Genomic DNA, 72089 nt, shown 5'->3' with positions numbered 1-72089 from the left:
GCGGACGTAACAGTCCGGGTAGGCCTCAAAGTTTGGGAAGAACTCCACGTCTTCCAAGGGGACCGTGCCGATCTTATCGCTGACGAAGATCCTGCCGGTCGCGATAACCATATGCTCAGCATACCTCCACGGGTTGGCATGTGAGCAAGCGGGGAGATCCTTAACCGAAATCCTCTTCGGTTCTCTGGATCCCATCATGGACCTGATGAACTCCTGATTCTCCTTCAACCTGTCGTCCATGACGGCTCTAATCAGTCGGATCATTTCTTGAGTGGAAGAAGAGGGATCCGGGGTCGAGGAGGTAGACGGAATAGACACTTCCGTCGGTGTAGGAGTAGGAGCGGGGATGGAAGGAGGAGCGACCTCTTGCTCCGACTCGGCGTATTCCACCTTGTCTTCGTCATCTTCGGCTCCTTGAGCCATAAGCGTCTTCTCCGTGTCTTCCGAGACATCCGACATCTGTTCATCATCTTCGGAATCCAGGCGGCACTCATGCATGGACTGAGCCATGACAACATCAGGTTCCACTGTAAGTTGGACAATGGGAATCACGTCTTTGGGTACCACTGAATCAGGGGAGGCCTTAGGGAACAGAAGTGACCTCAATTCTTCGGTGGCCAGGTAAGGTCCGGTGGCATTTTTCTGGAAGCCACGCACCCACTTGCGTAGCTTTTCACGAGAAATGTCTCTGACCTCCGCTGAGGGAGGGTTATGGAAGGCTTCAACTAGGTGAGCCTGGCAGACCGTACAGTTCAGTGGATTCCAAAACTTCAGATCCCCTTTCTTGTCGGCACAAGGGGCGTGAGTCCTGCAAGCCGTATGCCCGTAAAACTGCGGGCGTTTCACAGCGCAGAAGGCGAAGTCACACTTCATCTGCTCCTCCTGTGGAAGAAAGAGAAAATGAGTATGGGGGAGTCATAAGAATGGCTCTTAAACTAAGTTAATATTAATTATTAATTTTAACTTAATGAAGGGTGTGATGCATAGAGATTGAAATAGTAAAGGAGAACATACTCCATGCATCTCGCCCGGCTGGTTACCGTAAGCTTTGTCCTTGGATAATCCGAGAGACCGAAGGCACCGGATAGTATTCCTTAGGGTTCCATAGGGCAATGGAATTCCGTGGAAAAACCAAGGGTAAGATTGGGACCGAGATCATTCGGTCCCAAACTAGAGGCTATAGGGCCTCCTTTTAAGGTAACTGCTTCCGGCAACCAGCCGTGCTAAGATGCACGCAGCATGCTGGAATTTAGAAGAATGCAAAGAGACAGCATGATCCCTAACAGAACAGTACCAAGGTATTGATCTTAATAGTGGAAACAGCCCATCTGTTTGCGGTATAGGGCTATCAGTATCATATGATAGCTAGAAGAAGGGGGTGCAAGTATTCTTGACGCCTCCGGAGGTTTCCGGCAAGCCGCCGGCATGCCGGAGGTCGCTCCGACAGAGTTTCTGGCATTAAGACAGACAATATGTAAGTCAAGGGTATACCAGGGTGGCGGCCGCCGGTACAACGGCGGCACGCCGGTGGGGGAGCGGCGGCTCCGGCAGTCGGAGGATGCCAGTTTGGTGACTGGGACAATGTTATAGCGGCACCGGGTTGCCGGCAATAGATGCCGGGACAATGTTATAGCGGCACCGGGTTGCCGGCAATAGATGCCGGCACTCCGGCGGCCGACCGGCGAGCGGACGACAAGCTAGGAGGGAGGAGAGCCGCCGGTAGGAGCCGGCGGCAGTCGGCAGTCCCCCGGCACACAGGGGGCTGTCGGCAAGGGAAGGGAGAGTCACCAAGGTAGGAGGCGGGTATCGCCGACAGTGGAGGCGGCAAGAGACCAGCACCTGGATAGTGAGAGAGACAGGGGGGGGGGGGAAGGGATGCAGGAAGTTCAGTCATGGACTCCAGACATCCCCCCCCCCCCCCCCGAGAGGGTGTACCCATGATAGAGACAGGCTCTATCATCCAGGAGCAGGGGTCACTGAGGACCGGGAGCTAGGTAGCCCAAGGGAGGGCTAGGGGACACCCAAAGAGGGGAGCCCCCCATATGCAGAACACATCTAGAGACTAACCCCATAGGACACTATGAAGGGTATATGTACCAGAGCGGACTGCACAGGGAAGCTCGGGTAGCCCTACTACTCCACCCTAAGGAGGAGTTGTAGGACAGGGGACAGATGGGTATAGACTAACCTAAGCATAGGCTAGGCTATACAAGAGATAGGTGGGGAGGGGAGTAGAGAGAAGTCTTCCAAGGAAGGGTTTCTGTACCAGAGCGGCCACTAGGGAAAGGGAGGACACTCCCTAACCTAAGATAAGGCAGACCGGCTGAAACGGTGCATGGGTACAGTTTCAGCAGGGAACAGAGAAACCTTCCTAACCTAACCTAGATCAGGGCTAATAGTCCTGAACTAGGAAAGGTAGAAGACATATCGCTATCGCAGGATAGTCATAGACTAATCCTAGCCATAGAGGTAGGGCTAGCCTAACCTCACTCTCGGACGCAACCCTAAGGGGGGTTCATTCCCATAAGGAGGACTGAGAGGCGATAAATACTCCATTAGACACTTGATCCCTTTACTCAGAAAGGGAATCAAGGCTAATTAGAGGGAATGCCAAGGCAGGGGATGAAGGAAGCATATAGGGGTCCTACAAGTAGGTTAGGTTAGAAAGAGACACTAACTAACCTATCCCCTATATGGTCCCTGAAGGCGAAAAAACATTGCATCACGGTCGAAAGTATTGTAAAATAATGCCACTATCTTCATAACTTAGCCTAGGATCACTAATAAAATCATGCATGAACACTTATGTACAGGCGCTCTGGCCTGGGGGCTATAGTAGCCGACTGGTATGAGGTCAATCGATGACCGATAAAAAGCGTCGAAACACGATATAAAAGTTCCTAGCTATGAAGACTAATTAAACTAATGTATTCGATTAGTAAATAAGGCCGGAAGCGTTGTTGTAGCTAACTAAATAAGGCATGCATAACAACAACGACGCCATAAAATGGCGGGTCCGGTAGAGGCACAGCTCTGCCACAAAACAGCAATTATCTCGGAAAGTAATATTTACTTTACGGCCAGAGCTTAACTAAACAATACTGGAACCTTGTACTCAACTTTCCAGAAGATGGTGAGGCTGAAGGTTGCGACATAACGTAGATGCAAATCGATAAATGAAGCACAGGGAAAATCCGTCTAAGTAGGGCAGCTACTAAACAAAGGATGAAGACGGGCGTGATGTCATTTGAGCAATGGCGCCCGTTTGTTTACGTCTCGAGTATCAGTAGTAGCCACGAGTGAGATTGGCTGTGGAGCGGCTCCCAGCTATTCTCAACCCTTACACACCGAAGCATTAACTCTGTTCGGGGTGAAGATAGCTATGTGGCGCGTTCAGACATGCGTCCCCTGTTGATATACGATGTCTTAAAGGGAAACCTTTGGGATACTCGCTCCAGAAGTTAGAATTCTGTGATAACCTGTGGTTAAATTCTCTGGGAATATCTTAGTAGTTTTATACCCAAGGAAGCTACCAAAAGGGAACCTTCCATCAGGACGCCATGGCTTGAGCCCAAAAAAACCACTAGAGTTAAGCCTAAGGCTTAAACAGAGGGAAAGGGTTTGCCCCTTCCCCGAAGAGAAGGGAGCAAACGGGGAAACAGATAATATTATAATGACCTAAGACAACCTAGCCTAGGCACTAAGAGAATCGATTACCTAATTCACCGAAACTCACACCAATACTATCTTGGAAGGTACTCGAAAAGGGCTTATATGTATAACGTTGCCTAACGCTTAAAGCAATAAAAATCACACTTGGAAGACTAATTATCATGCAGGAAGTACATAGGCCAACAGCTAGCCTGCGAAGACTAGTGTTGGCAGCCTAGGCAAAACTTCGCCAGGCACACTACTATCGCATCATAACAGAATTCCTAAATAAGCTAAGTAGCTAATATTTAAGCGCAAAGGGGCTGGGAACGTCGCTCTTGCTAACAAATAAATCCTATTCTAGCGAGCGACAGCATCCATGATGCCTCCAGCAGGCAAAAGCTCTTGTATCAAAGATAACTCTTTTAATTACTTTAATTTTAACCAAGAGCCTACATTTATACATAAAAGAAATAGTACTCAACTTATCCGAGGCCGAAGAAGTTGGAGAAAGCATTATCACACGAGAAATTCCAAGATTGGGTAGAAATACAGGGAAAAAACACCGAGTCGTAGAGCTACGCAAAAAGGAATACAGATGGCGCCGCGAGCGGCGCAGGGCACGCTTTCGAAACGGGGAGGAGAGATGCCTTACGAACGGCTCCCCCCTTTCTTATCGTTTTCGTTTTCTTGCCATTTGACCCCTACGAAGTGTTAACTCTATTCGGGGTATAGATTGCTATGAGGCGTGTCAAGAATACGTCCACTGATATTTACGATATCCCTAAGGTCTTTTTTAGGGATACTCGCTCCAGGAGTTAGAATTCTGGGTACCTGAAGGTAAATTCTCTGGGAATATCGCCGTAGTTGTAATATACCCTAGGAAGCTGCCTTAAGGAACTTCCATCAGGACGACATGGCTTGAGCCCAAAAAAAGTGATATAAAGGTTTGGTGTAGGGAATGTGTTTCTTGTCAAAAGGCAAAAGTAAGTAAGCACGTAGATACTGGCGAGGGAAAATTTAAGTCATCAGCTAGACGTCTAGCCCACATCCACGTGGATATACTGGGTCCCCTGACTCCGTCACTCGAGGGATACTGATATTTATTTACGATAGCTGATGGAAATACAAGGTGGCCAAAGGCGGTCGCCCTCCGTCAGCCGACAGCTGAGAGTTGTGCAAAGGCTCTTATTCAGCGGGTGGCTCGACACGGTGTCCCAGAAACCATTGTGAGTAATAGAGGAACAAGTTTCACGTCACACCTCTGGGAGGCATTGGCCGCATCCCTGGGCACGTCCTTACATCACACTACAGCATATAACTCAGAGGCGAATGGCATGGTGGAACATTTCCATCGCACGTTAAAAGCATCTATTATGGCTAAGTGTCAAGGTCAACGCTAGCACCACAACCTATCCTGGGTGCTGCTGGGTCTCCGTACCAACCCCCATGCGGCACTTAATTCGTCGCCAGCTGAAGCATTGTACAGTCAAGTAATACAAATACCAGCAGATGTCCTTCCAGGCAGCAACGAGCCGCAGGGTTTGGCAGACATACAAAAGACCATAGAAAAGATCATGCCTGCAAAGCAGTTGTATTCCGATATCACAAAAAGATATGTGCCTCCGAACCTATTCAATGTCCCTAATGTGTTCGTTCGAGTTGATCACCACCGCCCACCTCTCTCCCCCCCATATGAGGGCCCATACAGTGTATAAGAAAAAAGTGAAAAAGCATTCAAAATTCAAATGGAGGGTCGTGCCCCTTGGGTGTCTATCGACTGTCTAAAAGTAGATTATCTACCTGAGCACGAAAACAGCTCTGCTAATTAGGGGGGGAGTCATGTACGGAATGAGTGTTGAGCACTAGATCCTCAAAGTAACTGAGGTCGTGTGTTTCTTCAATATACTGTAGTCCTTATTTCATATCAAACGAACACTTGCGCAGGTATTGTTATATATTGTTCTTAGAGAGAAAGAAATTATCTTTCCGTTAGGTATACTCACAAGTACACTATTTTTTCGAATTTACCTCACTGAACAGAGTAAAATAACATCCGGGTCATCAATGGCCTCCTTAAGAGACAAGATCGTGAAGAAGTCCAACTGAAATTCCCCTGGAATCTGGGTTCTGCTCACAAACTCAAGAGCAAAGGATACAATAAACTTCTTTGTACCCTCTGAAATGGAAAACAAGGTAAGATAAACCATGTACAGTAGTCCACTAATTCCTTAGCTAAAGGTAAGGCAAGGAAGAAAGCAGTCTTTAAGGAAAGATTCCTCCCTTAGGCTTCATGCATGGGATTGTGGGGGACTTTCTTCAGAGACTTGAGCACCCTTCTCCACATTCCGAGAGAATAATTTTGTTTTCAGGGGGGAAACAAGACTGCCCACTAAAAACCCAAGCAAGGGCTAGCATTAATCCTATACAGTACCACCTTGACTGACAAGGAATTTGTTCCTTGGGATCATCAAATAGCCCATACAGTATTCAGGGGAATGTGGCCTTGAGAAAGACAATATCCCTCATATAACCCTAATCAATAACGGTTCCATTTGGCCTGATAGACTGTTGCGGACAACTTTCAGGGGCATCTGGACAGTTGTTTCAAGATTGGGCTCAAACTCCCTTCTTTCAGTAGTACAGTCAATTGGTCTTCCGTTGTGACGTGGCAGGCAATGCACTGCGACTTAAACTTTCCCTAAGAGTGTTTGACTTATTAGGTTTTCGTCATTCTGGAGGTTTTCTCTGAGCTTCCGTAAGAAGTTCCAGTAGGTCTGGGTACCCCTCCTCTATGGTCTCCGAAGATACAATAGTTATTCCAACTCTTTAGGAGGTTCGAATTTCATTCACTCTGATGAATCAGACGAACCAGAGTCTGATTGTAGGAGTCCAGACTGTCTCAGGGATACTAAGAAGTACTGTATTGCCTATTACTGAAAATTTTTGGTCTAGGATGGATCAGCAATTCACTGGGAGTTAATAAACTGCCAGTGAGAGGTAATTACACCATAAGATCCAGAACCTTACAAGATCAAGTGTCTCATTTCCGCTAGGGGCGCAAAGGCCTTTCTGCGCCAATTGCTGTCCCCGATTAATTCTGATAGTTAGCAATAACCATTCTCCACTCTAAAATAACCTTACCGAGAGGGAGGATGTTTTCAGCTAACCTTACTCGTGTATCTCTATACCCAGGTGGCATGGCAGGAGTGAGGCTGTGCCGCCTTTGGCCAACAATTTGGATACTTCCCTCTAATAAGCGGAGGTCCTTTACTGAGCCTTTCATCTAAAATTTTTGGATTATCAAGAGTCCTAGTTAGAGATGGCGGACAGGGTATGGAAAGGGACTAGATATCCTGAATGATGGGCTACTACTGTCCAAGGGTTGGCCCTGAAATCTTGCCTCATTAGCCAAAAGCTTAGTTGGCATCTCCCCATGGTGGTAAGCTGGGGAGCATGTCCTTTATAGCATGAACCTCTGCGACCACGCCCTCTTCATCTGGAGGGGTGTCCTCTACGACGGAAGGTAGGTCTGGGGGCTTGTCTCTCGGACTCTTGTGAATCTGTTGAAGGCAGAAGTTGTCTTTGGTGTGGAACCGACTTATAAGGCAAGTTCCTTATCTGTTGCAGTGGAGAAGGCAACATTGTTGCCATTGCCCTTCTTATTATAGGAGGTTTTCTTAACCTCTCTATCTTTTCTTTAGCAGTAGCTACCTCTGAGAGAGGAAATAGAAAAGGGGCACTCGCCAAGTCTGAGTTTCACAGGGCCAACACATCCCTGGGAGATAGCTGTCTAAAGCTTTTGGCTAAGATAAGGTTGCAGCCCTTTAGGATACAGTTACCCAATAGGTAAATCTTCTGATGCAAAACGAATTCTATGGCTTTAGCCCCAGATCGAGATAATTCCTCAATTTGCTGAAGGGCCTTTTCTTCCCTTAAGGTTTCTGTCACTGCAAAGAGGGAAACTGCTTCAGACCAGTGGTCTAGTCACGAGGAGGCTTGGATTGCAGCCATAGCTGCGACCTCCATGCTTGCCATTTCGGGACCCGAAACAATGCACTATTTATTGGCTGATACCCATGGAACCAGATTTGTAATATCAACAACAATAGGGAGCGGGTTCTGAAATGCGCCAGTGTAAAAATTTCTGCCATGACAGGGGTAACGGCAATAGTTTTGAAGATCTATTGGACTTAAGTGAACTTTCTGACACTGAGACTTGATTATTAAGTAAGTCTAAAGTATCTTTACTGTAGTCTACTTAGAAAGCGCCACATCGAACCTGTGTCTGGGGCTTTGAGATTGTGGGAAGATGGAGTCTGTGCATGCAGGTGAGGGAGCTCATCCAGACCATCTAAACAACAAATGAGGCTCCTAATCTTAATAAAGTGTGAGGCTTCCGAACCTGATCTCGGGACCTTGAGGCGGATTGCATCAGCTGGCTGGTGCTTGTGCACAGCGAAGTTTTCTGGAGAGTCACTAAGAGTAATAAAGTCACTATCTGGATGTTCTACTTTAGTGATAATTAGCTGTTCTGTTTCAACAGTCACTTGTTTCTTATCTCTTTCTCGAATGTCTTTCCTTTCCCCTGCATCATTCATATTGTGACGGGAATAAGAGGCAGAGAAGGAACGGGAGGAGTCCAGCTCACTCCCGTTATAAGAGCATTTGCCTCTAGCAAGAGTGCGAGGCAGAACAGTTGAAGTCTCTCTCAGAGCTTGATTTATGAGAAAAGAGAGAATTTTCTGTATGCTGACACACAGGATGCCTATGGCGCGGGCCTCGTCTACAACATTTAACAAAAGTCACTTCATCTGTGTCAGAAGGAGGTGCGACTTGTGGGAAGAAGGAAAAAGTTCATACCTCATCCTTCCTCTGTACCTGCAAAGAATGGTCTGAAAAGTCATTCCATAGAACTTGTTACTTGGTATGAGGAATTATGAACAGTAAGCCCAGAGCTAGTGTGTGGTTGATCATGAACATTAATGGGTTTGCTATTAGTATAAGTCAAAGCTTTGCCCTCATGACTCCTAGCCAATGTTTAAAAAAGTACAGAAAACTTTGAAATATTGGGGTGTCGATCTACCACACCCTTGCATTGATTGTAATCTAGCTTGTGAGGTTCTGGTAAAAATATGGTGTGTGTTAGTTTTGTTATGTTGCGGAGGAATACTCTCCCGTGTTAAAATATTTGCACATGATGGGTTTTCATTGCTGATGGGCATGACTACTATACTTGATTTGTATTGTTGGCTTTCCCTCAATGTGGATAAGTCTCATCACACGCAGGAATGGCAGCGTGTGGGTTGACATCATCATGCGTCAGAACAGCGGCGTATACAGCTCCATGGGGCTGAACGATATGCCTGGCTGAACCGCAAAAAGTGGTAGTCTGCCTTTGTCCCACTCAATTTCCTACCTCTCAAAGGCTTGGAAGGAGAGGACAAAACAAAAATGCATGATCTTGGCAAGGTTTGGGGTGTGGACACAGCCGAAACAGACTGACCCCCTTGTTATATTCTGCTGAAGAGTCCTTAAGACTCTGTAGAAGACATGACAGCTTAGGACCCCTATAAGTACAAGACAAGCCTAATTCGTAAGAACGGGTTGGAGACTGAAAATAATCGTCTTCCAACAAGGCTGCTTCAGGACTATGGGAAAAAGTTTTCTCAACTCTGAATGCTCAAGTTTGACATGTTTCCAAGAGCGGAAAGGCTTTCTCTGAAAAATCATTCACATGGTTACCTTTCGTAATCGTGGTTACTAGGCTGCAACCTGGCTCATAGCACATGGCTACTGTAGTCAGTGTTTTCTACAAGTGTCGGCTCCAGGTCCTGCCGTGTATGATCACCACTATCAGGATTACTATGGGTGTCGTCTTCTGTGATTAAAGTTCGGAGGACTTACAACGCAAAATAATAGTGGGAGGCTATAGTCGCAAAAAGGAAGCTTCGTCTCTTACTCCTGTTAAGAGGAGACGAAATAGGAGAGAAATCTCACTAGTTTTCTGCAACGGGAATAATATCTCTCTCATTGGGAGAATGTACACTCCCTACAGTACTTACATGATAATTTCATTAAACATCTCTTGTCTAGGCAAGAGGGACAAAATGGATGAGGATCTACATCTGCCTGGCTCAGGAGAATGCCACATGGCCAGCCATCAAGCAAGGTAAGGAATGCAAATTCCTAGTCTAACTAGCCATAAAGCACTCACTTATAATTCACAAATAATGAAGAGTAATGCAAGTGACTGTGAATGAAGAAGATACATAAGTCACAAGCACTAAACACTAAAAGGGTGAGAGTTGAATGCAAAAGTCTCAATCGTAAAGAGAAGTATGTCCCATAAACTTTGCGACCAGTGATGTTGTGAGGAAACAACCAAGCATTGTGAGCAGCCTTCCAAGGACGCAAACGTAGAGGTTGCTTAGCAACAAAGTATGGCACAATCACTTTTCTTTGATTGTCTGATCGTAGAAAACAAAACTAGGAGTAACCCATATAAATGACTCGGAAGTTTGTATCAACGTAGGAATAAACATGAAATTAATAAAACTCACTATTAGTGAAAACTTGCAGGAAGGTAAAAGAAACAGCCTACTATCAAACACCAAAGCGGGGATAGAAAAGAAAGGTGGTGTATCGCAGTTGTAACTCTGCAGTGAAATTATGATTTTGTTTAATTGTGATTTTTATGCAATTTATGCAAGACTACTGTATCCTTATGGAAAAAATAGTGCTATTAATGGAATCTATACCTTTATGAAAAAGTAGCAAAACCTTTCTATACGGACTTACAGTACATCACAGGCCTATGAAGTAATTTATCACAATTTGTGCTGCAAATGTTTAAAGTTACAAAATTGTGCAGCGTGCATCCAAAAAACAAGTTACTGTCATTCACTTTGGCGGGTGTTGTTATTAAATTTACACTTACCATCACAATACTTTATAATCTCTTTATATCTATGGTTATCTTCGGATATGTCCCTGATTATACACAAAATCTTTGATTAGTTGTTCCGGGGATTAGAACCCTGTGATACCCGATGGTAATTCTCTTGTAATATCACTTGCAGAAATAATATACAGTACGAAGCTGCCGAAGGAAACTTCCATCAGGACGACATGGCTATCTCACCCAAAAATAGGTTTTACCTACGTCAAAATCCGTTTATTCGTTAACATTATTTATTGACAAAACATATCTGCGGGAGAAATTTAGGTTACTAAATAAATTTTGTTTCACATTACTTGGGAATTATTTGAAAACAATGATGATATTCAGACAAAATACTTCCAACCAATCAGCTACTAGGAAACTTTACATTGCTAAAAAGGCACCCCTGCAAGTGAGTGCAAAAGTGCCTCATTATACATGTTGCACAAGATTTTTCATAAATCTGACCATCCTTGACATTCAGATCTTCCTGGACAGTTCCATCCTGTACATAATAATAGGCATGCAGTTAATATCACAAATTTTAAGTAATTTGTATTTTTCCTAACAGTACTTACCTCGAACTACTTTCTTAGGAGTATCTGGGATCTCCTCCCAACCGACCAGAGTTTTGTGTAGTTTACCCTAGTCCCGTTTTCTATGAGGGGTAACCTCAGGTGGAGTGATAAGCGCCCTGAGGCTAACCCCGGGTCAGAGAGCATGCTTGCTCAGGTCTCGATCTCCAGTAAGTTCTTGATAGCTTAGGTATCTATGAGGTCCAGCAAGGCACTTGGGGTAGGATGGGCGGGCCATTACCCGAAAGTAGTTCGAGGTAAGTACTGTTAGGAAAAATACAAATTACTTAAAATTTGCGATTTGTTCCAACACGGAGTACTTACCTCGAACTACTTTCTTAGGAGACTTATACCTTAGGAGGTGGGAGTGTACTTCAGGACCTAGAGACCGTGACGAATATAGAAGAGGAACTTAGGTAGGAGACTAGGTTCTGCTGACCTCAAGGAAAACACGAGAAAATAGGGAAAACTACGCAAAAAACCATCTTAGTATCTAAGTAACTCACTTCTGCAAGAATCCTAGGAGACATGTCCTTCCAATGATAGTGCATCCCATGGCAGTTTCAGGGGGCTACCCGAGTCATTTCCAGTAAGGGAATAGGGGAAGGAAGAACAAGGGGGCTCAGGAAGGAACCTGTGTCTCTTGGACTTACTACCCGCAGTTATCACTGGGGCTACACCTTTAAACCGTTTGAAACGCGGAAATGACGGGACCGAGCGAGAACCCGTCCAGGGATTTTCTCGAGTAGTCCTTCAAGTAGTGAGCCGTAAAGGTCGACTGGCTAGACCAAGTACCTGCCCTCAGGATTTGGCCCACTGCCATGTTTTTCTCAAACGCCAATGAAGTATTTAGACCCCTAATGTCGTGGGGTCTGGGCTTTCCTGGAAGGGGGACCCCTGCACTACTGTAGGCCCTGACGATCACTTGCCTTAGCCAGAAGGAGATAGTGTTCTTGGAGACTGGCTTCTTCACAGTCCCGAGGAAAATGAACAGACTCTCGATCTCGGGACGAAGTCTAGCTGTCCTCTCTAAATACTGCCATACTGCCCTGACAGGGCACAGCAGCAAGTCCCTCGGGTTGTCCGAACGAGAGATGGCTGGCACTGAGAACCCTTCAACTTTGTGGTCCCAAACAGCTGGATTCTGAGTCTTGGCTACGAAGGAGGGTAAGAATCTGAAGGTAGCTTCTCGCCAGCCCTTCGAATGTGAGATCTCGTACGATAGGCCATGAATCTCACCTACTCTTTGCTGATGCCAGAGCTAAACGAAAGACTGCCTTGAGGGTAAGTTCCTTGTCTAGAATGTCTTTTAGAGGCTCGAAGGGAGGTTCCGAAAGCATCTTCAGTACCCTAGCCACATCCCCCTGGGGCACTCTAGCGGCTTGGGGGGAACACGACTGCTCGAAGCTCTTGATGAGCGTCGAGATATATCTGGAGGCACCTAGGTCTATCTCCTTCAGGAGAAGACTTGGGATGGACGTGCCCACTTCGTCCCTGAGATAGACCAGGAAGTCTGCTATCTCGTGAATGGAGGCCCCTAACGGCCTGATGTTCTTCGAGGAGCACCCCCTTAGAAAAGGTAGCCCACTTCGCCTGGTACACCTCGACTGACGAACGCCTCAGGTACCCTGACATCCTTGATGCCGTCCTCGACGGATATCCTTCCTTTCTCAGGAGACGCGCGATAACCTCCACGCGTGAAGGCGGAGGGACCGAGGGTTTTCGTGGAACCTATGGAAGTGAGGCTGCCGAAGAAGGTCTGGTCTGTCTGGAAGTCGCCCAGGTGGAAGGCGTGCCAGTTCCTTTAGATCCGCGAACCACTCTCTCTCTGGCCACCAGGGCGCTACCAAAGTCACCCACAGGTTGGCCGTCCGTCTCACCCTGTGCGGACCTGTCTGAGCATCCCGAAGGGTGGGAAGTCATTAACGTCGAGGTTGTCCCAAGGGTGATGGAAGGCGTCCTCGAACGCTGCTGCTGGATCTGGCACAGGAAAATAAAACACGGGGAGCTGTGCGTTTAGTCTCGTGGTGAAGAGGTCTATCACCAGCGAGCCCCACTTCAGGAAGAGGGTTTTGACCACTTCTGGGTGTAGGGACCACTCGGGCCCTACCACTTGACCCATCCTGCTGAGGCCGTCGGCCAGGACGTTCCTCTTCCCCGGAGAGAACCTAGCTGAAAAATTGATTTGTTCCACTTTGGCCCATTCTAGGAACTCCATCGCGAGACTGCACCGATCCTTCGACTTCAGTCCTCCTTGCTTTTTCACGTAGGCCACCACCGTGGCGTTGCCGCACACCGCAGCCACGGTGCTTCCCCGGGGTAGATGGACGAACTCTAGGCACGCCCTTTGTACGGTCCTCATCTCCAGCACGTTTATGTGCAGGTTCGTCTCCTCGACTTCCCATTTACCTTTTGCCGTTTTGTTGAGAAGATGGGCACCCCACCCCTCCTTGGATGCGTCCGTGAACAGGAGCATCTCCGGAGGGTCGGTTGCGAAGGGCATTCCCTTGAGGGTGTTCGTTCTGACGTGCCACCACTCCAGGACTTCCTTCGTCTACGGGGACACCAGGACTATCTTGTGCGGGGAGTCCTATCAGTCTTTGCCAGTCCTTGGCTCTCCTGGGCTGGCCCGACAGGAAGGGCCAGAGTATCTGTTTCAGGTTGTCCAGTCTCTCGGCGGAGCGGAAGGCCCTCGCCATCCGGGAGTCTAGGACCAACCCTAGGTAAGTCATCCTGGTGGAGGGTATCAGCTGGGACTTCTCCAGGTTGATGATGATGCTCAAGACGTTGCGGAACTGCAGGAGCTTCGCGCCTTGCTCCCTCAGTACTTCCTCTGAGGCTGAAAGCAACAACCAGTCATCTAGGTACCGAATCTGGCTGACGCCCCGTTCGTGTGCCCAGTCTGAAACTGTTGCGAAGACCCTCGTGAAGCCCTGAGGGCTGTCGACAGTCCGAAGCAGAGGGTTTTGAACTGCAACGTTTGGGTACTCCATTTTACCCTTAGGTACTTCCTGCTGGAGGGATGGACAGGGACCTGGAAGTAGACGTCTTTGAGGCCTATGGACCTCATGAAGTCCTCCTCCTTCAAGGCCGCTAGGACCGACTTCGGAGTGTCCATCTTGAAGTCGGTGTTGCACACGAATTTGTTGAGGGCTGAAAGGTCTATAGCCTGTCTGACACTTGCACGCATTCGTGGCACGCACTGGCACGCATTGATGCGCGAACTCGCGTGAACGAGCCGTGAAAATGTCGTGAACAGTGCGGGAACTCGCGTGCCAGAGCGTACCAATGCGTGCCCAGAACTTTGAAATGTTTAAAGTTTGTGGCACGCATTGGCACGCACTAAATGGCCGTGAAATAGTCGTGAACGATGCGCCAACTGGAGTGAACTGGAGTGAACAGTGCGGGAACTGGCGTGAACTGGAGTGAACGATGCGGGAAGTGGCGTGAACTTTATAATGAAGAGAAACAAAAAGGAAACGAAAAAATTAATGAAAAAGAAAAATAAACCTAATAAATTTTTATATTTGCTGTTTTAATGTGAAAAAAAAAATGATATCTTATTTCAAACTATTTCTATAACTTTATAATGAAGAGAAACAAAAAGGAAACGAAAAAATTAATGAAAAGGAAAGAAAAATAAACCTAATAAATTTTTATATTTGCTGTTTTAATGTGAAAAAGAATGATATCTTATTTCAAACTATTTCTATAACTTTATAATGAAGAGAAACAAAAAGGAAACAAAAAAATTAATGAAAAGGAAAGAAAAATAAACCTAATAAATTTTTATATTTGCTGTTTTAATGTGAAAAAGAATGATATCTTATTTCAAACTATTTCTATAACTTTATAATGAAGAGAAATAAAAAGGAAACAAAAAAATTAATGAAAAGGAAAGAAAAATAAACCTAATAAATTTATATATTTGCTGTTTTAATGTGAAAAAAAATTATATCTTATTTCAAACTATTTTTATAACTTTATAATGAAGAGAAACAAAAAGGAAACGAAAAAATTAATGAAAAGGAAAGAAAAATATAAACCTAATAATTGTTTATATTTGCTGTTTGAATGTAAAAATAAAATGATGTCTTATTTCATGCACACACTTATTTTCCTCTATTACCAATCAAGACCCAAAACTTTTGTTTTAAATAAAAATGAACTGAAAAATAAACCCAAGAAATTTTTAAGTTTGCTGTTTGAATGTAAAAATAAAATGATGTTTTATTTCATCAACATACTTATTCTTCTTTATTACCTTAAAATGAAGAGCAAAACAAATTTTTTCTGTTTGCTGTTTTAATGTAAAAATAAAATGATTTCTTATTTCAACACACTTTTTTCTCTATTACCTTAAAATCAACAGCCTAAAAACTTTTCATGTTTGCTGCTTTTAATGTTAAAATAAAATGCTTTCTTAATACTAGTACATATTTTATGTCTGCTATTTATATGTAAATCAAATGCTTTCTTATTGAAACAAAAATAAAGGGCAACAAAAAATACAAACGAAAAAGATACGTTTCTTCTCCTCAATACAATGGTGTCTCTGACAGAAAGCATTGTTGTCTCTTCCGAAGCCAATCCAAGAATGTCCTCGGGTTGGAGAAGCCCCGTTTTTATATGGAGTGGCCAATTCGTGGACTGGCGTGAACTGGCGTGAACGATGCGGAAACGATGCGGAATGATGAGTGAACTCGCGTGAACGTGTCGTGAACTTCTTGTGAACTACGCGTGCCAATTCGTGCCATCGCGTGAACGTCGCGTGAACGATGCGCGAACTGGAGTGAACTGGTCGTGAACAGTGCGGGAAAAAACACCAGTGCGTGCCACAAAGTGGCACGCACTGGCGCGCATCAATGCGTGCCAGTGCGTGGCAAAAATGCGCGTAAGTGTCAGGCAGGCTTAAGACCGGTCCCCAGACCCCTGTCGCCTTCTCCACCAGGAAGAGCCTGCTGTAGAACCCTGGACCCAGTTTCTCGACTGGTTCTACTGCCCCTTTCGCCAGCATTGCCGAGCCTTCTTCCTGCAATGCTGCTACTCTTAAGGGGTCCTTGGGTGCCAACCACTCCGCCTGTTGATCTGGGATCCGAGGTGGGGGCCTGCTAGGAAGGGCAGCCTGTACACCTCCTTTAGTACTGCTACGGTACACGGATCCGCTCCGTGGTCCCGCCATGCTTGCCAAGATCGTTTAAGGCATCCCCTCACCTGAGGCGTCGGCAGGAGTAGGGGGCCTCCCCTCCTATCTCCTTCGAGAGCCGCGGCCTGAACGCCCTCTCCTGGAGCCCGAGTAGGAGGGTCTGAAGGCTAACTGTGGAGTCGAAGCTCCTCTACGGGGGGCAAGGCAAGGGAAAGATTATGTGTGCCAACTTCTACATCCGACGGGCAGACAGAGCCGAAGAGACACTGGGCAAAGGTGCAGGGGGGGGGGCCTCTCCAGCGTCCACTGAGGCAGGCACTGGAGAGGCAATAGCCCTGTTCGACCCGCTAGGGGGACAACCACTTTGCCTTCGTCACGGATGGAGCCGTCATGGGTCTACCCCCTCCCGGGGAAATCCGTGGGGTTTAAGTACCCTGCCATGTCAGCGGCCGCCTCTGATGCTTGGATGGGGCTGGCCGGGACAATGGCACGGATGGAGCCGCCAGGACGGAGGTAGCAGTCATGGGTGTGTCAGCGGCCACCTCCAATGCTTGGATGGGGCTAGCCGGGACGATGGAGCAGCTAGCTCCATCACGGATGGAGCCACCGGGACGGAGGTATCCGTCATGGGTCTACCCCCTCCCGGGGAATCCGTGGGGTGTGAGTACAGTACCCTGGTATACCAGCGGTTGACCACGAAGCCTGAATCTGTTGTGGTACAGTACTGGGTATGGATGCCATGCTGCCGGGTCAAGTCAGCGGCTGCCTCCGCTGGACGGATGGAGCTCCTGCGGAGATCCATGGAGCCGCGGGCTTCCCTGTGCTGGCTGGTTGGTTCCTTCGTTCAGGGCGGGCCATCGAAGAACTGGAGGCCGGGACAAGGCTGCCAGTCCGAAGGGGCGACTCTCTCCGCTGGGCGGGAGAAGTCGGAACCTTCACGGGCTTATGCCTGGCGACCGAGACCTGCTGTGATGACTTCCGTCGACGATCGGGTCTGCTGGAGGAGACGTACCGCAAGGATGGCGAAGGAGCTCTAGGGAGCCAGCTAGTGAGGGCCTCTGCTGCACGGGGATATCTACCAACCTGCTGAGGCCCGAGAGCCAGTCCTCATCCGTCGCGGGCTTCGGTTCGTCCAGTCTGCGGTGCCGTTTGATGAGGGCTAGTACTTTTATGCTGAGCCTTCCGTCGGATGCTCTTCTGCCTGAGGAGCACCTACGACGGGGGGCCCCTGCTTGGGGTAAAGGCATCCTTTGTCGTGGTACGACTTCGGCGGTTGTGGATGGAGGACAGGCATCGCCGCTGGGACGGAGGCCTCCGTCCTAGACTTGTCTCTCCCCATGGAGGACCAAGCTGCTGCGGGCTTCCTCGTGGCTGCTGGTTGTCTTTCACGTTCTGGCCGGCCTGTCGAAGTCTTGGAGGCTGGGACACGGCTGCCAGACCGAAGGGGCGACTCTCCGCTGGGCGGAAGGAGTCAGAACCTTCGCGGACTTATGCTGGTCTGCCAAAGCCTGCTGTAGGGGGCGTACTTCGGAGCGGGAGAACGAGCCCTTGGGAGCCAGCCAGAGGTACCCGGAACTGCTGAAGCTCCCAGGAGGTGTCTGCATGGGATGGCGACACGCACCCATTCCTCCCTAGGGGGACGACTTCTTCTGTGCCTCCTCCTGGGAGATCTAGCGTGCCTCCTGTCACGGCGAGATCTGGAACGGGAACGGGACCTCCTTCTGCGGGACCTCTCTCGCCTCTACTGGTCCCTCGGGGCTCCATCCTCCAAGGAGAAAGAGTATGACTCGAAAGAGGAGCCCGAAGATTTGTAGGGCCGCACCGAAGGGTCCGAGTCGTCCCGCATGGACGCTCTTCCGTGGGGGACTAGGTCCCGAAGCCCTCTTCCATCCTCAGCGGCGACCTGTAAGGCGTCTTGGGGGGAACCCACGCAATGGGGTCTGACGGCGGGGAAAGCTCCTTCTCGGCGGCGCCCTCGGCTGTAGAAGTGACTGAAAAACACGTCAAAGAGGCTGGAGAAGAATTAGGGACATTTTTCCCCCACATGGGGTCATCAGAGGAGACGTGGCCTGCTTGCACCAGGACTCCGTCTCCCGTACACACTCCCGCCCCTCCCTCAGGCCCTTCACTCGCCTGGAACAACACCACAACCCCACTATCCTGAAGATCAGACTCTTAGGGAAGGGCCTCGGGCCTCTTCCCCGCAACGGACCTACCTCGTCCCTTACTCTGGGTAGGGGAGGGTGGTAGGGAAGCTCGGTCAGACGAGACGCCCGGCGAAGCAAGGGAGGAAGGGACGCTCGGCTTCTTAGGCGACCTCTTTGTCGCCTACTACTTCTTGGTGCTATACCGCACCCACTCAGACTCCTGGGGAAGAGCAATGAGCCTCTTCCCCACAACTGACTTACCTCGTCCCCTACTCTTGGAAGGGGAAGGTGGCTGAGAAGCTCTATCCGACGAGGCATCGGGAGAAGTAAGCAGTGAGGAGAGGCTCGGCTTCCTATGTGACCTATTGGACGCCTTATTCTTCTTGGTGCCGTAGCGCACCCACTGCACCTCGTTCCAGGACTCGCACTCCAGACACGTGGCTGTAGGAGAACATAAGCTGCCCCTACACAACGAACACAGAGGAGAAGGGTAGGAAAGGTTATAGAATGAACACAATGGGTCCACGTGGGGACCGCGTGAGACACAAAGGGGGTCGGGGATACAAAGGGTCGCACTGGGTAAGGAGAGAGCGTAGAGATGTTATCGCGACGCAACCAGAGAACTTACTGGAGATCGAGACCTGAGCAAGCATGCCCTCTGACCCGGGGTTAGCCTCAGGGCGCGTATCACTCCACCCGAGGTTACCCCTCATAGAAAACGGGACTAGGGTAAACTACACAAAACTCTGGTCGGTTGGGAGGAGATCCCAGATACTCCTAAGAAAGTAGTTCGAGGTAAGTACTCCGTGTTAGAACAATCTAATATTCAGGCCTTTTCCATCAGGAGGCTTAATACTACACAGTATTCTAGAAGTTTTATTCCAGCTTTTCCCAAGTTGTGGAATGTTCTTCCTAATCGGGTAGTTGAATCAGTGAAATTTCATAAGTTCAAACTTGAAGCAAATTATTTCATGTTGAACAGGCTGACAAGTTTTTTTTATAACTTATATATGAAATATATTTTGTTGTTACTGTTTTTGAAATATTTTATTGCTAATTTTTTCTCCTACCTTTTATTTCCTTATTTTCTTTTGTCACTGGGCTATTTTTCTCTGTTGGAGCCCTTGGGCTTTCAGCATCCTGCTTTTCCAACTAGGGTTGTAGCTTGGCTAGTAATATTAATAATAATAATAAAAATCACAAATTTTAAGTAATTTGTATTTTTCCTAACATACTTACCTGAATGAAAATAAGGGAAACTACCCAAAAAACTGACTTAGTGTATGAGTGGCTTACCTCTGAACCATAGCTTCTGAGACGTATTTCTTGTCGAAGACGTATATCCTGGCCGCCAGAGCCTCTTGATTCACACCCACGTTGGGGATTAAGGGTAAGGGAAAGGATGATAGGGGGGAAAGGTAAGGGATGAACTTGTGTCGCATGGCTTACCACCCCCGGTTTCCCTGGGGCCATGACCTTTAAATCTTTTGCAGGGCTGATAAGACTGGGCCAAGGTTGAACCCGTCCCAGGATTTCCTAGAGCAGTTCTTCAGGTAATGTTCCGTGAAAGTGGACTGTCTGGACCAGGTACCCGCTTTCAGAATCTGGCCCACGGCCATGTTCTTCTCAAACGCCAGGGAGGTGCCTAGACCCCTAATATCATGAGGCCTTGGCCTACCTGGAAGAGGGATTCCCGAAACCTCGTAAGCTCTCTTGATTACTTGTCGCAACCAAAAAGAAGATTGAGTTCTTAGAGACTGGTTTCTTCACCTGACCAGTTGAGACGAATAAGCTCTTGATCTCCGGTCGAAGCCTGGAGGTCCTTTCAAGGTATTTTCTTACTGCTCTGACCGGGCATAAGAGTAAGTCTTTAGGGTTGTCTGACCTAGGGATCGCTGGGACCAAAAAGCCCTCGAACCGAGGATCCCAACAGGCTGGGTTCTACGTTTTGGCCACAAAGTTAGGGACGAACCGAAAGGAGGCCTCCCGCCACCCTTTTGAGTGTGAAACTTCGTACGATAATCCGTGCAACTCACTAACCCTCTTCGCTGAAGCCAGGGCTAAGAGGAAGACCGTTTTGAGGGTGAGATCCTTATCCAGGATGTCCTTGAGGGGCTCAAAGGGAGGTTCTGACAGGACTTTAAGTACTATGGCTAGGTCCCACTGTGGTACCCTCACCTCCTGTGGGGGGCACGACTGCTCAAAACTCCTGATGAGCATCGAGATGTGCCGAGAGGATCCCAAGTCAATGCCCTTCAGGAGGAAGACTTGACCTAACGCTGCCCTCACTCCCTTTATTGCCGGAATGGACGAGCCCAAATCGTCCCTGAGATACACCAGGAAGTCCGCCACGTCGTGGATCGAGGCCCCCAAGGGCTTGATATTACGGGAAGTGCACCATTTCGAGAAGACTGCCCATTTTGCTTGGTAGACAGCGATAGAGGACCGCCTTAAGTAACCTGACATCCTCGTTGCGGTCCTCGATGAGAATCCATCCTTCTTCAGAAGCCGCTCGATAACCTCCATGCGTGAAGGCGGAGGGACCGAGGGTTTTCGTGAAACCTTTGGAAGTGGGGTTGACGAAGAAGGTCCGGCCTGTCCGGGAGAGGCCAAGGAGGAAAAAGGGCCAGTTCTTTTAAGTCTGCGAACCACTCCCTCTCCGGCCACCAAGGTGCGACCAAAGTCATCTGAAGGTTGGCTGTTGTCCGTACTCTGTTGAGGACTTGACGTATCATTCCGAAGGGGGGAAAAGCATACACATCGAGGCCGTCCCAAGGGTGCTGGAAGGCGTCCTCGAATGCCGCTGACGGATCTGGAACTGGAGAACAGACACAGGGAGTTGGGCGTTCAGACGTGTGGCGAATAAGTCTACTACTGGGGAACCCCACTTCAGTATGACTGACTGAGCTGTTTGGATGTAGAGTCCACTCTGACCCTATTACTTGGCCTACTCTGCTGAGGCCAGGACGTTCCTCTTTCCCAGGATGAACCTTGCTGTGAACTCGATCCCTTCTTCTGCTGCCCATTCCAGAAGTTCCGTCAATAACGAACATAGCTCTTTCGACTTTAGACCCCCTTTCTTCTTTACACAGGCTACTACTGTGGCGTTGTCGCACATCAACGCTACCGTGTTCCCCCGGAGGAGATGAACGAATTCTCGACTCGCTCTCAGCACAGCCATCATCTCTAGCATGTTTATGTGGTGCTTTGCTTCTTCGCTCGACCATTTTCCCTTTGTCGATTGGTCGAGTAGGTGAGCGCCCCAACCTTCCTTCGACGCATCCGTAAACAATAGGACTTCCGGAGGGTCGGGTGCGAAGGGCATCCCCAGCTCGGTGTTCCTCCTGTCGTGCCACCACTGCAAGGCTACCTTCGCTTCTGGGGAGACCGGAACCAGTTTGTGGGGGTTTCTCCCCTGTGACCAATGTTCTTTCAGGTTCCACTGCACTGCTCGAAGTTTGAGTCTCCCTTGTGGCATTAAACTTTTCCAAGGACACTAGGTAACCCAACAACCTCTGCCAATCCTTGGCCCTCCTGGGAAGGTCCAACAGAAAGGGTTGCAGAACACGCTCTAGGTTCTCCAACCTCTCCAACGAAGGAAAAACTCTCACTAGCTGGGTGTCCAAGACCATCCCCAAGTAGGTCATCCTGGTGGAGGGAGTCAGCTGGGACTTCGCTACGTTGACCGTGATACCCAACTGCTCGCAGAGACGAAGTAACTTCCCTCCTTGTTCCTTCAATTCTTCCTTTGAGGCTGAAAGAAGCAACCAATCGTCCAGGTACCGGATCAGACGGATGCCCTGCTCGTGAGCCCATACAGAGACTGTCGTGAAGACTCTTTTAAACACTTGAGGAGCCGTCGACAGCCCGAAGCAAAGGGTCTTGAATTGTAGCACTCGGGAATCCCACTTTATCCTGAGGAACTTCCTGCTGGAGGGATGGACGGGGATTTGGAAGTAGGCATCCTTGAGGTCCAGGGATATCATGAAGTCCCCTTCCCTCAAGGCGGCCAACACTGTCTTGGCAGTGTCCATCTTGAACTCGGTGTTTGCCACAAACTTGTTGAGGGCCGACAGGTCTATTACTAGTCTCCATCCCCGTTGCCTTTTCCACTAGGAAGAGCCTGCTGTAGAACCCCGGGCCAGGCTCCTCGACTAGTTCCAACGCTCCCTTGGAGATCATGGAAGACACTTGCTCCTGTAGAGCAGCCCGTTTCAAGGGGTCCTTGGGAATCAGCCACTACGCTTGAAGGGCTGGAATAAGCGGGGGAGGTTCCGCTAAGAAGGGTAGTCTGTAACCTTCCCTCAGGATTGTCACCGTCCAGGGATCCGCACCGTAATCCCGCCATGCTTGCCAAGAGTGTCTGAGGCATCCCCCCACCTGAGGCTCCAGTAAGGGTAGGGGGCCTCGCCTCCTATCTTCTTCTGGAGGAGCGGCCGGACCGACCTCTTCTTGCGTTCCCGTAGGACGGTCTAAAGTTAGACTGCCATACGGGGGGGCCGAGTTGACTGCTGCCAGGGAGTCGCAGGTGGAGGACCTCCTGGGAGGTGGGCGCCTCATAGGGGGAGGTCTATGGTCTCCCACGTCCTTCATCTTCCTCACCCGTTCCATCGTCTCATCTACCAACTTAAGGGGGAAGATAGCCTCATCCCAGATTGAGGAGTTTCTCAATTTCCTTGCTTCCCGGTCCGGGAGTTTTCTCACAAGTTTGCTCAGAATAGTGTCTCTCTTCCTCAGGACCCAATTGGTAGCCTGGGAGAGAGATTGATATGACAAAAATTTTAGGGCCTTGCCCCTGGTGCTAATAAGTTCTCTCAGTAGGGTTTGATTTTCAGGCAGGGACAAATCATGAGGCCTGAAAACCAACTAACGTGCAGGCCCACCAGTCCAACCAGGAGGACACGTAGACTAGGTCCTGAGCCATGTCCTCCATCATGGAGGTCTCCGACGGGGAAAAACACACAGGGGCCGTGGACGCTCTGTCTTCCGTGGCACCCTGGTTCAATGAGGTAATGGCTGTCTCCGTCGCGCGGGGCCCTCCCCGACGACCTTCCGGTATGTAAAACCTCTTCTGCGCCTTCAGTCCCGGCAGCAGCTTCGAGGCACTTTGACTCCTAGGGGCGTCTGCTAGGCCGTCCAGGAACTTATCAATATGCTCCATACCCAGCCTTACGTCAGGAGCTAAGGGTAGAGCTAAGGAGGGCCTTTGTTGAACTCTCCACCAGCCTGCTAAGTCCGGAGAGCCAGGCTTGTTCAGTGGTGGGCATCGGTTCATCCAGCCTATGGTGCCGTCGTATGAGGGCCAACACTTTGCGGTAGGAGGAGATGTCATCGGACGAGCACTCCCCTCCTTCCACCAGGGCCTCCGTCACCCCTCCTTCCTCACGAGTATCATCAGTGACAGTAGGGAGAGCAACGTTGGATGGGACTGCCCGTGTCACAGGCGGACCCGCAGAGGCGAAGGTATCCGCCATGGGAGTACCTTGCCCTGCGGGCATCCTCGTATCTGTGGGAATATTCCTGGCCGAAGGGCGCCCTTGGAGCTTAATGAAGGCAGCCAAGGAGCCCGCGGCTGGCGTAACGCCTTCCACTTGACGGAGCGCCTCCCTCCACAGAGTAGGGGGCGCGGAGGCCTTTGACAACTTCGGAGGCTCACGGGGAGCTAGGAAAGGCCTCCCTCGGTGAGGTTCTTGTCCGTAGGAGGAGCAGGAGGGGAGAGGCGGTGAGGACGAGGCTCTAGGGAGCCACCCGGAAGCGGCCGCGGCTGTGGTGACCTTAAACAGCTTGCTCCGGGGAACCGTGATCCTCACCCAATCTTTGGACTTACTCCTCTTCGCTTTCTTCTTAGAAGGTCTGGACTCCTCCTTCTTTGAACAGGAGCGGGATTTCTTCTTCTTCCTGGACCTCTCGCGCTTCCTCCTCGCAGACCTGGAATCGTCCTCTGAAGATGAATCCACGGACGAGGAAGACGAGGAGGAGGAAACGGAATCAGCTGAATCACCTGAGGCGTCCAACTCCGCGGGGGTTACTCCATGCCGAACCTCTGTTTCCGCAGGCTGCATGAAGACGGGCGGAAGAGTCGCCGCGGGCGCTGGGGGGTCCGAGGAACGTTATTGCGGCCGATCCAATGGTCAAACTCCTCTTCTAGTCTGAAGGGTGATCTGCAGGGTGTTCTAGGAATATCCCAAAGGACGGGGTCCGAATTTGACGAATGGCCTTTCTCGGCATCCCCCCCCCCCGCGGCCGAAGTACCTGAAACACACGCCCAAGATGGGGTAGAAGAGGAAGTACCTGACTTCCCCCACATCGGGTCTTCGGTAGAGATGGGCCCTGCTGGCACAAGGACCTCGTCTCCTACACACACTACCGCACTTCCCTCAGGCCCCACACATGCCTGTAACACCTCAGAAACTTCCCCCCCAGGTAAATCAGACTCTTGGGGAAGGACAATGGGCCGCTTCCCCGCAACGGACTTACCTCGACCCCTACCCTGGGTAGGGGAAGATGAAAGGGAACCACGTTCCGACGAGGCATCCGGGGACACCAAAGCAGAGGATGCGGTAGCTTTCTTGGGCGATTTCTTGGCAGACTTCTTCTTCTTAGTCCCATAACGGACCCACTGAATCTCGCCCCAAGACTCGCATTCCAAACACGTGGCGGTAGGGGAGCATACTTTGCCCCTACATGATGAACAACACGAGTGTGGATCAACCCCGGGCTTCGAAAGGAAAGCCCCACAAGACTTACCGGCCACAGGCCAAGGGCAACGGCGTGGATGCTCCATAATAAAAACACTAACACCAAGAGACACAAGGATACAAGGGAAAGGGGTAAGGATACGGGCACAGGAACCACGTGGTAAACACAAAGGGTCGCACTGGGTAAGAGAGAGCCCGGCGGGATGTGAATCACGTCGCGACCAGAAACTTACTGAGGAGCACGACCTAATCTAGCACGCTCTCTGACCCCGGGTCGCCTCAGGGCGCGTATCACTCCACCTGAGGTCACCCATAGAAAATGGGAATAGGGTAAACTACACAAAATTCTGGTCGGTTGGGAAGAGTTACCAGTAACTCCTAAGGAAGTAGTTCAAGGTAAGTACTCTGTGTTGGAACAAACAATAGTAATAATAATAATAATAATAATAATAATAATAATAATCTAAGTATAGTGCAGTACCTCCATTTTAATTGATTGGTTGGCTCATTTCACAACACTTTTACTCTTTTACTTCTACAAATTAACCCTTGAGATTACTTGCATATGATAGGTATACTACTCAAGTGCTCTCTTTAATCCTCTAGATCCTCACAGGATATCTAGAGCAGTCAACGTCCCAATCCTCTACATAAATTATGATTCAAGTACTTGATAACAAAAGACAAGTATGTCTTGAGGCACTCAAGGATGCAAAGGTGGCAGTCTGACCACCAAAAAGGCAATGTCTCTGGATATTTAAGACTGCAAATGTGAGCACAATAGAATTATTGGAGTTCCTTGAAATAATGAGATAATGTCTGTTTTACATTACCAGAGCTAAATTTTTGAAATTATAAATAAAAAGCAAATTTTTCTTTTGTTATACTTTATATATTATATACATACATACCAAACAAAGCATAATATAATAACTCAGGACAAAATATTATTACGATGTAATAGCATTTATATACAGAAACATACACCTGAAAAATACAATCACATTATTCATATGATGATTATTTCTATTGCAACACATGCAATGTATTTTCCTTCATGAACTCAAATCAATACCCCCAAAAGAAGTTAACAAAACAAATTAAATTAATCAAGGTAGAAAATAATACAAATATCACTTCGAATTTGAATGAGTTGCATAATGCCATTGAAATATCAATACTAATTTGGTCTAAACAGTACAGTATCTCAATTACTAAAATACCTCTCAATTGTACGATTTATTAAATGAATAACGTAACTGCATGGCATTAGTTCCAAATTTGAGAGGCTGTCCAACCATAATATTTGAAGAAGGAGACTTCATATTTTCTTTTTCACTTTGTGTAATTGCAGCCTTGAGGAATTGGGAACAGGTTTCAAAAGACATTTTTTGGATTGGAGAGGAACATGTAGATATAGCTGACCGTGAGCAGGCTTTGTATATCCCTTCACAAGTAAAATAATCAGCTAACAGACTTAGATGACGGAAGTCAACTTTTATGTCATACGCAGACTGCACAGCTCTTATTTCTCGAATGATAGAACGCTGCGCAGCTTCAATGCCATACATCTGGGCCACTTCATGGATATTATTAGTGTAAAGTTTGTTGACATCAAGTAAATGTTCATAAGCGAACATCTTTAACACATTAACGCCTTCTGTTCTCAATACCAGCTGGTTATCCTTTTCAACTACAAAAACTCTACGAATTCCACTGATATTCCTGACCAACGACTGCTCTGAAAGTTCTCGCACAATGGACACTATATCATAAGCACCATCTGCCACGGGCAACATGAGCTCTACCTCACACCATAACTGCTTTTCTCTGTCTAGATCATAATTACTGATGCAGGAAGCCTTACATTTCAAGTTTTCTATTCTATTGATGGCCTCTTCGTTGCTCACCGAACACTTTTCCCTCTTTCTAAAAGTGCCAAAATTTTCATTGATATCTCTTTCCGCCTTTTCATTTCCTTCTTCATTACTGTCAGCATCAGACTTTTCATCTTCCCCCTCCTCTTCATCTTCCTCCTCCTCTGAGAAGTCTTCACCTTTCCCCTTAAAAGTTCTGTCTTGATCATCATCATCATTATCACTACTGGCATCACTATCATTTTCTTCAACTTTATCATCCAAATCTTCAACCTTCTCCTCCTGTTGTTCTTCTAGCCCTTCCTCACTCTCCTTACTAGGCTTCAATATCTTCTTCTTTATTTGCTTCATTGAACAATGAATTTTTTCACGTTTAAGAGCTTTAAAGATTTCCTTTAATAATTTTATAAAGAAATATTTTTCAACATGTGCCAGTACATCAGCAGGAGTCACAGCATACAAGTGTTTATAACTTTTATGTGGGAGGAAACTCAACTTAACCTTCACTATTCTCTCCAATTTCCCACTACTACCAAATCCTAGTCTTGATACAACATTCATCTTATGTAATACTTTGGCCAATGAGACCTCTGATAGTGTCAATCGAAGCTTTTCTGCCTGCTGCTTTGTTACATGTGAATAGAAGGGAACTTCCATTATGGGAGTAGATATGCGTTTAGATCCAGTCCTCAAAATCTCTATCATACGAGGAACACCAAGGGTGACATTGAGCTCATCTTTTCCAGCAAAATGGAAAGTATTAAGAGTCATCTGTGTTAATGGTTCACCAAGTGCTTGAGCACAAAGTGCTCCAACTGCTTCTCCAGGATCAACTTTAGACATCAAAGCTTTCACATGAATGGTTTGCTCAACTTCATCCCGGGACAGTTTTTGTTCCATAGCTAATTGTGACAAATAATGTGCATTGTAATATTTTTCAATCAAATTATCCATAGCTTCTGAAACAACACCTAAATTTGAAGCACTGGAAAATATAGAATTGACTGGGTCCGGAACTTTCTTTACCTTTTTATTGTATCGTTTCTTTTCATCCAAAGGCAATTTGTGCCAAAGTTGCTGCAACCTTAAGCTAACGTGTGTACGACCGTTATCATGAGAGTAGCCTTTCAAATCAACAGAATCTTGGATTTTCAAATCAACCGAGTCTTGGATTTTCTTGCAAAATCTTAGAAAACCATTTTCGCGTCTTTTTTTCAAATTAGACTTATCTATCAATTTCTTCTGTTTTTGTAAACGTTTCATCTGTTCTTGGCTTGTCAAAGATAACGCAGTTGACAAAGTATGGCTGTCCAAAAGGCGACTGTAATTATTAACTAGTACATCCATTGTGCCCATGTTAGATAGGAATGGAACTTTAGTGACATCTAAACCATCTTCTCCATAATTAAATTGTAGTACCAAACCATCACTATTACGAACTGTCATGTCATAGTCAACATGAATCCCCTCCAGGTGTTTAATAAGGCAGCGTTGTACATAACCACTATTGGCTGTTTTCACAGCAGTATGTTGTAAGCTATCACGTCCAACAATACACAGAAAAAAGTAAGACTTGGGGTTAATTCCTGTCATGAAACGATTGGGAATATACCCACCAGAACACGGATCAGTGTCGTAAGATTTGAATGAGGGAAGAGATTTGCCTGTTACACTGAGAGGCATTCTTTTTCCATCTACAGCAACAGAACCAAAAAGTGAAGCCATTTGATTCATATTAACCTTTGAACCCTTGGCACCTGTATCAACCATCATTTTCATTTGATTATCCAAGTTTGGCCGTAAGAGCAGCTTTTCATTTCTAGCAGTTATTCGGGATGTACTTGGGCCTAAAGCAGATGTGTAGGCACCATCAATAGCAGCCATGTTCTTTTCATTATGAGACATGTGAGCTGATTCATAGAAGTCCTGAAATTCAGCTTCATGTAAATCTAACTTCTTAAAAACATCAAGTGGTGCATTATTAACCAACTGTTTCAAAGATTCTCTACGAGTGTGAGAAGCATAAAATGGTGTTACAAAATCTTTGGCAGTAATTGTATGACCAACCCACTGAAGGTAATACACACACATACGATTTACTGCCGTCATTATTTTGTAGGCGATAGGGCCACCATAAAGCTCATAACAAATGTGGATTAACCCATGACTAGTAGACCCAATAGCACACTTATCTACAACACCACATAACAATTCACCATCTCTCATGATAAATTCTGATTCAGTTAATGCCTCTCGCCTCTTTTCAGGTACTCCACCACCTCTCCACTTTCTGGCAACACTGGTTTCCCAAATATCAACCTTAACAGACGTTTTAAAACTAAATGTGGGCCTGGCTTTATTGGATGGAATAACGTTATACAAAAGAGTGGATATTACTTGTTTCCCTGACCATAACTGTTGAGGTTTCAGTATACATGGAGGCAACAAGACAATTCTACCCATGTGATTTGGAAGAGCAGAATACACTAGTTGATGGTAATCTTCTCTATTGAAAAACTTGCCTCGCATTGAAATTTTCACACTGGAAACCACAGAATCTTGAATGAGACCAGCAAGTGGAGAACCATCTTTGGGCGTTAGATATTGATTGTGTGTTGTTACTATGTGTTTTGCCTCACTTCGTGCAAGTTCATTCTGAGGAAAGTGCATATTGAACTCATCTCCATCAAAATCAGCATTATAAGCCTTACAATTAGCATAAGGCATGCGTAATACCCGATCTTTTGCCATCACACGGGCACGATGAGCTTGTATGCTAGGCCGATGAAGAGTGGGCTGTCTATTCATTAAAATGTAATCCCCATTCTTCAATTGCCGATAAACAATCTTTTGAGCATTGACTTTCCTAGTACACGATTCAAGTGGAGTTAAAAGTTTTTTGGCAAGAGCACTTCTCTGAGCACTATCCATTCGACCAAGATGTACCTTCTTCCCTTCTTCATCCTCAACCATCAGTGCTCCTGGATACTTTTCCGGTCCATTCATAACAAGCACTCTCATTTCTTCTACATTCCAGTCATTGACAGGAACAGGATATGAAAGTTTAATTGCAAAGTCCATGGGCACTCCAACTTCATCAAGAGCAATGTGGGGATCTGGGGCAGCTACGGAACGGGCTGAGAAATTAACTCGTTTACCCATAAGATTATGTCTCATTAATCCTGCTTTTTTCTCTATAACTTGTCGAATACCTTTCAAATTAGTTTGTTTATTATTACTTAAACCAGCATCATACAAAGCATTGACATTACACTGTATTTGATACCACATGTTCTGACACTTTTCTTCAATGGAATCACCTGAAATTTCCTTATAAAAGAGGGTCAAATCTTCTGGAATTTCCTTCAAAGACCCATTCAAGACTGAAATGAGTGGCCCCATGTACACTGACAGTTTTATTATGTTCTTTAAAACGGCAACACTTTCATGTTCAATAATATACCCATCCCTCCTTTTGTCGTAAGGATGAAACTTTGGAGGAACCACTAACAAAGTGTTCAGAAAAAAAGTGTCTGTAGGATACTCTATATTTGTAGCAGACAACAAGGGATATAAGCAACCTAGAATAATTTTATCTGTCTTCCAACACTTTCTTAGAGCAATCTGTATTTGCTTTGGAGTCAAGAATAACTGAGGAGCCTCATTGTCATTCACTTTCTCCTTGTCCTTTTTTAATGAACCATTTTTCATGACAAACTGATAATTCTGCAAAGCAATTTTCACTAATGGCTCGCCACAAAATGGGCAACTTTTAGGAACTTTAGTACTATCCCAGAACTTCTTTCTAATTGTTTCTCGTACAACATTTTCGCTTGATGTTACTTGTGTGTGAGAGGTACCTTTCTGAACTGCCTCAATCAAGTAAGAATCAAGTTTCATTGTTACGACATAAAGCATGGATGACGGGAGTCCACCTTTCTCTTCCTTATTTTTCCCACTAGCAAGAGCCACTTCCTCTGCTTCAATTGCTTTAGAACATGCAATTACCTGTGAAACATAGTCTTCCAATTCTACAGCTTCTGCTAAGAAACCCATATTCAAAAGTTTAATTTGATATGTGAGTTGTAGAATCCTTTCCTTCTTTGCAACAAATTTATAACAAGAAAAACAGATATGGGAAATAATTTTCCGTAACGTATCATAAAAGATAGGGTTATAAACAGGAAGAGGTAATTCAATGTGACCACAATGACCAGCACAATTGTAAGCATTTAAACGGCACGTGCCACAAATATCATCGCTGGGCATTATTGGCCCTAACCGAAGATCATACAGTCCATTTGTCGAGATATGACCAAGACGATTAAATGTTTCTGGATTAGATATTCGCATTACAGCTATCTTCTTAATTTCGTCATCAGTGTATATTCGAAAACCAAGATTTTCGATCTTTACATATTCTTGACCAGAGCCTCCCATCTTCTATATCTATAGATTCAGTGCTCAACCTAGAAAGGAAAGACAAAAACAAAAATTATATTACTGGACTTCTATTCAGTAAACAAAACATTACATTTCTCTTAGAAAAGTTGCTAATTTTTAATAGCAGTAACCAGTAGTTTTCAAAATACAAAACTAATCTTTTATGCAGGAATATCTTTCAGCACAAGGTGGATCATCCAAGCTTTTAATAACAAGGAATACAATAGTCGTTGCATGGTAGAGGGCATTATCTAGCCACTTTTCCCTTCAGTATCTGGACTAGAGAAAGATGATTGAGGTGGGATTATGATAAAAAACTGGTTTACATATCTGGGGAAAATGCAAATTACTTCTAAATATATTTCTTCTAACAAGAATGTAAACCACTTCTTTTATGTATCATTATTACTATTACTACCTAAGCTACAACCCTAGTTTGAAAAGCAAGATGCTAAAAGCCCAAGGGCTCCAACAGAGAAAATAGCCCAGTGAGGAATGGAAATAAGGAAATATCACAAATTTTTAAAGTAATTTGTATTTATTCTAAATACTGTACACAAACCAGAGTCCTTTACTATAGGAGAATAGAAAACAGCGAAGCTGAAATATGGCAGTTAAAATTATAGCATGGTGTGAACAACCGAAAGGTAATTACCTATCGATAGCAGGGAGGCAACCACTCTCCCGCTGGCTCAATGACAATTCACTTAGATCGACACTTGGCACTTTCTTGGGGGCTACTGATGGCAGGCAATTTTGAATAGACTCAGGTTTGTATAGTTAGGAAAAACTGATTACTTTGTGTTTTATTCCTACACGAATACAAACCATCCTCCTTTACTATAGGATGCCTATTTTCCAATTTGTTGGAAGCTTAACCCTGAAATTTTTAAGCTTGAGCATCTTAGATGCACAAGAAAGTAAGGGTTCATTGCATGTCGTGAACTCCTGCATGAAAATCAGCGGGTTTTATGGCCAAGGCTGTTAAAATTACAAATTTGGAGATAATTTGTATTTTTCCCTGACTAATATAAACCTGGAGTTATTTGTGTGGATATTCTAAAGCGGTAGCTGGAGGTAGCCATTAGACTTTAATTGAGAGGTGGCAACCCTGCCTGACTGCTTAGCGGGTAGGCCGGGGGTGGCTGGGGGGTACCCACCCGCCTCTATATTTACTCTCACAGCAGTGAAAGACGTCACTTTTTTATTGCAAGCAGGACTTCTGGGGGACAGGTGACGGTATGTCAATTTATATAAATAACTCCAGGTTTGTATTAGTTAGGGAAAAATCACAAATTTTAAGTAATTTGTATTTTTCCTAACAGTACTTACCTCGAACTACTTTCTTAGGAGTATCTGGGATCTCCTCTCAACCGACCAGAGTTTTGTGTAGTTTACCCTACTCCCGTTTTCTATGAGGGGTAACCTCAGGTGGTTTGATACGCGCCCTGAGGCGACCCCGGGTCAGAGAACATGCTTACTCAGGTCTCGATCCCCAGAAAGTTCTTGATAGCTTAGGTTTCTATGAGGTCCAGCAAGGCACTCTGGGAAGGATGGGTGGGCCATTACCCGAAAGTAGTTTGAGGTACGTACTGTTAGGAAAAATACAAATTACTTAAAATTTGTGATTTGTTCCAACACCGAGTACTTACCTTGAACTACTTTCTTAGGAGACTTATACCTTAGGAGGTGGCAGTGTCCTTCAGGACCTAGAGACCGTGAGGAACCTAGATAGGAGCCTAGGTTCTGCTGACCCCAAGGAAAACACGAGAGAATAGGGAAAACTACGCAAAAACCCATCTTAGTGTCTAAGTACAGTAACTCACCTCTGCAAGAAATCCTACGAGACATGTCCTTCCAAAGATAGTGTATCCCATGGCAGTTTCAGGGGGCTACCCGAGTCATTTCCAGTAAGGGAATAGGGGAAGGAAGAACAAGGGGGCTCAGGAAGGAACCTGTGTCTCTTGGACTTACTACCCGCGGTTATCACTGGGGCTACACCTTTAAACCGTTTGGAGCGCGGAAATGACGGGACCTATCGACAACTCGTCCAGGGACTTCCTCAAGAGTCCTTCAAGTAGTGAGCTGTGAAGGTCGACTGGCTAGACCAAGTACCTGCCCTCAGGATTTGGCCCACTGCCATATTCTTCTCAAATGCCCATGAAGTACTTAGACCCCTAATGTCGTGGGGTCTGGGCTTTCCTGGAAGGGGGACTCCTGCACTACTGTAGGCCCTGACGATCACCTGCCGTAGCCAGAAGGAGATAGTGTTCTTGGAGACTGACTCCTTCACTAGTCCCGAGGAGACGAACAGACTCTTGATCTCGGGTCGAAGTCTGGCTGTCCTCTCTAAGTATTTTCATACCGCCCTGACAGGGCACAGCAGCAAGTCCCTCGAGTTGTCCGATCGAGGGATTGCCGGCACTGAGAACCCTTCAAACTTGGGATCCCACACGGCTGGATTCTGAGTCTTTGCCACGAAGGATGGGACGAACCTGAAGGTAGCCTCACGCCAACCCTTCGAGTGTGACACCTCGTACGACAGTCCGTGCAACTCCCCTACCCGTTTTGCTGATGCCAGAGCTAACAGAAAAACTGTCTTGAGGGCGAGTTCCTTGTCCAAGATGTCCTTTAGGGGTTCGAAGGGAGGTTCTGACAGCATCTTCAGGACTCTGGCCATGTCCCACAGGGGCACCCTACTGGCTTGAGGGGGGGGGGGCAAGATTGTTCGAAGCTCCTGATGAGCATCAAGATATGTCTGGAGGCACCCAGGTTGATGCCCTTCAGGAAGAAACTTGACCCAGAGCAGCCTGGACTCCTTCGATGGCTGGGATGGACATGTTTACCTCGTCCCTGAGATGTTCCTCGAGACGCACCACTTAGTGAATGTGGCCCACTTTGCCTGGTATACTGCCGCTGATGAACGCCTCAGATACCCTGACATCCTTGCTGCCGTTCTCGAAGAATATCCCTCCTTCCTCAGGAGACGCTCGATAACCTCCACGCGTGAAGGCGGAGGGATCGAGGGTTCTCGTGGAACCTTTGAAAGTGGGGCAGCCGGAGAAGGTCTGGAAGGCACGCCAGTTCCTTTAGATCCGCGAACCACTCTCTCTCCGGCCACCAGGGCGCTACCAAAGTCATCCACAGGTTGTCTGCTCGCCTCACCCTGTTGAGGACCTGTCTGAGCATCCCGAAGGGATGGAAGGCGTAAACGTTGAGGTTGTCCCAAGGGAGCTGGAAGGCATTCTCGAACGGCGCTTCTGGATCTGGCACAGGAGAACAAAACACGGGGAGCTGTGCGTTCAGTCTCGTTGCGAAGAGGTCCAACACTGGCGATCCCCATTTCTGAATGAGGGTCTTGGCCACTTCCGGGTGCAAGGACCACTCGGATCCTACCACTTGACCCATTCTGCTGAGGCCATAAGCCAGGACGTTTCTCTTCCCTGGAATGAACCTTGCTGAGATCTTGATCTGTTCCTCTTCGGCTCATTCCAGCAGTCCCATCGTGAGGACGCACAACTCCTTCGATTTTAGTCCTCCTTGTTTCTTTATGTAGGCCACCACCGTGGCGTTGTCGCACATTAGTGCCACGGTGTTTCCCGTAGTCGATGGACGAACTCTAGGCACGCTCTTCGCACTGCCATCTTCTCTAGTACGTTTATGTGCCGGCTTTTCTCTTCGTTCGTCCAACTTCCTCTTGCTGTCCTGCCGAGGAGATGGGCACCCCACCCTCCTTGGATGCGTCCGTGAACAGAAGCATCTCCGGAGGGTCGGCTGCGAAGGGCATTCCCTTGAGGGTGTTCGATCTGGCGAGCCACCACTCTAGGACTTCCTTCGTCTCCGGGAACACCGGGACCACCTTGTGGGGGAGTCTCTCTGGTTCCAGGTCTCCTTCAGGTTCCATTAAACTCCCCTGAGTTTGAGTCTCCCCTGGGGGACTAGCTTCTCCAACGACACGAGGTGGCCTATCAGTCTTTGCCAGTCCTTGGCTCTCCTGGGCTGGTTCGACAGGAAGGGCCGGAGGATCTGGTCCAAGTTGTCTAGTCTCTCCGCGGAAGGGAAAGCTCTCGCGAACCGGGAGTCCAGGACCATTCCGAGGTAGGTCATCCTGGTGGAGGGTATCAGTTGGGACTTCTCTAGGTTGATGATGATACCCAGGAAGTTGCAGAACCGCAGGAGCTTCGTGCCTTGCTTCCTCAGTACTTCCCCTGTGGCTGAAAGCAACAACCAGTCGTCCAGGTACCGAATCAGGCGCTTGCCCTGTTCGTGTGCCCAGGCTGAGACTGTTGTGAAGACCCTCGTGAAGACCTGAGGGGCTGTGGACAGACCAAAGCAGAGGGTCTTGAACTGCAATGCTTGGGTACCCCATTTCACCCTTAGGTATTTCCTGCTGGAGGGGTGAACAGGGATTTGGAAGTATGCGTCCTTGATGTCTATGGACATCATGAAGTCCCCCTCCCTCATGGCCGCTAGGACCGACTTCGGGGTGTCCATCTTGAAGTCGGTCTTGCACACGAACTTGTTGAGGGCTGAGAGGTCTATGACTGGTCTCCAGCCCCGTCGCTTTCTCCACCAGGAAGATTCTGCTGTAGAACCCCGGGCCCGGGTTCTTGACTGGTTCTATCGCCCCTTTCGCCAGCATCGCAGAGACCTCCTCTTGTAGGGCCGTCCTTCTCAAGGGGTCTTTGGGTGCCAACCACTCTGCCTGTTGATCTGGCATTAGAGGTGGGGGTCCACCAGGAAGGGCAACCTGTACCCTTCTTTCAGGACTGCTACGGTCCACGGATCTGCTCCGTGGTCTCTCCATGCTTGCCAAGAATGTTTGAGGCATCCCCCCACCTGAGGCTTCGGCAGGAGTAAGGGGCCTCTCTCCCTATCTCCTTCTAGAGGCGCGGCCTGAACGACCACTTCTGGCTGCCGCATAGGAAGGCCTGAAGGACGACTGTGCTGAAGACGTTCCTCCACGGGAGGGCTGCGAAGACTGAGACCAGGCCGTAGTAGGGATGTCTCTCGTGGGTTGACTAGGTGAGGCGCGAGGAGGATGGGAGGCGTCGGAGGGTGCCCTTCTATGGGTAGGTCTTCTCGCTGGAGGGGGTCTGGAGTCTCCCGTATCCTTCAGCTTCCTGACCCTCTCTACCGTCTCTTCCACTGCCTTCAGGGGGAAAACTGAGTCATCCCACAGGGGTAGGCTCCTCAGGGACCTTGCTTCTCTGTCCGGGAGCCTCCTTACGAGCTTGTTGAGCACTGTGTCCCTTTTCCGCAGAACCCAATTGGCGGCCTGCGCGATGGATTGGTATGAGAAAAACTTAAGGGCTTTACCTCCCGAGCTAATCAGCTCCTTCAGTAAGGCCTGGTTCTCTGGGATAGTGAGGTTGTAGGAGGACTGGAAGCCTACCAGCGTGGAGGCCCACCAATCCAGCCACGAGGAAACGTTCACCAGGTCCTTGGCTATCTCCTCCATCATGGCAGCTTCTGAAGGGGAGAAACAGATCGGGGCAGTAGTAGCCCTCTCTTCAGCTGCTCCTTGTCCCAGGATGGCGATAGCAGGCTCCACAGTACAGGGACCTGCGCGATGCCCTTCAGGAAGGTAAAACCAGCTCTGGGATTTTAGGCCTTGAAGAAGCTTGGAGGAGCTCTGGGTCTTGGGGGCTTCTGCATGGTTGGCCACGATCTTGTCCACGTGAGCCCTACCTAGTCTAACATCCCTAGCCAAAGGCAGGGCTAGCGAGGGTCTCTGCTGCACCGGGGCATCAACCAGCCTGCTGAGGCTCGAGAGCCAGACTTCGTCGGAGGAGGGCACGGGTTCGTCCAGTCTATGATGCCTCCTAATGAGTCCTATTACCCTCCTGTAGGCCAAAACTTCTGCTGCTGAACCTTCTATGTTGTCGTCCATTTCCTCCGTAGGACGCTCCGCTGCCTGTGACGGAGGTCCTCTGACGGAGGTCGCCGCGTGGGGGGGAGGAAACATCTAGGAATGGTCCAACTTCGGCGGCTCAGGGCGTAGCACGGGCATCACCGTCGGGACGGAGGCCTCCGTCCTGAACTTATCCCTGCTTGCGAGGTCCACGTAGATGCGGGCTTGCTCGTCGAAGGGAGCTACTTGTCTCGTTCCTGCCGACTTGACGTTGACTTGGAGGTCGGGATGCGGCTGCCAGACTGAAGGGCGACTCTCCGCTGTGCGGATGGAGTCGGAACCTTCGCGGACTTATGCCTGTCCGCTGAGACCTGAAGAGACGACTCCCTCCGTCGATCGTATCTGCTGGTGGATACGTACCTCACTGGTGAGCGAGCCCTTGGGAGCCAGTTCGAGGGGCCCGGAACAGCTGACATCTCGAAAAGTTTGCTATGAGGGATGACAACCCATTCTTCCCCTGGGGAGTTACTTCTCCTAAACTTCCTCCTGGGGGATCTAGAGCGCCTACCCACGTGGCGGGATCTGGAGCGGGAGCGCGAACGAAAACGTCTCCTGCGGGACCTCTCACGACGTCTCCTATGCTCCCTTGGGGCTCCGTCTTCTGAAGAGCCCGACGACTTGTATGTTCTCACCGGCGGGCCCGACTCTTGCCGCGTTGTTGATGGGTCCACGATGGGGGGGCCAGGTTTCAAAACCTTCCTCCATCCTCAACGGAGACTTGAAGGGCGTCTTCGGCGGCACCCACGTGAGGGAGTCCGACGGCGGCGAGTCTTCCTTCTTGGCGGAACCCTCGGCTGCGGAAGCACCTAAAAAACACGCCCACGAGGCGGGAGAAGAAGTAGGCACAGTTTTTCCCCACATAGGATCATCTGAGGAGACGGGCCCTGCTTGCACCAGGGTTCCGTCCCCCGAACACACTCCCGTCCCTCCCTCACTTGCCTGGAATGACGCCACAACACCACTATCCCGTAATTCAGACTCCTGGGGAAGGGCCACAGGCCTCTTCCCGCAACTGACTTACCTCGTCCACTACTCTGGGAAGGGGAAGGCGGCAGCGAGGCTCTGTCTGACGATACGTCCGGCGAAGTAAGAGGAGAATAGACGCTCGGCTTCTTAGGCGATCTCTTAGACGCCTTCTTTTTGGTGCCGTAACGCACCCACTGCACCTGGTTCCAGGACTCGCACTCCGGACATGTGGCTGTAGGGGAACACACACTGCCCCTACACGAAGAACACAAGGAGTGCGGGTCAACTTCAGGTTTCGACAGGAAAGCACCACACGATTTACCGGCCATAGGCCCAAGACAACGGCGGGGATGCTCCATTACGCACTAATAAGGCACCGCGAGACACAGGAACACAAAGGGAAAGGATAAGGGGGAGTACAAAGGTACCACGTGGGAGCTGCGTGAGACACAAAGGGGGCGGGGACACAAAGGGTCGCACTGGATAAGGAGAGCGTCGTGATGTTATCGCGACGCGACCAGAGAACTTACCGGGGATCGAGACCTGAGCAAGCATGTTCTCTGACCCGGGGTCGCCTCAGGGGGCGTATCACACCACCTGAGGTTACCCCTCATAGAAAACGGGAGTAGGGTAAACTACACAAAACTGGTCGGTTGGGAGGAGATCCCAGATACTCCTAAGAAAGTAGTTCGAGGTAAGTGCTCAGTGTTGGAACAAATACAAATTATCTCCGAATTTGTCATTTGTTCCCATACTAACAAACCTTCCGTTATTTATGTGAATGACTTACTCTTAGGTGGGTGGAAGTCTTAGATCTGGCATAGACATTGACCTGGTTTTACCTAGTACAGTATATGACTATGATCTACAGAAAACTTTGACACTTCGCTGAAATATACAAAGTGAGTGAGTATATTCGCGGCCTGTGCAATTTAGTAAGATAGAGGTAGTTATTTGTATGGACGTCCGAGTTTAAATGGGAAAAACCACAAGACGAATCCCATTGCTCCCTCGCATAAAGCAATGGGGACGTGGACAGTATAATAGTATAAAAATGTTATGGCTTATACTAGGCTACATAAGGGAAGTGATAATTACCTGCAGAGGTTAAAGCCACCTTACAGAGGGACCCATGGTGCTGTACTCAAAGAGAGGGAAGATGAAGGAAGGAAAGCCAGACATTCTCTCATTCATCCAAGTATTAACCCGGGTAACCAATGCCCTCACCCAACTGAGCTTGAGGTATCTTAAGCCACTTGTTAAGCAGCCACTACAGGACCGATAGTAAACGTATCGAGTCTCCTGTGGGTCATGTCTTTGAGGTAATGGGCTATGAATGTGGTTAGTCTTTTCCACACACCCGCTCGGAGAACCTGCAACACAGAAAAGTTGTGTTTAAATGCTAGGGAAGTACTGATTCCCCTGACGTTATGGGCTCTAGGTCGACGAACCTGAGGAGGATCCAGGAGGAAACTGTGTTCTTTGTGATCCACCTCTTTACTCTCTCTGAGCTAACAAAGAGATGTTAGTCTGGGATGTGTTGCTGCAGTGCATTTAAGATAGTATCTCAAACTCCTCACTGGGCAAAGTAACAACTGATCTGGGTCGTTGGTTACAGAAAAAAAGACTTGACATATGAAAGGGTCCGAATCTATGATCCAGCACCTCTGGATTTTGAGTCTTAGCAATAAACTCACAGACAAAGCTGAGCATCCCTTCCCCCCATCCCCTTGGGTGGGCGATGTCATATGAGAGGCCCTGAAGTTCACCGACTCTCTTTGCCGAGGCTAAAGCGAGCAGGTACGCCGTCTTCAAAGTGAGATTTCAGTCAGTTACATGGCGTAATGGTTCATAGGGAGGTCCTTTTAGGGACCTCAAGACGTGAACTACACTCCAAGGAGGAGGCCTGATCTCTGATTGGGGGCAAGTGATCTCATAACTCCGTATGAGTAAAGAAAGCTCCAAAGAAGAGTAAATGTTGACTCCTTTAAGCTTGAAGGCAAGTCTTAAGGCTAAGCAGCGATATCCTTTCACCACTGATACTGAAAGGAGCTTTTCTTCCCGAAGATATACAAGAAACTTCGCTATTACTGAAATAGTGGCATCGAGTGGAGAGATGTTCCTTCCACGACACTAACCACAGAAGACTCTCCATTTAGCCTGGTAGTCCAAGGCAGAGGACCTATGCAAGTGTTCGGACATTCGTTCTGCAACTTGCCGTGAAAAGCCCTTTTGAGAGAGTAGACTCTGGATACTCTCCACGCGTGAAGTCGAAGCGACGGCGCGGTCTTGTGGAAGATGTTCGCGTGTGGTTGTTTGAGTAGATCTGGTCGTGGAGGGATTTCTCTCGGTAGATCTACGAGAAGTTGCAGGAGGTCTGGGAACCACTCTGCGTGATGCCATAGCGGAGCTACGGGGGTCATCGTTAGATTTTTGGCCGCTCGTTTTGTTGAGCAGTCTTCTCATCAGACAAAACGGGGGAAAGGCGTACACGCTGATGTTGTCCCACCGTTGTTGGAATGCATCATGTCATAGTGCCTGAGGGTCCAGGACTGGAGAATAGTACAGCGGAAGCTTGCTGTTCAGAGATGTTGCGAACAGGTCTATACAGTAGTCAGGGAACCCAACAAAGACAGGACTTGTTGGCTGTCTGACGATTCAAAAACCATTTGGAGCCTACTATCTGAGTCGCTCTGCTCAGAATGTCCGCAAGCCCATTCCTCCTGCCAGGAATGAAGCGAGCTCATAGAGCCACCGAATGTTCTTCTGACCATCTGAGGATCTTTACTGCAAGATGGAATAGCGGCTGCAAGACAGTACCACCCTGTTTGTTTATGTAAGCCACTACTGTGGTGTTATGGCTCATCAACACCACAGAGTAACCTGCCAGCAACTGTTGGAACCGATAAAGAGCTGGGTAAGCTGCTGTCATCTCTAGAAGATTTATGTGCTGGTACCTTTCTGATTCTGACCAAAGGCTGGAGATCATATGGTGCAGCAGGTGAAGAGCATCAAATCCGGAGGGAGAACGAGAAGATTCTGACCTTGTCAAAGATTTTCGTCTACCATCTACCAACTCAAATCCGTCACCTGATCCTGAGTTATTAGAACTCGGGTGTCCGGTGGGTCAGAGTGTTGGTTCCACACGGTCTTTAGTTGCCACAGCAGGGATCTTATCCTGAGGCGGCTGTTTGGAACAAGATGGATGAGAGAGGTTGGGTGGCCTAACAGACTAAACGAACGAGCGGCCGGAAGAACTTTCCTGAGGAAGGGAGCAGCCACTTCCTTCAGCCTGTGTACTCTTTCGTCTGATGGGAAGACTCTCTCGGAAGGTGTCTATGACCATTACAAGGTATACCAATCTCTGTGAAGGTTGCAGTGATGACTTCTCGTGATTTATCAGGACCCCTAGATCCTGACAAAACTCGAGAAGCATATCTCGGTGATGAAGAAGGGTCGTCTCTGAGTCTGCTAGGATCAGACAGTCGTCCAGATATCTGAGAAGACGGATGCCATTCCTAAAGCCCAAGATGACACTAAGGCAAACACTCCGATAAAAACATAAGGGGCTGTCGCGAGACCAAAGCATAGAATGGATGTATTGGGATCTGGAAGTAAGCATCCTTCAGATTCAGTGTGCACATGAAGTCCCTTGGACGTACCGCTTGAATGACAGTGTCTGCTGTATCCATTCTGAACTGAGTATGTTGGACAAACTTATTCAGAGGGGAGAGATCGGTGATTGGTCTACAGCCTTCGGTCGTCTTTTTCACCAGAAAAATTTGACTGTAAAAGCCTGGAGACCTGTCTACTACCTCTTGGAGGGCACTCTTCTGCAGCATGGTCTGGACTAAGCCCCTGAGGGCCAGCTCCTTTGCGGATCCTTCACATAGAAGCCTAGATGCAATGGATCCCGAGTCAGAGGAGGGAGAGATTAAATGATCGGGACTGATACCCTAGGGTGATTACATCGACTGTCTAGGGATCTGTCCTGTGAAGCTGCCACCTCTGCCAGCGGCGCTGAAAGCATCTTCCCACAGGTGTTCGGTGATGAGGAATGCCATTCCTAGTGGGAGCGGCCACCTTGGCCACCTCCCTTCTTTCCTTTGAAGGATTTGAACCGTTTTTGTCCCTTGGACTGATAGGGCCGCTTAAACACCTTAAAAGTTCCCGAGGACCTAGAGGTTGACTAGTTAGAGGAAGGTGCTTGCTGAGGCCAAGAAGACTGAGAAGGTCTACCATAGGACCGAGATATCATGGTCCTATGTATGAGAAAATCGTTGGACAATCTCCTCCATCACTCAGCAGCTCTCTCTATCTCCTCCGGAACAAAGAGAGAAGGACCCTTGAGAGTGGAACTCCTCAACCGAGAGACCTCCACTTTCAGCACTTGCTTATGGAACTGACCTATGGCGGTATCCCTCCTCTTGAGTATGGCGTTCACCCACAGGTTGACAATGTGGTGCGACAGGAACTCCGGAGTCTGGGTACCTGACATTAGGAAGGACTCCAACGTCTTCCTAGCCGACTCCTTTGACAGGTCGTGGAAGTGAACCATGAAGCCTAGGGATCCCAACCATAGATCCAGCCATGAAGCAGCCTGCATGGTATATTTCGTGCCTCTCTCTATGTTTAGGAGCTCAAACGCAGACAGTGAGGTCATCAGAGAGGAGAGGGTTTGAGTGGAAACTCCCTTCATTAGGGACTCTACCGAAGGGTTGAAGGTCATAGTGGAATGTGGTTCCCCCTCGATCTCGTAGTACTTCCCTTGTAACACAAAAGGAAGTGGCAGAGACTAAGAGGAGGAACCTGCGTTCAAGGAACTAGAAGTCCCAGCTATCTAGGAGATAGCTTTCCTCTTGGCAGCTGTTAGACATTTGAACCAGGGCAAAGCCGCACTGGACCTGGAAAGCTTCTGGGTTTCGAATAATTCATCGAAATTCAAGGACCACTCAGAACCTAGTATGTGTCTTCCTGCTCAGTTTACCTGCCAAAACGTTTTTCGTGCCAGGGGTGAAACAGGCTAATAGGACTACCTTATTTCTACAGCTAGATGGCATGGTTGCTGTGAAAAGGTACCTCCTTGTTTATTTACATACGCCACAACTGGAGTGTTGTCACTCATCAGCATGACGGAGTGTCCTGAAGAGCTGTTGGAATGGATTGAGAGCCAGAAAGGATGCTCTCAATTTTCGTGGGTTCATGTGACACTTCTGTTCAGATTTGATCCAAAGTCCGGAAGCCGTGTGCTGCAACAGATGAGCCCCCACTCCTTTTTTTATGTATCTTAGAAAAGCATCAAATCTGGGGGAGGAGTGACATGGTCTTCTTCCCTAAGGAGATTAATGTCTGGCACCCACCAACCAAGGTCTCTCTTCTGCTCTGGCTCAATCAGAACCTGAAGGTTCAGAGGGTGATAGTGCTAAGACCAAAATGGTTTTCAGCTGCCACTGGAGAGAACGGATGCAAAGATTTGCGCCACTCACAAAGTATTAACAACTAAGTTTGACAAGTGTGCAGCACATCTCCTGCCGTTGGCGAGTGCTGGGTTAGGTTCCAAGAAAAGTGTAAGCACTGAATTACCTTGTGAAGAAACTGTGAGTACTACTAAAGTAGCGCAAGAAGAAACTATCAGAGAATAAAGTTCTGTGTCGTCGTCAATGAAGAGCGCACCGCAAGGTAGCACACACCTGTGCACTACCGAGGTCGCGAACGCACACTAGCGTTGATGAGGTACTGTTACTTTCTGCTCTCAACAGAAGTCTAGCGAGTATATCCTTGAACGAGCTACTGAGATAACGCACACTCGCATCAATAAAGTAGTGCTCACTTTTGCTCTGCGCTTGAGGAAATAGCGCAAGAGAGTTACGCGCTAGCGCATGCGTCTACTGTCCTCTCGCAGTAAAGATTGTAGGTGGTGAGCTCAGAGCTCCTCGTGATAGGCTCGCAGAGATCATCGTTCTTATGGAATCCCCTGGAACATATTTGCGTCGCTCATCACTGCTGGTTGGATGAGAAAGGTCGAAGATCGCCAGTTTGTAAACCCCCTTTGTCGACTGAGATTTCCCAGAATGAGAGGGTGCGTCATCGTCAGCGCTGAAGAAACCAAACTGGGAGAGACCTAACCCTCAAATGGTAAAGATGTCCCAGAGAGGAGCAAGGGCATGCTTACGTCCTTTGCACTCCCTCCATCGGCTGAGACATCTCAGAACGAGGGAGGGTGGCGTTGTCGGAGCTGAAGGGACCGCTCAGAAGACCTAACCCGCGAATGGTAAATGTGTAACCTGTGAGCAGCAGGAACCATCTTTCGCCTTTGCACTCCCTCCGCAAGCTGATATCTCACGAGGGAGTGCGGCATAATCGGAGCAGAAGAAACCACTTAGAAGACCTAACCCCCGAACAGAAAAGATGTACAAGCCTTCGTCCTTTGCACTTCATCTGCAGGTTGACATTTCAGAACAAGGGAGTGCTGCATCATCAGCGCTGAAGGCAAGACTCTGGGGGGGACTGAACGCCATATGGGAAAGGTGTTCTCCATGAGTAGCAGGAACATGCTTTAGACTTTGCACTCCTGTCATTGGCTGTCATCGCAGAAAGAGGGAGTGCGCTGTCGTCATTTTCGAAGACAACCAGTCAGGAGAAAACCTAAACTGTGAATGAGAGTGGTATGCCCTGAGAGGGGCAGGAACATGCTTCAAACTTTGCACTCCCTCCGCCAACTGCCATCGCAGAACGAGGAGTGCATAATTGCCAACGAAGAGGAGCAACACTGAAGTCGAGGTCTGGGTCGGGTGTAAGCTGCCTTCCCGGCGTTGAACTCGCAGGGTGCGAGCAACATCTTCAAGACGGTGAAGGTGCATCCACACGGAGAACAACTCTCCCATGGAGGAGGACAGAGCTGCTACACTAGGGGAAGTGGGAGAGTCCTCCAGTCTAAGAGTTGTCTGGTGTCAAAGGGGAGAGATCGTAAGAAAAAGGTTTCTCCGGGCCCGAGGAAAAACCCAGCACTATGCCGTCTCCTAAAGAGTAATACTCACACCTGAGAAAAATAAACAAAAACTGAGAGAACAAATTAGTCAAAGGCCAGTCAAAAAAGGTTGGGCAGTGGATAGAGACAAACATCCAACCTCCAACGACCCAAAACCAAAAGTGAGGAGACAATACAGGTGTGCGAGAGAGGGTGGTAGCCAGTACTACCCCCCTAATCCCCCATGCTAACTAGCAACGGGGTAGTTAATATTTCGCTAAAAGTCATAAGGCTAGTTTTCCAACTTTGCCAAAAGTAATTTAAATAGTTTATATTTAGACAGGTACTATGTATATTTCAAGGAGTTTCTAAACGTAATTGGTGACAATACCTAAGGCAAAGCTATAGCTTTGCAGTTATGATAGTTGTCTCACAATAACTCAGAAACTATGGATTTCCACCTGAAATCATTATCAAAAACAAAGTAAAAATCAAAAATTTTAAGTAATTTTTATTTTTCCTAACATACTTACCGAGAATTACTTCCTTAGGAGGGTCCTTGACCTCTCAATCTCGACCAAGATATCCCGCGTTACCCCCCCTATCTCGCTCCAGATAGTTTCTACCCCCGCCGCCAGGATAAGTCCTGCGGCCCGGATTAGGGCAGGTCACTGCTTTTCCCGGGTCAGGAGCTCATTAAGTTCGCCGTTTAGCCCGACCCGGCAATGGAAGAATGGCACTCGGGGACGGAAGGGAGGGCCATTACCCGGAAGTAATTCTCGGTAAGTATGTTAGGAAAAATAAAAATTACTTAAAATTTTTTATTTGTTCCAACACGAATACTTACCGAGAATTACTTCCTTAGGAGACTTATACTTTAGGAGGCGGGAGAGCCATTCTGCCACTTGGTTAGGCACATGGTGCCTGGAGGGCTACGGAATGCGGGGGTACAGAGAGCGGATAGGGGGTAACAGCGGAAACCTTACGCTTATAATTTAAGGCTTACCTCTTGACATCTTCTCTACTGAGTCTTCTCCTGAAGAAGTAGGGACGAGTCTATTCACTGTTGGGGACGTCTTCCAGCCTGCCACTACACAGCTTGGAGGGCGGCGATGACTGTCCCAATGGAGAATCCATCCAAAGACTTTCTTGAGTAGTCTTTGAGGTAGTGGGCCGTGAAGGTCGACTGGTGTGACCAAGTGCCGGCCTGTAGGATCTGCCCCACTGCCATATTTCTCTCAAAGGCCAAGGAAGTGCTCAGGCCTCTGATGTCATGGGGACGGGGAGTGCCTGGTACTGCCACCTTGTCTTCTTCATAAGACCTAGTGATGACTTGTCTCAGCCAGAAGGAAATAGTGTTCTTGGACACTTGCTTCTTATTAACGCCTGAAGAGACGAAGAGGTTCTTGGCACCTGGGCGGAGATGGGCCGTCCTTTCCAGGTATTTCCTGATCGTCCTGACTGGGCATAACCTCAGGTCTTCCGTATTGCCTGTCTTGGGGATGGCCGGAATTGAGAAACCTTCAAACCTCGGGTCCCAGACTGCTGGGTTCTGAGTCTTTGCTACAAAGGAGGGTACGAACTTGAAGGATACCTCCTTCCACCCTTTGGAGTGTGCCACGTCGTAGGAGAGACCGTGGATCTCACCTACTCTCTTAGCCGAAGCCAAGGCTAGCAAGAAGACTGTCTTGAGGGTGAGATCTTTGTCCCCGATATCTCTGAGTGGTTCAAAGGGAGGACGACACAACATTTTCAGGACCTTGGCCAGGTCCCATCTGGGCACTCTCCTGGCTTGAGGAGGACAGGATTGTTCGAAACTTCTAATCAGCATCCCTATGTGTCTTGAGGTCCCCAGGTCGATGCCTTTCAGGAGAAAGACTTGGCCTAAGGCTGCTCGTACTCCTTTAATAGCTGGGATTGACATCCCTATTTTATCCCTAAGGTACACGAGAAAGTCAGCTATGTCAGGGACCGAGGCTTTAAGAGGTCTTATGTGTTTTGTCGCGCACCATTTCGTAAAGGCGGCCCACTTCGCCTGGTAGACCACGGTAGAGGATTTTCTTAGGTATAGGGACATCCTCTTAGCTGTGGAGGAGGAGTACCCCTCCTTCTTCAGGAGTCGCTCGATAGTCTCCAGGCGTGAAGGCGAAGAGAGAGAGGGTTGTCGTGGAACTTGAGGAAGTGAGGTTGACTCAGAAGATCTGACCTGGGGGGCAGAGGCCATGGCGGATGGCTTGCCAGGTCCTTCAGATCCGCGAACCACTCTCTCTCCGGCCACCAGGGCGCTACCAAAGTCATCTTTAGGTTTTGGGAGGTTCTTACTCTGTTGAGCACTTGCCTTAGCAGCGTGAAGGGGGGAAAGGCATATACGTCCAGGTTGTCCCACCTGTGCTGGAAGGCGTCTTCTAGGGCTGCTCCTTCGTCTGGTACCGGGGAGCAATAAACCGGTAACTTGGCGTTGAGCTTCGTTGCGAAGAGGTCCATCACCGGGGAGCCCCAGCGTTGAAGGATGAGTCTGGCCACTTCTGGTTGTAGGGACCATTCCGTCCCTACTATCTGACCTATCCTGCTGAGGCCGTCGGCTAGCACGTTCCTTTTCCCGGGGATGAACCTTGCTAGCAGTGTTACCTGGTGCTCGTCCGCCCAATGCAGGATGTTTACGGTGAGGTCGCACAGTTCCTTCGACTTCATGCCACCTTGTTTCTTGATGTAGGCTACCACCGTGGCGTTGTCGCACATTAGGGCCACGGTGTTTCCCTTCAACCGACTTGCAAAGTGCAGACATGCCTTTTGTACTGCTTTTAGCTCCAGGACGTTGATGTGGAGTTGCTTTTCGGTCTCCGACCAGGTCCCGCTTGCTGTTTCCTCCCGCAGGTGGGCTCCCCACCCTAGGCTGGAGGCGTCCGTGAACAGGAGAAACTCGGGGGGACAGGACCCGAGGGGCATCCCCTTGAGGGAATTCGACTGGCATCGCCACCAATTTAAGGCTGCCTTCGTGTCCGGAAGGACCGGAATCGATGTTTTCTGAGAGCCTGTCTGGGACCATAGAGCCTTGAGGTTCCATTGTACGGGTCTGAGCCGTATCTTCCCTTGGGGAACTAGCTTCTCTAATGAGACCAGATGGCCTATCAGCCTCTGCCAGTCTTTCGCTTTCCTGGGAAGCCCCGACAGGAACGGCTGAATGATCTTGATGAGGTTCCGTATCCTGTCTTCCGAGGGGAAGGCCTTCCCCTGCACGGTGTCCAACGTCATCCCCAAGTACCCCATTCTGTTGGATGGAGTTAGGTTCGATTTCTCCAGGTTGATAATGATTCCCAGACTCCTGCAGAACCGGAGGAGGTCCTTTCCTTGCTCTTCCAAGAGGGCCTTTGAACTGGAAAGGAGCAACCAGTTGTCCAGGTATCTGATGAGGCGGATACCTCGTTCGTGAGCCCATACTGAGACTGTCGCGAAGACCCTCGTGAACACTTGAGGGGCCGTCGACAGTCCGAAGCAGAGGGTCCGGAACTGCAGGATCTGGGAGCCCCATTTTACCCGGAGGAACTTCCGACTCGACGGGTGGACCGGAATCTGGAAGTACGCGTCCTTGAGGTCGACCGTCATCATAAAATCTTTCTCCCTCAAGGACATCAGGACGGATTTTGGGTGTCCATCTTGAAGTCCGTCTTCTTGACGAACTTGTTGAGGGCCGACAGGTCTATCACCGGTCTCCACCCCCCCGTTGCTTTCTCCACCAGGAACAGGCGGCTGTAGAAGCCTGGCCCTGGGAGAAGGACTTCTTCCATGGCTCCCTTCTCCAACATGGAGGAAACTTCTTTTTGCAGGGTAGCCCTTTTCAACGGGTCCCTGGGAGCTAACCATTCTGTTTGGGTGGCTGGAATAAGAGGGGGTGGATCCGCTATGAAGGGGATCCTGTAGCCTTCTTTCAGGACGGACACCGTCCAAGCATCCGCCCCATGCGTTTTCCATGCTTGCCAATAAGGTCTGAGGCATCCCCCAACCCGAGGCTTGGGCGGGAGTAGGGGGCCTCTCCCTCTACCTTCTCCTAGAGGGGCGGCCTGATCTGCCCCTTTTCGAGGCGGAGTAACCCGACCTGAAGGAGCTGGCAGAAGCTGTAGCTCCCCTGCGGGAGGGCTGTGGAGTTGATGTCCAGGAGGAGGCGGGGGCGTCCCTCCTCGAAGAGCTGGGGATAGCCTGAGGGGTCACGGCACTATCCGAGACTGACCTCCTATAAGGAGGCCTCCTGGAGGATGTTTGCTTGGGGACGTTGGCCTCTCTCCTCTTGGACACCTTCTCCATCAGCACTTCTAGTTCCTTCAACGGAAACAGGGACTCGCCTCCTAGGGGTAGGGTACGAATCACTCGCGCCTCTCTGTCCGGGATTTTTCTTGTCACTTTGGAAAGCACTGTGTCCCGCTTTCGAAGGACCCAGTTGGCCGTCAAGGAGAGTGCCTGATACGCCATAAACTTGAGGGCTTTCCCCCCGGAGGTGAGAAGGTCTGACAGGAGACCTTGTTGCTCAGGGTCGTCGGGGTCTGTGGAGGCCTGTACATTAACCAACGTGGAGGCCCACCAGTCCAGCCATGAGGAGACGTTAACCATGTCTCTCGACATCTCCTCCATCATGCCGGCTTCAGAGGGCGAGAAGGACACAGGGGCTGAATAGGCCCTTTCGTCCGAGCCGCCTTGTCCTAGGATGTCCAAGGCTGGGTCCACCCTACAGGGGCCTGGGCGCCGCCCTTCCGGGATATAAACTTTGCCCTGTAGTTTAAGACCCTGGAGGAGTTTGGAGGCACTCTGGGACTTGGGGGCCTCCGCACTGCTGGCCACCAAGTTGTCGATGTACTCCTGTCCCAGTACTAGGTCTGGGGCGAGAGGCAGGGCCAGGGAGGACTTCGGAAGGACGTCCCGGTGAGTATATCTCAAGAGGCTCGACCTCCAGGCATTCACCTTCGGCGCCGAGGGTTCCGGAATTCCATGGAGCCTTCTGACGAGGCCTACCACCCTTCTGTAGGCGGAGTCCTCCGACGGGGAAGCCTCGCCTCCGTCGACCGAGGTCTCGGCTTGGCGGAGGGGAGCCGTGCTTGGGCAGTAAATGGCCGTTCTCTTCTCGGTCCCAGGGAGGACGTCCCGCAACCGTAGGGCGCACCGTACGCGGTTGGGTCTCGCCGTAGGGCGGGGGCCACCGACTCCGGGAGGCCTTTCGACTGCCCCAAGGCTCTGGAAGCGGAGGACACGGTCCCGGTGGGAAGACCCGACCCCGGAAACCGGTCCTTCCTGCTCGACGCCCGACCCAGCTGGGCTGGTTCGGTCGGGCTGTCTTCTCGGAAGCGCGCTTCCCCCCGCTGGGCGGGGTGAACCGGAGGCCTCGAGGACTTGTGCCTGAGAGTGAGGTCCTTCTTGCGTGGCAGGTCGAGTGGTTCCATGTTGTATGTAGGCAGTGACAACCTGGAGGCTCGTTCACTGGACCGAGAGTCTGGAGAGCGGTGCTTCCTGGACTCTCCTGAGGGGACGTAGACCCATTCGCCGCCGCCGGGAGAGACCTCCCTCTTGTACTTACGGGAGTGAGAGCGTGGGCGCTTCCTACTGTGCCGCGACCTCGACCTGGAGCGGGAACGATCACTATCGGTCCGCTCTCTCTTCCGGTGCCGTTTCTCCCTGCGTTCTCCCCCGGAGGATGAGTCTGCTTCCGAAGAGTCCGAGGGTGCCACGTTCCTCGCGTAACGACTGCCCGAGTGATGCGCGGGGGAGGCTCTTCGCTGTCGACCGTCCGAGACAGGGTGCTGGAGGAAGTCCTCGGGAACTGCTGTAGATACCGAGGGTACCGAGTCTACTCTGTCCCTGCTAGAAGGCCAGGGACCCAGGGATACGTCCATCCTTAGCGGTGACCTCCCCGGAGTCTTCGGTAATTTCCACCCGAAGGCATCGCTACTCGGGCGACGAATTCTAGAGTGGTTGTCTTCTGGCGGGGGGGAACCCGACGCACCGGCCCACGAGGGCGGGGGGGAGTCTGAAATAGCCACACTGCCCCACACTGGGTCTTCTGAGGAAGCGTGATCCCCTGCCACGTGGCCCGATTCCCCCGAAACACTCGCGGTCCTTCCGTTCTCTCCAGAGGGGCCAGCCCTTGGTTCCTCCCTCACACTGGGTTCACCGGGGAGAACACTATGGCTAACAATCACACTGGGGGCTTGTTGCCCACTCCTCTGCGAAGGAGACGGAGAGGCCGAGGCTTCGTCGGACCGATCACTGACCGACTGTAAAGAGGACACGCCACTCACTTTCTTGGGGGAACGCTTCGACGACTTCTTTTTCTTGGTACTATACCGTACCCACTGAATGCCGTCCCAACTCACGCACTCGGGACACGTGTCCGAGGAGGAACAAACTTTACCCCTGCACGTGGAACAAAGGGAATGAGGGTCCACTTCTGGTTTAGAGAGGAAAGCCCCACACGACTTTCCTGCTCTAGGACCAGGACAACGACGCACATGCTCCATCGTTCGCACACGAAGGGCCAACACTAACGAGTTACAGAAAACCCTGGATAAACGCAAGGGGAACGTACTGAGAACACTTTGCGAAAACGCACTATCGCAGAAAAACACAAGTCCGCACACTGGAAACACGTGGGATCACAACGCGCCAAAGGATCGAGAGTTAAGCGAGAGGGTGAGATGTTTCGCATCTCACGACCAAGAACTTAATGAGCTCCTGACCCGGGAAAAGCAGTGACCTGCCCTAATCCGGGCCGCAGGACTTATCCTGGCGGCGGGGGTAGAAACTATCTGGAGCGAGATAGGGGGGGGTAACGCGGGAAACCTTGGTCGAGATTGAGAGAGGTCAAGGACCCTCCTAAGGAAGTAATTCTCGGTAAGTATTCGTGTTGGAACAAATATAGATTTAATAAATCTTATTTCCTACAAACCATTTATTGCATTGTTCTATAATTATACACAAAACTATGCATTTCTGCCAAAAATCATAATTAAAAATCTTCAAAACACCACAAAATCCATTAATAATAGTCTTTTTTAAATATGTAACTTCCCTGGTAGTTACATATATATAGCTTAAATCCCGCGTTTCGACGCGGCATACCAGAAAATGACAAATTCGTAGGTAATTTGTATTTTTCCTAACTATGCAAACCTTAGCTATTTAATATGGGTAATTACTGAAATGACGAGCCATTAGAATTTTAACGAGGGTTAACTACCCCACCGCTAGTTAGCGGGGGGTAGGGAGGGTAGCTTGCTACCCCCCCCCTCACACACACCTGTGATGAGCTCACTTTGCTTAGAGGTAAGACTTCACGGGGTATAAGGCTGGCGGGCAAGTTTGATTAAATAGCTAAGGTTTGTATAGTTAGGAAAAATACAAATTACCTACGAATTTGTCATTTGTTCCGAAACTGAAATACAAACCACGCTATTTAATATGGGTGACTCACCCCTTAGGAAGGGTGGTAAGTCCCAGCCAGTACTGGCTTTTGGCTTTGCCCGGGGACTCAGTATCTGAGTGTGTCAGCACTCAACAATAAGGAGTCCCTGCACCTTGCTGCGCAAGGACTGCGGCCTACTTACAGTAAGCTGTGTGTGAAGGTTTGAAGAGTGACTCGTCCTAGGAAGTTGACCTGTAGTCCTTTAGATGGAAACTTTAGGCTAGGACTCTCCCAATACCACCTCGTCAGGGTATGGGGACGTGACAGTATTAGCTTAATACTAGGAACACAAGGAGATATGGTTTACCTGCAGTGGTTCAAGGTCAGCTGTGCAGAGAACCCAGGATGCTGCTTTCCCCAAGAGAGGGGAGGATAAAGAAAAGAATACGGGCCAGACAAACCTTTTCATTCATGCAGACTAAAACCAGGTAACAATGCCCTCAACCATCTGCTACTTGTCCATTAAGGAGCCTGAGGTTTAAACCAGCTGTTGTGCAGCCACCACAGGGCCGATAGAGAACGTATCGAGCCTCCTGTGGGTCACGTCTTGCAGGTAGTGGGCTGGGAAGGTCGTCTGACGCTTCCACACCCCTGCTTGTAGAACCTGCGTCACTGAGAAGTTCTTTTTGAAGGCCAGGGACGTAGCTACGCCCGACATCATGTGCTCTAGGGCGACGTGACGGAGGAGGGTCAGGATTCAGGGACAGATGGATTACCCCACGAATCCATGCTGAGATAGTATTCTTGGTAACCATCCTCTTTATTCTCCCAGAGCTCACAAACAATGCCTGCACTTGGGGACGAACTGCAGCTGTTCTTTTGAGATATAGCCTCAGACTCCTTACTGGGCACAGTAGGAGATGGTCTGGGTCATCTGTTACAGAACGAAGACTCGAGATCTGGAAAGAGTCGAACCGAGGGTCCGGCACTCCCGGATTCTGAGTCTTAGCAACAAACTCAGGGACGAATCTGAACGTTACCTCCCCCATCCCCTTGAATGGGCGATGTCATACGAGAGACCATGAAGTTCACTGACTCGCTTGGCCGAGGCCAAAGCTAGTAGGAACACCGGCTTCCAAGTTAGGTGGCGATCTGAAGCCTGGCGTAATGGTTCGTAGGGAGGTCTCTTAAGAGACCTGAGAACTTGAACCACGTTCCATGGAGGCGGTCTCACTTCCGAGTGAGGGAAGGTAAGTTCATAACATCGTATGAGTAGGGAAAGTTCCAGCGAAGAAGAAATGTCCACTCCTTTGAGCCTGAAGGCTAGACTTAAGGCCGAGCGATAGCCTTTCACTGCCGAGACTGAAAGGCGCATTTCTTCTCGCAAATACACAAAGAACTCCGCTATTGCTGGCATAGTGGCATCGAGGGGAGAGATACTCCTTCCATGACACCAACCACAGAAAACTCCCCACTTTGCCTGGTAGACCCCTGCGGATGACCTTCGCAGGTGTCCAGACATCCTGTTCACAACCTGTTGCGAAAATCCTCTCTCCGCGAGGAGATGCTGGATAGTCTCCAGGCGTGAAGTCGAAGCAAAGGTACGGCTTTGTGAAAGATGTTGGCATTTGGTTGTTTGAGTAGCTCGTGTCGTGGAGGGAGTTCTCTCGGAAGTTCCGTTAGGAGTTGCAAAGGTCTGGAAACCATCCCGCGTGATGCCATAGCAGAGCTATAAGGGTCATCAAGAGATTGACTGATATTCTGGTCTTGTTGAGTAACCTCCTTATCAGACAGAACGGGGGAAAGGCGCATGCGTCGATGTTGTCCCACCGTTGTTGAAAGGCATCTTGCCAGAGTGCCTTGGGATCCGGGACTGGGGAGCAATACAGCGGGAGCTTGAAGTTCAGCACTGTAGCAAACAGATCCACAGTCGGGGAACCCCACAAAGTCAAGACTTTGTTGGCTACTAGATGATCCAAAGACCACTCGGTACTCACTATCTGAGACGCTCTGCACAGACTGTCGGCAAGCACGTTCCTCTTGCCTGGAATGAGGCAAGCCGATAGTGGAATCGAGCAGACTTCGGTCCATCTCAGTATCTCTACTGCGAGATGGGATAGCTGCTCTGAAAAGGTACCTACCTGCTTGTTTATGTAAGCCACTACTGTGGTGTTGTCGCTCATCACCACCACAGAGTGACCCGACAGGTAACGTTGGAACTGTTGAAGGGCCAGGAATACGGCCTTCATTTCTAGCAGATTTATATGGAGGCACTTTTCTGATTCTGACCACAGGCCTGAGGTCCTGTGGTGCAGAATGTGGGCCCCCCACCCTTTCTTTGAGGCGTCCGAAAACAGCATCAAATCCAGGGGGAGGACGAGAAGATCCACTCCCCTTCGTAGGTTCTCATCTGTCATCCTCCACTGAAGATCTGTCCGTTCCGCAGGACCCATAGGGATCATGACGTCCGGGGAATCATGTCCTTGATTCCACCGAGACTTGAGTCGCCATTGCAGAGATCTCATTCTGAGGCAACCGTTGGGAACTAGACGGGCCAAGGATGAGAGGTGACCGAGGAGACGTAACCATGATTGGGTTGGGAGCTCTTCTCGTCTGAGGAAAGGACTCGCGACCCTCCTCAGCCTTGCTATCCTGTCGTCTGATGGGAAGGCTTTGTGGAGATTGGTGTCTATGATCATGCCTAGATATACCAGTCTGAGTAGGAAGCAGAGAAGACTTCTCGAGATTTACCATGATCCTCAGATCTTGGCAAAGTCCCAGAAGTTTGTCTCGGTGTCGAAGAAGGGCTGACTCAGAGTCTGCTAGGATTAGCCAGTCTTCCAGATAACGGAGGAGACGGATGCCGATCCTGTGTGCCCACGATGATATTAGGGTGAACACTCTGGTGAAAACCTGAGGTGCTGTGGAGAGACCGAAACACAGTACCTTGAACTGGTAGATCTTGTTGTCTAGGCTGAATCTTAAGTACTTCCTTGAAGACGGATGGACTGGGATCTGGAAGTACGCGTCCTTCAGGTCCAGTGTACACAAGAAATCTTGCGGTCTCACTGTAAGTCTGACCGTGCCTGCCGTCTCCATGCTGAACGGGGTCTGCTTGACAAACCTGTTCAGAGCTGAGAGGTCGATGACTGGTCTCCAGCCTCCAGACGTCTTCTTTACAAGAAAGAGTCGACTGAAGAAGCCTGGGGACCCGTCGAGGACCTCTTGGAGAGCGCCCTTCTTCAACATGGTCTCGACTTCTGCCCGAAGGGCTTGCCCCCTTGCCGATCCCATGGCAAGGGAGCTCAACGACACTGGATTCGCTGTCAGGGGAGGTAGAGATATTGTGAACGGGACGAGATATCCTTGACTGATTACGGAAATTGTCCAGGAATCGGCCCCAAGTTGCTGCCACCTGTTAGCGCAACTTTATAGGCATCCCCCCACTGGTGGACATGCAGGGGGACTGCCAATCCTAGTGTTTGCAGCCTTGGCCACTCCCTCTAGGATTCTTTCCTCCCCTGGAGGATTTTTTGCCTTTCTTGTCCTTGACAGGAAAGGGCTTCGACACCGATGTCTTTGCTGCAGCTGCCGGTTTCGTGGTTTTGGAAGGACGTGGTTGCTAGGTTGCTGGAGGTTTATAAGGCTTCGATGTTAAAGCCCTATGTAGGAGAGAGTCCTGGTTGGACTTCCTCCACCTCTCAGCCGCCTGCTCCACGTCCTTAGGCTCAAACAAACTCTTCCCCAAGATGGAAGAATGTCCGAGTCTGCTGATCTCGGTACTGGGGACCTTCTGGTGGAATCTCTGACACCGCGTCTTGATGCTTCAAGATGGTATTAGCCCAGAAGTTCGAGACTTGGTGGGCTAGAAACTCGATGGTACGAGTGCCTGAAAGTAGAAAGGTCTCCATGGCCTTCCTGGTACTCTCTTTGGACAAGTCCTCAGATCGTAACAGGATGCCCAGAGACCCTAGCCAGATGTCCAGCCACGAAGTTGCCTGCATGGCACACTTCGCCACCTTCTCCTGGCTAAGGATCTCCGTAGCCGAGAACGACACTTGCCAGTTGGAGTCTCTCTAGAGGGACTCCCCTGGTAAGCTCTTCCAAAGAGTGGTGTAAGGGAAGAGCTAAACAAGTCTCCTCCCTGATGTCAAAGTACCTCCTCTGATGGACACGAGGAGGCGGGAGGAGTTTGTTACCGGCGCTGAATCGGCTGGAGGAGGCAAGCTCGGAGAGCTGGCCTTCGACCTTATCTCTGGCACTCTTAACCCCTTGGGACCAGGGCAAAGCCGCGCTGGCCTTAGAGGGTTTTTGAGTACCAAAGACTCGGTCCAAGACTGTGTCCTTGCCCTCAAAAAGGGGGAATCTCTGGATCCGCGAACCCATTGAGATTCATCATAAGGGTCAGAACCTGCCAGAACGCATGCTCTGACTCCTGTAGCTCTCCTCCTGAAGGGCTGGCAGCGAAGTCTCCTGTCCCCAAAGGCTCTTCTTGGGGGGACTCGTGGACATTCTCCGAGGGCTTGGCTGGCTCTGGTCTAATCCTTGAGGATGACTTCGGTAAAGTCTTGGAGTTCTTCGACTCCCTCCTGGGAGGGATGCAGGACTCAAACAGTGATGGTGGGAGGCTCTTCTCCACCCCTACCCAAGAAGACTTCTCTGCGCGAGGTGGGGTTTCCCTCATTGGTGCGATGGGGGAACGCCTCACCTCACGTGACTCCCCTGAGGACGGGAAATCTTTTTCCGAAGGGGAGGGAAAGTCGGGGGGGGAGGAGGCCTTCCTTAAAGACTTCCGAGGAGTCAGCTTCACCCTTGGAGAAGTTACCACGTCAGCTACTCCTCTCTTCTTCTTCAGGGGAGTCGAAGCTGCCACTGATTTGTGGCCCAGCTCAGAGAGAACAGGCTTAAAAGCCTGCATGACTGCTCTGACTAGGGACCCAAACCAGGGCTGCAAACTGACAGCTGTGCTGTCAGACACTCCCTCTGGAGGGAAGGGGATCGTTTGATCCCTAGGAGAGTCACCAAAGTAGGGTCTGCCTGAAAGGAAGAAGGAGAAAAGTCCCTGAACCTATCCGGAATTCTCCCTCCCTCCGGCGAGCGCGCTGTTCTGCGCTTGCGGGGGGGGGGGGGGGGGACCGCGATGACGATGAGCTGGTCACGCGGCGTCCTGCAGCCTCGCGCTGGGGGTCGCGCTGACGTTCGCGCAATAGAATTTCGCCTGGATCACGCGCGCGGGCGGGCGATGGCGCGCATGCAAGGGCACGCGGGTGAGCAATGGCGCGCAGCAGGTATGAGTGAGCGCTCGCACGAAGGCGATTGTTCGCGAGCGCCCGGGCGCGCAGGATCCCGAAGAGCCCGTGAGGGCGATAACGTTGGGCGCGGACAGGAGATATATCCCTTGAGCACAGCCGCGCATGAGGGCGCACATCCGGAAGAATAGGTGAGCGCTCTGGGCACGCGTTGCACACGCAGGTGACGGATGGCGAGCAGGCGGGGTCCGATGTCGCGTCGGCGTTTGATGGCGCAATGGGGAGCGCTGGCAAGCAGGGGAAGAGGTTATCTTCCCCTTTGCGCCCAGATCAGAAGATCGTGGGCGGGCTGGAGATCGTTGGCACGCAGGCGAGCGCTGGCGCGCATGGCACACATCAGGATGAGGGCGCGGAGTAGCGCGCTGGCGAACAGGTGAGCGTTGGCGTACAGGTGAGCGTTGCCGCGCAGGTGAGCGCTGGCGCGCTATAACAGGATCAACAGCAGCTGGCGTGAACAGCAGCTGGCGAGCGCTTGCACGCAATTGCGAGCTGGTGAACAATGGCGCGCAGGGGATACCTGGCGCGTAAGGGACTTAGACACATTGTGTGAAAGTCCCTTATGCCCCAAAGGGACCGTTGCCCGTTTAAAAATAGGGTGAGTAGGCGCCCACAGCGCATCAGCGGCCAGGAACGGCGACGGCAGGTCAGCAGGTCTGGCAGGTGGAAGGTCGGCGTGTCCTTTGCAAGGACAACCTTCAACCGAAGGAGATGGCGAACGATCTACGGAGAGGTCCAGGGATGTAGCTGGTAGTCGGCGAACGATGGCGAGGTTCCTCTGCGGCGGACTGCGGAGATGATGAACCAAAGAGGCGCCTCCTAACATCCTTGTGAGGTGAAGGAAGGCCTCTACGGAGAAGAGGAAGGCGGGCTTTACGCCTTATACGCCCTCTGGGGGCCGTGGGGTCAGCAGGCTGACCATCAGCAGTCCTCCGAAGAGGAGTCTCTATGAGTGAACTCCCCCGAGGAGGAGAATCACCGGCAGGAGAGACCGTTGGACTTAGTTCCTCCCTCGAAAGATGTTCGGAGGGGGAATTAAGCCATCAGCTACATCAGGAGCAGAGGTTTGTTACAACTCATCGGAAGTCTCTGCCCCAACATCATCAACGATAGACAGAAGATCAACCTCTGCTAAAGTCGGCGATTGTTTGACAGCTGCCCCCAACCTGATCATATCAAGCAAGGCTTCCTTGGAGGGTGAACCCTCAAGCCCCAAGGATGCCCAAAGCTGCAACAAATCATTATTAGTCACATTTACATTTACATTTAAATCCTTAGACGCCCAAGTTCGCTCTCTAACTATCGAAAAAGAAGTTATGTGGGGTGCAGTGCGTGGTTTACAAAGTAAAATAGTGAATAGTGACAGTGAAGTGGAGGGTGCGTCCGTTCGTGTCCGTCATAATCCCAGCCGGGGACCTCTTCCATGCTCCCCAACCCCTGGGAGAAGGAATGTTGAAAGGCAAAAGGATATGGCAGACTTTAATCAGCGAGCGAACGTCCCCTTGAGCGTTATTGTTGTCGATTCCCATTTCACTCCCCCTTACCACAGTAAAGGTGAGGTTAATTTGTCTGTGACTTCTTCCAATGACGTAAAGTCACGACGTGGTTGGCGTCAACCACTTAAGTCAAGACCGCTCAAGAGACATATGTCTCCTAATATGTTATTTTCATTAGTAAAATAAATTTTTGAATATACTTACCCGATAATCATGTAGCTGTCAACTCCGTTGCCCGACAGAATTCTACGGAAGGGATACGCCAGCGATCGCTATACAAGAGGGGGGTGTACTCACAAGCGCCACCTGTGGCCAGGTACTGCAGTACTTCTTGTTGACACCACTTCAATTTTTCCTCGGTCCACTGGTTCTATGGGGAGGAAGGGTGGGTCAATTAAATCATGATTATTGGGTAAGTATATTCAAAAATTTATTTTACTAATGAAAATAACATTTTTCAATATTAAACTTACCCGATAATCATGTAGCTGATTCACACCCAGGGAGGTGGGTGAAAACCAGTGTACATGTATATCAAGAAGCTAAGTATCCCGTATTTCATATTATCAGTTATTCAAAATAACAATGAAATTACAAGTACCTGGTAAGGAAGTCGACTTGAGCCATTACTCTGCCTTAAATAAGTTCGTCTTCCTTACTGAGCGCAGCGTTCCTCTTAGGAGGCTGAACAACTCTAAGGTGCTGAAGTATCAAGGGCTGCAACCCATACTAAAGGACCTCATCACAACCTTTAACCTCGGAGCTTCTCAAGAAAGAATTGACCACCCGCCAAATCAACAAGGATGTGGAAGGCTTCTTAGCCGACCGTACAACCCATAAAAAGTATTCAAGAGAAAGGTTAAAAGGTTATGGGATTATGGGAATGTAGTGGCTGAGCCCTCGCCTACTACTGCATTCGTTGCTACGAATGGTCCCAGGGTGTAGCAGTACTCGTAAAGAGACTGGACATCTTTGAGATAGAATGATGCGAACACTGACTTGCTTCTCCAATAGGTTGCATCCATAACACTCTGCAGAGAATGGCTCTGTTTGAAGGCCACTGAAGTAGCCACAGCTCCCACTTCATGTGTCCTTACCTTCAGCAAAGCAAGGTCTTCTTCCTTCAGATGAGAATGTGCTTCCCTAATCAGAAGCCTGAATAGTAAGAAACTGAGTTCTTAGAACTTGGAAAAGAAGGTTTCTTGATAGCACACCATAAGGCTTCTGATTGTCCTCGTAAAGGTTAAGACCTTTTTAGATAGTACCTAAGAGCTCTAACTGGGCAAAGTACTCTCTCCAGTTCATTCCCCACCAAGTTGGACAGGCTTGGGATCTCGAACGACTTAGGCCAAGGACGTGAAGGAAGCTCGTTTAGCAAAAACCGAGCTGCAAGGAACATGTAGCCGTTTCAGATGTGAAAACAATGATCCTGCTGAAGGCGTGGATCTCACTTACTCTTTTAGCTGTTGTCAAGCACACGAGGAAAAGAGTTTTTAATGTGAGGTCCTAAAAAGAGGCTGATTGGAGAGGTTCAAATCTTGATGACATAAGGAACCTTAGGACCACGTCTAGATTCCAGCCTGGAGTGGACAACCGACGTTCCTTTGAGGTCTCAAAAGACCTAGGGAGGTCCTGTAGATCTTTGTTGGTGGAAAGATCCAAGCCTCTGTGGCGGAAAACCGCTGCCAACATACTTCTGTAACCCTTGATCGTAGGAGCTGAAAGGGATCTTACTTTCCTTAGATATAACAGGAAGTCAGCAATCTGGGTTACAGTGGTACTGGTTGAGGAAACTGCATTGGTCTTGTACCAGCCACGGAAGACTTCCCCTTGAGACTGATAGATTCTGAGAGTGGATGTTCTCCTTGCTTTGGCAATCGCTCTGGCTGCCTCCTTCGAAAAGCCCCTAGCTCTTGAGTCTTTCGAAAGTCTGAAGGCAGTCAGACGAAGAGCGTGGAGGTTTGGGTGTACCTTCTTTACGTGAGGTAGACGTAGAAGGTTCATTCCTAGAGGAAGAGTCCTGGGAATGTCGACCAGCCATTGCAGTACCTCTAAGAACCATTCTCTCGCGGGCCAGAGCGGAGCCAACCAACGTCAGCCGTGTCCCTTTGCGAGAGGAGAACTTCTGAAGTACCCTGTTGACAATCTTGAACGGCGGGAATGCATACAGGTCGAGATGGAACCAATCCAGCAGAAAAGCATCCACGTGAACTGCTGCTGGGTCTGGAATCGGAGAACAATACAACAGGAGTCTCTAGGTTATCGAGGCAGCGAACAGATCTATGGTTGGCTGAACCCCACAGGGCCCAAAGTCTGCTGCAAACATTCTTGTGAAGGGTCCACTCTGTGGGGATGACCTGACCCTTCCGGCTGAGGTGATCTGCCATGACATTCATACCGCCCTGAATGAACCTCGTTACCAGCGTGAGCTTTCGATCTTTAGACCAGATGAGGAGGTCCCTTGCGATCTAGAACAACTTCACGAAAGAGTCCCTCCCTGCTTGAAGATGTAAGCCAGGGCTGTGGTGTTGTCAGAGTCCACCTCCACCACTTTGTTAAGCTGGAGGGACTTGAAGTTTATCAAGGCCAGAAGAACCGCCAACAACTCCTTGCAATTGATGTGAAGTGTCCTTTGCTCCTGATTCCATGTTCCCGAGCATTCCTGTCCGTCCAAAGTCGCACCCCAGCCCGTGTCTGATGCGTCCGAGAGGAGACGGCGGTCGGGTTTCTGAACAGCCAAAGGTAGACTTCCTTGAGAAGAAAGCTGTTCTTACACCACGCGAGAGAAGACCTCCTCTCTTCGGAAACAGGAACTGAGACCGTCTCTAGCGTCATGTCCTTTATCCAGTGAGCAGCTAGATGATACTGAAGGGGGGGAGGTGGAGTCTCCCTAACACGATGAACAGGGCCAGCGATGAAAGTGTCCCTGTTAGACTCATCCACTACCTGACTGAGCATCGGTTCCTTCTCAGCATGCTCTGGATGCATTCTAGGGCTTGGAAGATCCTTGGGGCCGACGGAAAAGCCCGAAAAGCTCGACTCTGAAGATCCATACCCAGGGAGACAATGGTCTGGGATGGGACGAGCTGAGACTCCTCAAAATTGACCAGGAGGCCCAGTTCCTTGGTCAGATCCATAGTCCATCTGAGAATCTCCAGACAGCGACGACTTGTGGGAGCTCTTAAAAGCCAGTCGTCTGACGGAGCCGGACACAAGATCATGGTACTGCTGCACAGTCTGTGAACTGTCAACCATGGGGAAGCGAGGAAGTACAGTGACAACCCGAAGCTGTCTAGACTGTCTGGGTCGTACAGACAACTCCTTATCGGGTTGCTGAGGTTGCCGCACTGCGTCACAACAAGTCACTTCTGTTGGTTGTTGAACGTCTTCCCAGTGACACACTGACTCCGTAAACAAAAAATCCTTTAACAAGGACTAAGCTTGGACTGCATGTCTTGCAACACAGCTCAAGGACTATGGGAGCAGGTGTGGTAACAGACGGGGTTAGTGACTGAAGTGGAACCATTACCTTCCCTGGAAGCATGTTATGCTTAAATAAAAGTCCATAGGAGGCTAAGCAGCTAAAGGCTCCTCTCCAAATGACAGAGTCCTCAAGGGAATATCAGAAGGAGGGAGAAAAGCACTTTCTCATCTACAGGGACCATATCCGAGAAAAGCTAAGTTCTCTCAGTGAGGGTTTCACTGGTGCAAAAGCAGCAGACTAGAAGGCAACGTTATGAAACTGCTTGACAGTCTAGTGAGTTGGCAACAACCAAAGATGTGTGACTGAGAAGCATGCGGTAAGGTATGCAGAGCATGTTGTATGCAGAGCATGCTGTATGCAGAGCATGCTGTATGTAGAGCATGCTGTAAGGTAAGCAGAGCGTGTTGCATGGCGTGTAACATTTCTCAGAAATTCCATGACCAGTGCTAGAGTGAGTAATATCGCATTACTGTCCATTGAAAGTGCACGTGCCGAGGGATTTGATTTAGACTGTTTTGTTGATGAATTTGATAGCCGGCATGATAATCGTAGAATTAAGCTGCACTAAATGTACTATAATCTACTTCACCTCAGGAAAGGGAAACTCGCCCTGTTGGCAACACTGCATTACTTCATGCATGCTTGCATGGGGTTTTAATATCAACATAATATTTACCTTACATTCATAACTCATGATTCATTTTTGTTTTGAAGATATTTTTGCCATATTTTGCGATTTTGTTAAAAATATATTGCAAGGAATACATATATATTTTATATTAAGTAATACAAATAACCTCCATTATCATAAAGTTTGTGTAGGCATACATGTATCTGATTACAAATGCAAGTTATGAAAGTAATGAGGTGTTATTATTGTCATTTGTTATTTCCAAGTTGAATGGGAAGAGGCTCAAGTTGAGGAGAAAGTGGCAGATGCATGCGTTGAGGTGGCTGACTCATAGCATGAGGTTGCTGCCTCAAGAGTTGCGCTTGCTGTAAGGGTTGCGGATGCGCAATAGCAGGTTCCTGAGGTGTGAGCTGCGAGAGTTGAGGTAGCGGCTGCGCAGAACGCAGTTCTTGTCTCGCGAGTTGAGGTTCCTGAGGTGCTAGCCTAAGGAGTTGAGGCTCTCGCCTTAAGGAGGGTTGAAGTCGCTGCAGCGAGTGCTGAGGTGGCTGCCTCATTGATGGAAGAGGTTGTCGTACCTCAAGAGATTGTTGCCTCGCTGGTGGAACCGCAAGCGGAAGCGGAGGAAGTAAGGCATAAGATTCCTGCTCCCATTGCTGAGGTTGCCTTAAGGAAGGCGGAGGTTGCTGCACACCGCTGGTAACTGGCAACTCAGTACGCGGTAAGGTATCCTGAGGAACCTCAACATCGTACGCCTGGCAGACTGGACTGCGGTGAGGCGGAGCGATCGCAGGAGGAGGTGTAACCTTCTCAGCCTGACACTCACGCATTAAGACCGCAAGCTGTGACTGCATGGACTGCAGCAAAGTCATCTTGGGGTCGGCAGACGCTAAGGTCTGCTGAGGCAAAGCCTTAACAGAAGATGAGGTCTGTTGCGGCATCACCTTACCTCTCTTAGGAGGTGTGCAGTCACCTGATGACTGCGGAGAGTCAGAGCTAACCCAATGACTGCATCCGGGTTGTTGAACTCTAGAGGTCTGGACTTTACGTTTAAGAGGTCTTGAGACCTGAGTCCAGCGTTTTCTCCCCGAAATTTCTTCTGCAGACGAGTAAAATAAGGGCTCAATCGTCTGCGGGTGGGAGTGACGGTCTCTGTAAGACACGCCCGCAACCACCGAGGATACTTCTGTGCGCCGATCAAGGCCTGCCGAACCCTTTTGCCCTTCGACATTGCTTCTCCCCTGGGCTTGGGAGCTTGCAAGAGGTCCCGGACTGGGAGGACGACTGGCACGCACAGAAGTACCCTCACGCACAACACTGACACACTTTGCGCTAATCACTTATCACTTTTGAATTTCTGTTTGCACTTATTTCACTGAACTCGAAACTTTAAGTGGTTTGTACAGTACCTGAAACACGCAATTCTATCCTTCCTTAAAAGTTAGTAATTGCGAAAACAGAATTACAATGTAACAGAAAAATCTAATGAAAGATAAATAATTCAGTGGCTGGAAAGAGACTAAACACTAGATCAAATAAACTACGTTTAAAATCTCTCACCGCATAAAGCTTGAGAACAAGAAAAAACTCTAGAAACGTTACCTTCTTCCCCTAAAGAGACTAGGGAGAAGAGCAAAAACGATAACAACGTTACTCGCTTGAACGAAACGTTTATCCAGCTCTCTCTCCCTCCGTCTCTATCTCTCTCTCTCTCTCTCTCTTGACTTAGAACCTGAGAGAAGAGCCCAATCATATATACTCGTTAAAACATATTATTGTTAAAGGAAAAAAACTGAAAGATTTCCCAAATAAAAAGTTCCTTTATTAGAATTAAAACCATTAAGCTAAGAAAGAATGAACAAAACGCTATAAACGGTTTACTCTTACTGCAACGTGACACCGTGAAAATTCTCTCTCTATCGTAACGATAGAGCGCAAGTTGAACGTTCTGAACGTCAACAACTGCAGAGACAAAACAAAACGTTAGTTCAACTTTGAAACAGTACGAGACTATCAAAGAAATTCTTTCAAAAACATTAAAATAGCATAATATGTTAACAGGTAAAACCGAAATGACGGGCTCAATGTTAATTAACTTCGGTACAAGAAAAGACCGCCTACTATTAGGAAAGGTCGAATATAAACAAATATAAAAATTAATTTTAATAAATTTATAAAAAAGGAAGTTAATCGAAGAGGCCTATAAAAGGCGGAGAGATATAAAATAAATCTATAACTTTTGTTAAGCAAAATTAAGAAAGAGAGTCTATACTCTCTTAGACACCAACACTTCCGTCTAAGGGAAGGGTCGGCCATTTAAAGGTGAAAGAGAGTTCATACTCTCTTCGTCACCATAATTAATCAAATTAATTCCAAAAGCTAGCTAAGCTAATAATAAAACTTCCTGAATAGCGAAAGCTGAAATCTTAGAGCAATACTTCACCAAAAACCGTGAACAAGACTCCAAAATTATAAGCGTATCCATGAACGTCTTGCCGGAAGCACGACAGAGGAAAAATTGAAGTGGTGTCAACAAGAAGTACTGCAGTACCTGGCCACAGGTGGCGCTTGTGAGTACACCCCCCTCTTGTATAGCGATCGCTGGCGTATCCCTTCCGTAGAATTCTGTCGGGCAACGGAGTTGACAGCTACATGATTATCGGGTTAAGTTTAATATTGAAAAAAACCATCTTGTAGTGCCTGGTGTTTACCGGAGGTTTTCCTTTCGGACGAAGACGATATGTCAACACCGAAACAGGCACGTAAGACGCATAATTCGTCGGAGGGAAAAGGTGCTCAGTTGACGTCGGTTCACGCTCCTTCTTTTCCCCCAGATTGGGAAATGTCCCAAAAAATTTCCCCTGTTGTTTTCCCTAAGTCTATTGACGCTCCCGTAAGTCATTCGATACTCGGTTTAGATCGCGCACAAGACGCGCTGGAAGTATCGACAGTTGACAATACCTCGCATCAATCATTACATAGTTTTGTTGACGCACACGGCGTTCGTTCTATTCCTTATTTATCAGCATTATTACAAGAAAATATTTATTTTCTGTTTAAAATGTTGTCCCGTCTGTAAATATAATTTTGCCACAGAAACTATGCCACTACCCAAGACTAGAGAACAATGGTTTGATTTTGGAGTGTCCTTCTAGAAGAGCTGCTTACCATAGCTAGAGTCTCTTCTACCCTTACCAAGAGGAAATTCGCCACTTAACAATTACAGTACAAAAGTTAACCCCACCATGAGTGAAGAATTGTTTGGTAATCTCAGTGTTGTTAGGTGTATGAGGGCAGAGGAGAACCTGGAAAGAATAGACCAGGCTATTCGGTGTATGTGTAGGCAAAGGGAAAGTGAACCGTAACCAGAGAGAAGGATCTAATGCCGTCCTGTCTGGCCAGCCAAAAGACCCCATAACTCTCTAGTGTTAGTATCTCAAGGGGTGACTGGTGCCCTGGCCAACCAACTACCTTAACGGTAATTAAGTTAAGTTCAGGTAGAGTTACTCTGGACTGAGTGTAAGATACTACTGTACCCAATGAAATATTATCATAGATTATTATTGTTATTAATATTATTAAGAACCTGTAATACAGTAAAACTTTACCTATCATTATTATCATCACTAAGCTACAACCCTAGATGGAAAAGCAGAATGCTATCAGGCCATGGGCTACAAGGAAAAAAAAAGCCAATTGAGGGAAGGAAATAAGGAAATAAACTAAAAGAGAAGTAATTAAGAATTTGAAATTAAACACTAAAATAGCAACACCATTAAAATGGATCTTACATATATAAACTATAAAAAGATGCTTGTGGCAACATGTTTAAAGATAAAAACATTGGCTGCAAGTTTGAACTTTTAAAGAATTTGTATTCTTACCTCAAAATAGATTAATATTCCCAATGCAAGAAGTCCTGATGCAGCGATTATTATTCATTAGTGAAGATGGTAATTTAGAAAACCACTATAACATACTCGAAACGCAATACACGTGACGTGCACGGTAGCGGTGCATGAGTAAATGGAGAAAAACATCACATTCACTCTTCTTCTCTACTAAGTTTAGTAGAAATTAGAATTCCAATATTTGTTTTTTTTTTTTATCTAGTCCTTGTGGGTTCATGTCCCCATTATATATGGGTAGACGAATATATGTACATTATTGTATAGATATGTGAATATAAGTAGTTTTTCTTTTTTTACTGCCATCTTGTACTATTATTTTAAGTCAAATTATAATTTTTTATATTTTGTAATGTACTCTCATACCCTGAGAGGGGTCGCTAGAGTTAATAAAAATCCTTAAATCCTTAATCCTTACCTGATCAATCATAAATGGTGTTTACTCTAAGTATAAAAAAAAAGTGGATAGAATAGGCGAGTGGGCAATGAGCATCAATATAGGAAGTTTAATTTTAAAACTAATTAGCGTAGGCTAAACCTGGCCTAGGATTAGTTTTGGAGAATAAGACTCGCGGGAAAGGAGATACTGAGTTGTTTATTTATAGATAATGTAATATTCATAACTAATAGGTTTAATTGATATCCTGATAAAGGTAGGTTTGGGGATGCAGTAAAGTTTGTTGATAAACTGTGTTTGAAAGATAGTATCAAAGAATTAAGTATGATGGTACAGAAAGATGATACGAGGTGATGTATAGATTAAATGAGGAAGCTAAAGCAATTATCAAGAGCTCCGTTGGATATACAGAAGAAATAAGGATAGAATGAAACGTAAAACAGGAAACAGTATTTGGACCAAAGTTATGTCCAATAGTCACGGACAAAGTTAATTCAGTAAATAAGAAGACGACAACCCTGATAAGAAACATTAGGATAGAAGCCTTAATTTATGTAGGTGATATAATGTTCCTTAGCAACAATCGATGCAAAGTAGAAAGAGCCATTAGCAACTGCCGTAGTTTGGAAGAACTAACGAAATTTACGTTTAGCACAAATCCACAGAAGTCTTTGGTGTTAGTAGTTAGACACAAAAAAGAAAGAGGTTAAAAATGTGAATGGAGTGGTTAGAAATGGAAGGATAGAACCAGTTAAGTAATATAAATACTTAGGAGAATTGTAGGCCTACTCAGAAAAAAAAAGGAAACCATAGTCTCAGAATAAGCAGAATGGAAACAAAAAATAGAATACATGGTACAAGAAGTTAGGAAGTATGGAGACTAACAGTGTAAAGAGATTTGGCGTTGATAGTGAGAGTTAATATCTATGACAGAGTAGTAGTGCCTACAATGTTTGCAAATATTGAGACATGGGGTGTAATAAAAGAAAAAGAAATGAAATAACTAGAGATTATACAGTACAAAATTATGAAAGGAATGTTTGAACAGGTTGCTACCACACCATATTTGAGTTCTAATAGCAGAAACGGGAATATGACCAGTTGAAAATAGAATAAAAGTATAACATCATATAACATCTTATAACATCATAACATCAGATGACAACCGGCTAGTTAAGGAGGTAGTGGAAGATCAAATAAGAGAACCATATGAGGAGTGTTGGGAAAAAAAGTATCATAGAAATATGCAGTAAATATTATATTAAAATTGAAGATGTAAGAAAGTATAAAAAGTAAGAACTCATAAAAAAAAATAAAAAGTAAAGTAGCAAATGAAATTAAAAGAAAATAGAAGAAAAAAGGCAGAGATGACCAAACTGAAGTTTGTGAATAGTAATGGCAGAATAGACTACAAAGGAGAACTTAACACTAACGAGGCAGTAAGGGCCCGGCCAGACCAAGCGCGGCTAGCGGCGAGGTTAGCGGCAAGAGGTTCCAGCTGATAATTGAAACCTTAGGTATCTTATGTAGGTGGCCAGATAGGAGTAGCGAGGCTTCCCGCGTCTCCTATCTGGCCGCTAACCTCGCCGCTAGCCGCGCTTGGTCTGGCCGAGCCCTAATAGTTATAAAAACAAGGTTAAATATGCTAAAATTGAAATAAAATTATAGAAACAGGATTAATAAGGATAGACTTTGTGTGTTGTGTAGGAAGGCAGAGGATACTACTGAACATATTTTTAACAGTAATGAGGTAAGAAAATTTAGAAATAATCATAGAGAAATCCGGAATTTAGAAACTCCAAATAAGGAGGTTACCTGGTATATTGGAAAGGTCCTAGAAGTTAGAAGCAAAAGTATGCAAGCTGCGCTATCTGTGTAGAAGGTAACTAATGATAATGAATTTTCTGCAGATTGCAGCGCTTTGCACCTACTACGCTTCTTCTAGTAGTGTGCCCACAAGCCACAATCACACAGTGTTGTGGAGAGAGCAACGAGGATCCTGGAACATAAATTTAAAATTTAGAGATACAAAATATAGCCAACATGAAAACAAAGAAGAAATTAATCCATTGAATCACATTTCTGTTACAACATTCTTAACGGTTACGCTGTGAAAAATATGGAATGTGGCGGAAAATAAGTGAGTGATTGTGCTGAAACAAACAATAACAAATTTTGGCAAATTAATATTATATGAAATTGATGATTTAACTGCTACTAATATGGCTTGTACCACAAGAAAGGGGGATATCTTTTCAGAAATTATCCCTTGATATATACAATATACATATATATATATATATATATATATATATATATACTGTATATATATATATATATATATATATATATATATATATATATATATATATATACTGTATATATATATATATATATATATATATATATATATATATATATATATATATATATATACTGTATATATATATATATATATATATATATATATATATATATATATATATATATTATCTTTTCAGAAATTATCCCTTGATATATATATATATATATATATATATATATATATATATATATATATATATATATATGTGTGTGTGTGTATTATCTTTTCAGAAATTATCCCTTGATATGTATATATATATATATATATATATATATATATATGTGTGTGTGTGTGTGTGTGTGTGTGTGTGTGTGTGTGAGTACATATGTGTATAAAAATCTGGAAGACTTACATAGAACGATTCAAGGACTGTAGAGTGGTAGGAGCCTTTAGGGAGGGGTGGCTTGAGGATAAATATGGATAAGACTGAGTTTATAATTAGCCTATTGGTGAGTAGTTGAGCTGTAAAGAAGGTAGGGACATGATAATTATACATGAAAGTTGATGCTCGGTTGTAAAACAGGCGGACAATTTACATTCTTGGAGTCTACTATATGTCAGGAAGGAGGATATGAGGCTGAAATTGAGAACAAGTTAAAAATCGGCCTTGGGGAAGTGGTGAGAGGTAGCAGGAGCGGTGTGTGATAAGAAAATGTCAGTCAAGCTAAACGTCAAGATCTACAGCAAAGTAAAAAAAAAAATAGTGTTTATGTATGATTTCACCAGTAATTAAGATTGACAGCCTGTCCCTGACGTGTCCTGCTTCAACTGAAACGGAATACAATTTGGCTATAAAAGAAACCCTTTCTGATACAACCAAGGAACATAAGCACCGAGCTACCCTTAAATTTGCACTATTTAGTGTAGACGTAACAGTTTCTCCTTTACTTAAACCAGGTGGCTTTGTCATTCACTGTCTAATGGAAAAGGCAACCCTTTGGGCTGATGTTTGACAATAAGAGTAAGAATGAGAAACTTGATCTTCCTCATTGTTGTTTTCTTGAGGCTGAACTATCTACTTTAGCTGTTTGGTACCGGGAAATTAAAAATATTATTGTTGGAAATTGACGCTTATGCAAATGGTGTTTTTCCTTTGTCTAAAGTAAAGACCACTGATATCTTAACTCCTAGGTTGACTGCTATTTTCCGTAAGTTAACAAGAAGGGGTTCTTTTAACACTTAAAATAAATTGTTCACATATAATCTATAAAAACTTGAAAATAACTAGAGGATAAAAACTTCAAAATAACAAGAGGAAGAGAAACAAGATTGAATGGTGTACCCGAGTGTACCTTCAAACAAGAGATCTCTAACCCAAGACAGTGGAAGACCATGGTACAGAGGCTATGGTACTACCCAAGACTAGAGAATCTTGGTTTGATTTTGAAGTGTCCTTCTCCTAGAAGAGCTGCTTACCATAGCTAAAGAGTCTCTTCTACCCTTACCAAGAGGAAAGTAGCCCCTGAACAATTATAGTGCAGTAGTTAACCTCTTGAGAGAATTAGAATTGTTTTATAATTTCTGTGTTGTCAAGTGTATGAGAAAAGAGAAGAATGTGTAAAGAATAGGCCAGACTATTCTGTGTATGTGTCGGCAAAGATAAAACGAGCCGTAACCAGAGAGAGGGATCTGATGTAGTACTGTCTAGCCAGTCAAAGGACCCAATAACTCTCCAGTGGTAGTATCTCAAGTTTTGGCAAATCGTCTATATAGGCAAGCTGGATTTAATACTTTGTTCCTAATTGGGTAGTTGAATCGATGGAACTTCAAAAGTTCAAACTTGCAGCCAATGTT

The 72089-nt window shown here is 47.9% G+C and overlaps 1 protein-coding gene and 1 pseudogene across 1 annotated transcript; both read right to left on the bottom strand.

Moving 5' to 3' along the window:
• LOC137619895 (minor histocompatibility antigen H13-like) overlaps nt 1-8252 on the bottom strand; it is a 53808-nt pseudogene extending 45556 nt beyond the window's left edge.
• A 17778-nt stretch (nt 8253-26030) lies between these two features.
• On the bottom strand, nt 26031-67665 carry Polr1A (RNA polymerase I subunit RpI1). The gene is made up of 2 exons (XM_068349597.1): nt 67510-67665; nt 26031-31506 (listed from the first exon to the last, which is right to left on the bottom strand). The coding sequence occupies exon 2, from the start codon at nt 31475-31477 to the stop codon at nt 26387-26389; it is 5091 nt and encodes a 1696-aa protein (XP_068205698.1). The 5' UTR covers nt 31478-31506; nt 67510-67665; the 3' UTR covers nt 26031-26386.
• Between the last annotated feature and the right edge of the window lie 4424 nt (nt 67666-72089).

Source organism: Palaemon carinicauda, chromosome 26 (genome assembly GCF_036898095.1).
Source record: "Palaemon carinicauda isolate YSFRI2023 chromosome 26, ASM3689809v2, whole genome shotgun sequence".
Classification (NCBI taxonomy): domain Eukaryota; kingdom Metazoa; phylum Arthropoda; class Malacostraca; order Decapoda; family Palaemonidae; genus Palaemon; species Palaemon carinicauda.
The sequence above is the reverse complement of the archived record's forward strand: the minus strand, read 5'-3'. Positions and strand labels throughout refer to the sequence as shown.

Excerpts from the sequence above, each read along its gene's own strand:
- Polr1A (XM_068349597.1), bottom strand. The coding sequence starts at position 31,477 with ATGGGAGGCTCTGGTCAAGAATATGTAAAGATCGAAAATCTTGGTTTT.